Genomic DNA, 72089 nt, shown 5'->3' on the forward strand with positions numbered 1-72089 from the left:
GGGCTGCAAACCCAAGTACCAAAAAATGCTAAGACCTTCACTGGGCAAGCATTTGGACACTGAGACATGCTGCCTCAGTGAATGTGTGGCATTAACTTCAAGGCCTTGTCATGTTTTATAACCAAGTACTATTGTTTATAGTTTACAAATAGGCCAGTAAGAAAGTAGAATGATACTCAAGAAAGGTTTTCAAGATCCCACAGACCATTTGTTAAAAAGCAGGAGTTCAGACATAACTTGGGGCGCGTAACTACTTTGGATCATTCAAAACCAAGGAAATGCCTTTTAAAAAATCTACTCTTGGCTTGGGTATCCAGGCTTGTTGAATCCATAGACAATGCCCAATCCTAGAGAGTGTAGGTCACGTTGGTTACACGTGAGGGAGAGTAAGCATGATATTACAATGACTTCACAGTCTCCAGAGGCTACAAGACTTGCTACAAAGATCCACTGGATAATTTGCAAACTGCCCATAAATTAGCATCCTGATAGCTAGAAACAAATGTCTTTGTCTTTCAGACACATTATTTTTCTTTGGTTGCATAATAAGTCATTTCCTTTTCATTAATGACTTACATTTCCAGGTCAGACTTTATAGCCCTGAAGGTCAGATTCAATTGCCAAGATTTCAATCCTCCTCAAAACTGCTAATATAGTTACGTAGCCAACCCAGGGGCAGTATGCTTTCATGAAGCAGGAGAATAAGGGCCCTGTGTGGGGAGAAAGAATGAGAGATTGACCCCTGCTGAGTGCTCTGAAAAGGGAGAATGGTGCCCTTCTCAAGCTTTTTCTCTCTCTTTTCCACTTCTTAGACTACCTTCTCTTCCATTCTCTGAAACTGTATTCTTCCCTCACCCTACCCTGCCCAACAGACATAGACTATGTCCAATTATCAGCCTCCTAGAAGCTAGGATAGTGGTTAAAGCAGTTGTTTGGACTTTCGACCACTCCATAATACCATACAATATCACACTTCCAGGCTGAGCTTGGCTTTTTCAGTCACAGTGCTTTCATGTTTTTATATTTACCTTAAAGTTGTCCCTCTCTTGGAATGCTCTCCAACCTCTAAGTTTACATGTAGTTTATATGTACAATCTGGTCTTCATTTTCAAGATCTTCCTCGATGGCATTACTCATCTTGAGTGTAAATATTTGCCGAGGGTTAGCATTTGTTGACTTCCAAGGGACTTATACAATTTCCAATGTGATGCTCAGGATGGGTAGATTTAAGACTCTATTATTGAAACTGAAAAAAAAAAAACAAAGATTTCAGAAACTTTTTAGAATATGAGCATATACCATGCTTTTTTATAAAAAGTAAACCTGTATCTCCAGCCAGAAAGGAGTTGTCTCTTTTGAAATATGAATGTGTATTCATTTTTCTTACTCATCTCATGCAATTATTTGTCCATCTAGACCACTGAAGGAATCAGTGGTCTACGTGAAAGGATGCCACTGATTCCAATGGTCACAAGGACAAACTAGAGCAAAATTGTTCTTAAAAATAATCAATTTATTTTCAATATACTGCAGACACTATGAAGAAAGTAGGTTACATGATAGGAAATTATTGATACTGCCTTCACCTCTGTACTTATAATCAAGTCTGTTTGTCATCATTTGGGATTCTGTTTGAAGACATCTTTCACCCTTGATACACATGATCCAGATTTGTATCTCTTTCTCTCAATACCTCAATCCTTCCTCTCCAATCAAACCCCATTGGATTTAAGCAGATTTCAACTTCATTCCAGAAAAGCTTATAAATACTTGCAGCTGTCTAATAGGAAATGGGTTGCATTAATAATAGTGAGCATCCCAGTAAAGAATGAATGACCATTTATAATGGTGTTGTCAGAGGAATCTCCGTATTATAAGTTTGACTCATCATTCTATAATTCCGAAATTCCATTATTATGTCTTAGAAGATACATAATCTACATTATAATGACTAGACAGGCTAGTATTGAAGACTTTTATATAATTATGTTACCAAGAATATTCTAACAGCTAATTTACTGGTATTAAGGACTTATTTTCATAAAACAGTTTTTCCATCCTACTCAATAAATTCTATAGCCAAGTTTGGTGTAACTCTCCTGATACCTGGAATCACCTCAGGCCCATTCAGCCTCCCCTATAAGACTTTGCAATTGGAAAACATGGTGAGGCAGTATCAAATTTCTTTATATTGCCAGTGGGGCAACAATACCAATGTGCCATGATGGAAGGAACACTTTGCAACAAGACATATTGGAATTACACTTTTACTTTAGGATAGTGTGCAACTTATATATTCAAGAAGATTCATTGCAGGTTTCGGTTCAGCTTATGGTTGACATCTGACATTTGGATTTCTTTTATCTGGTGTTTTGAACATTTGACATACCATGTGCGGAAGGGTAAGAGCGCATATTCCCTTGGATTAGAACCGCATGGTGTAATATTTAGAGACTTCAGTTATTCTTGATAAAAATCAGAGGAAGATTTCTGGCAATGCTCTTTTTTCTTTTTCTTTCTTTTTTTTTTTAAGATTTTATTTATTTATTTGACAGACAGAAATCACAAGAAGGCGGAGAGGCAGGCAGAGAGAGAGAGGAGGAAGCAGGCTCCCCGCTGAGCAAAGAGCCCGATGAGGGGCTCCATCCCAGGATCCCGGGATCATGACCTGAGCCGAAGGCAGCGGCTTTAACCCACTGAGCCACCCAGGCGCCCCAATGCTCTTGTTTCTTAATATGTCTTTAATCTATTACAGCTAGATTTGTAATACTTGTTTCCAATAGGGGCTACTTTTGTCCAGTGGTTATCAGATGTGCTGCCTAGACAAGTTCATCGTCTTGTGAAGCGTGTAATGAAAAAACAATAAAGCACAAATGGTTTTCTTTTCTGCTTCATTTCAAGAGTTAGGAAAACTTGGCAGAATTAGATTTATGTTAACTCTATCCATTCCTTGATATTTGAAAAGAGAAGTAAAATGGAAATATCTCCCTTGTTTAGTAGTATTGCAAGGAACATGTGGTCTCTCCTGTATTTTTCATCAATAATCAGAGTTATTTCATATTTTGTACAAGTTTTAAATGTGTCCAACATCTGTTTTTAATCAAGAGCCATTACTGCCTTATGATTATCGAACTTACATCTACATTTGCTTTCTGGTGAAAAATAATAACCCTTCAGTTCTGAGGTGAACTAAATGTGAGTGATGTGATAAGATCAAACAATGATCTCATTGAGCACAGGAACATATATTCTGTAAGGGGTGGATTGCAGAATAGTCCTTCAAACCCAAACAAAACCATTTTCCATGAACTCCTCCAAAGTGCAGAAAAATAAAACTGAAATAGGAAAAGGCAAAGAGTCAGTTATTAAAGGGGAATATAAATAATTTAACAATAAAAATAAATATCTTCTTCAGTATGAAATATAAAAGAGGCTCAATGTGTTCAGTAAACATCACTAGGAAAAGTGGACTTTAGCTGCCAACTTGAAGTTGCTGATGTTTTTTGGAGAGAGCTCAGATTCCCAGGTTATACAGTGCTCCCTCCCACAGACTCTGACATGTATATAAACTCTGAGCTCTCCAAAGCCACTGCCAGTTCTCTTCGTGGACTAACTGCAACGGAGAGACTAAAGATGATTCCCTTCTTACCTATATTTTCTCTACTCTTGCTGGTTGTTGTTAACCCTGCAAACGCCAATGGCCATTATGATAAGATTTTGGCTCATAGCCGAATCAGGGGCCGGGATCAGGGGTAAGTCAGTGGTTAGGTTTTATAAATCTTTCTTTTTCTTTTACTTGGCTTGTTATATGTGTATCTTTAAAGTTCCTTAAATACACCAAGGTCTTTTTTTCTTTCTACATTAAAAAGTAGTATGAAAAAGGAAAAAAAGGAGTATTCTGTGATTTGTAGATGTTTATAGTTTAAATTTTAAATTTTAAAAATTACTGTCAAAATAATTTGCATGTAATTGCTTTTTTTGCAGCATTATATAATTTTAACTTAGTTGACTATATTTAATCGGCATTTCTTTATTATTATATTTATTTGTATTTTTTCCTTCCAAAAACCTGAAATGAGGTTTCCAAAATAAAAATATATGACTAGGGCTTTCATTATGTGAACAGCTTTGAAATATTTCACATGTTGTGAAGGAAATTTTCATTTAAGTTATGTATGAAAATTTAAAAATGATTAATGTAACTAGTTCTTCGAATATTTTAAAGCATTTAAGAATGTTTTTAAATTCTGCATTCTGCAAAATTTGCAAACATATTTCTTGGAATAAATTTAACTACAACTTAGCATTTTTAAAGTTAATAGGAATAATTTAGTAACTTAAGCAACCATTTATAATTTTTTTAAATGGATCTTGGCATTTCTTCTAATGTCTCAAAGGAGTTTTCACATTGCTCAAAAGTTCCTTTGCTTTACAGTGCAAATAAGACTTCCTATCTCTTTAAGAGAGAAAGGCTCTTAAAATTCTGGCAGAGGATGTACTGATCTACTATTTCCACTCAAAGAAATAGATTTTCCTTTGTGCAGCCATATTATTCAGTTAATTGTAGCACTCATTTCTTCTGTGATTGCTTACCTAGAAAATTATAGCATATGCTGTCTTTGGACCTAGTAAAAACTGTCTCTTTTCCTCTCTTGGTTCCTCATTGTTCCAGAGTCCGTTGTTCCATATTAGAGACCAAAATGAGCACGTCTGGTTTAAAAAGGGTCAGTTACATTGGCTTACTATAAAAGTAATATGAATGAAAACAAAATTAAGTTGAACTTAATGCTGCTTGAATATTCCTACTAGATTAAGTTTTGGAACACTGGTGTTTGGATGTATAATTTCCTCTCTATTTTTCTCTCCCATAGACTTTAGTTTTTCTGATGAATCAGTAAGCTTGGATCAAGAAGTAGATTTGTGCAAGACTAGAATCACATGTTTCAAAATTGAGTCCACATGCTAATTTATTTTTTCTGAAACATGTGACATGAGGATATGAAAAAGTCATTGTCATTAGGACATTAACTTTCTTCTCTTCCCTGTATTCTAGCCCAAATGTCTGCGCCCTTCAACAGATTTTAGGCACCAAAAAGAAATATTTCAGCACTTGTAGGAATTGGTACCAAGGTGCCATCTGTGGAAAGAAAACGTAAGTCTCATCTTTTTCCTAATGCACCAGTCCCAGAGATGTCTATTTCTTTCCTTGGACATATACACCATTTTACTTGAAAAAATTCTCCCACATTGCAAGCTTTAAAACAAAAACTGAATCATAAATGTGAATTAAGAAATTCTCTCTATATTTCTACCTCTGCTAGTGGGCCACTCATGAGCCCTGAATTTATGTGTCATGGAGGTCCAAAGGAAAAAAAATCACATGATGCTGTATAGAACCAGTGTGACACCATGGCATTTCTACCCTTGTTATGGCCCTATTTTTTGGAGAAGATGCTTAATCTCTATGATTCATTTCATAAAAATGGTTACCTCAGTTTCCTCATTTTATTAAAAAAAAAAAAAGAGCCAGAAGAACAAATTGATCTAAAATATCAGGATTTTTGAAGCGCTAATTAATGTTCACCTACATCCATTTGGAAATTATCTGAAATACTCCAGTTTGCCTCAAAATTTTCATCAAAGCTTGAATTTGGAAAGAATTTAAGCTTCATATCTTCATTTAATCCAGTTATTTCATCCCAAACTACCAGATCTGCAGGGGTCCAACAGGTGTAAGACCTGTCATTACATCTACTATTTCAGTAGCCCGAAAGACAATTACTCTTTATTTAGATATGTATTTCACTGATTAACTTAAAATCAGAAAATACTTTCATTACTTGATAGAAATGTGTATTGGTTTAATTAATCAATAAGTGTTGGTGGGAAATTACAATCGTGGGTAAATAAAAGTTGAGAATTACTCATGTGGTCCAAGTTCTTCATTTTAAAGTGAAGGATCTGAGTCATAGAGTAAGTGAGACTATGGACTCTGAAAAACAATCTGAGGGTTTTGAAGGGACGGGGGGTGGGAGGTTGGGGTACCAGGTGGTGGGTATTATAGAGGGCACGGATTGCATGGAGCACGGGGTGTGGTGCAAAAATAATGAATACTGTTATGCTGGAAATAAATAAAAAAAAAATAATAATAAAAAAAAAAAAAAGAAAGAAAAAGTAGAGATACCATAGCTGGCTAAAAAAAACAGTGCTTCCCTTTGATTTGGACTCCACTTTCAATGAAAGAGGACTTGAGAAACAAATATCTGAATGAGAACCTGCTTACTACATCATCATTAAACTTCAGTTACCCTAAATAGGTGGAAGGATTGGGGGATTACTAAAAACTTATTCCTAACTTAACAATGTTGGTACAAATACTAAACACAGCGTCACTTAACTTCTTGGAGCTTTCATTTCTTTACCTGTGAAATGTGGATTTCATAGTTACAGAGTTTTGGGGGGGATGGTAGAATGATTTGATGAATGTGAAATTGCTAAGTAACTCACAATATCAATTGTCCTTAAATTTAAAGTACTTGAACAAATGGATATGTGTGGGTGGGAAAAGGAACTGTGACCAGATGCCTATCTAAAATGCATAAGATTATCTTTATTTCCAGATAAAAATCATGTATTCAGTGCATATAACCTTAGCTGGACTCTACTTTTCCGTGGTCACTAGATCTAGGACGCCACAGAACTTTGCTGTCTGTTCCTGTTCATTTGCTTACTAGAGTTTCAACTGATGATACTTTTTGGCCTAGACTTTATTCTTATTAGTTTGCAGACATCTGCTAGACTCGTGAGTCATTCACACAATCACAATGTAAGTCAGTGGTTGCAGTGATCTTGCCTATGATGCAAGCTGGACCTCAGCTGGGAACTCCAAGGCTCTGGGTTCTCTTCCCTTTGTTCTTCATATTCGTGGTTACCATAAGGCGTATTTGGAATGCACACCAACTACATAAGGACCTGCTCTCTGAATTTATTCAGGGGATATCTTTATTATATCCTTCCTGGAAGTTAGGAAAGTATGATATAATCTCATTTTAACCATCTAAATATATTAGAGATGCCAAGGCTTGTACAAAGGTTATGCCAACATTCTTTCTTGTTATCCATTAAAAAAAAAAAAATCCTGCTTTGAAGGCTGGCTTTTTACCAGAAACATAACAGTGTCTCCTTTGTTAAATTATATTAGCTTATTTCTCCCAAGTAGCTTCATTTTCATAAACATATTTACATCTGTGCTCTGAAATAAATGTAAATGCTAGATATTAGTTTTGAATAATCAAATAAATCAATAACCTTGACAACAGGAATGCCTTTTTTGCCATCTGCTTGCAGCTGCTAAAATTTCCATAGACATCTTTAGGACTTTTTGTATCAGTTGACAGAAATGTTTGTCTTTTGGTTGAACAGTTGCTTTGCAGATTTGAAGGAAGTAATTGGGCAGGCCTATTGATAAACATGAATTTCCCAAGTTTAAGATAGTTCCTACAATATATATTGGCCGAATAATACAGTATTTTGTAGACTCCTTTTAGCTGGTATTTTCATGAGATTCTAGATAGCTAATCAGAAAATGAAGATAAATTTTCCACTTTCAGAGATGTACATAGTAATGATTTTTCTTTACTCTTGTTTTGTCCTACTAACCATGTGGGAAATTTAAGTTTTGTATAGAATAAATGTTCTCCTGAATAAACCTACAATTTGTTTTTCAAATATCAACTCAGATAACCATGTTGTTCAACTATCAGCTGAAATTGCAGCTGTTTTGGATTTTATTCCATCTGTTGCACTAATTGGCTACATTAAGGTTAATCCTTGGGTCATATTAGCATGTGTTACAGAAATTTTTGTTACATTAACAATTTCCGCTTCTAGTCACTCTTTACTTCAAGTCAATACTGTCAATACTGGACCAATAAATATGTATCTCATTTTTCAAGTTGTTTACAATATATGCTAAAGCTAACATGTAAGAAATTCTGAATCAATCCTTTTGCATCCAAATATTCAAATTTATTTATATGAGGATCTAAGTAAATACATTGTTTCAGGGGCCATTTTAAGATTTGCATAAGACCCCCATATAGTTTCCATATGTTTCTAATACCAGCTATTTTTGAAATTATTTTAAAATTGATGAACAGGGCGCCTGGGTGGCTCAGTGGGTTAAGCCGCTGCCTTCGGCTCAGGTCATGATCTCAGGGTCCTGGGATCGGGTCCCGCATCGGGTTCTCTGCTCCGCAGGGAGCCTACTTCCTCCTCTCTCTCTCTCTGCCTGCCTCTCTGCCTACTTGTGATCTCTCTGTGTCAAATGAATAAATAAAATCTTTTAAAAAAAAATAAATAAAAAAAAAATAAAATTGATGAACAATTTGAAATTGGCATTTCCCACTTAATTTTGTCCATTTTTAAAATCTATCAAATATCTTTGAGTCAGTTTCCATGCCAGAAATTTTTTTTCATTCATCTTTCATTTTTCACTGCATACATGTATATGCATAAATAATGTTACATTCTACTTTTTAAATTGACATCAAGAAAATAAAGAAATGGGAATATAAGGTCACAAACAAGACCATAAACCATGGATAATCAATTAATAGACTTGGCTTTAATTTGAAAAGTTTATTTACAAACTATAGAAGACCGTTTTGTATATCATTAATAATTCTACTTTTTACAAACTCGCTTTTGTTGTCATTTTTATCATACTAAGAAAAGTATTTCTTATAGTGATTTTTTTCTTAAATATATTCAAATTCTCTCATTCATTCATCTTTTTGAATATGATTATCATAACTAGAAAAAAAAAGAAATAAATAATATCTGAACTACTTAATACATGTTTAGTTACTAAATTATAAGATAATTAGTCTAAGTAATTAAACTGTGTGACATGGGATTAATCAATTAAAAATTATAAAATGGTCTGTATTTCCTCTTTACTTATAATATTCCCCATTTACAATTTTTATTTTGTACATTCACCTTCATATTTCTATTGAGAAGAAACAGAGCATTATGTAAAATTTTAATTAAAAATACGATGCTAGATTTTGAGGAGTCCAGAAAATGTCAAATGGACTTTGATAAAATGAAGATTAGGATTATATTTTTAATAAAGTAAGAAATAAAAGCAATTATGTAGATGATTTGAGGTTACTATTTTCCAACAAAACAGAGTAATACAAACTTAATTTAGATATATCTTTGCTGAATTTTTTGGTTTGTTGCCTTAATTATGCCTATATATAACTTACTACACTTTGTTAACTTGGGAAAATAGCATTTTCTTGAATATTACATTGTAGAAGATTTTAAAGATTATATTTACTATGATCAAATTAATAATTCTACTGGCAATTCAAACCTAAAATATTATTTTAGTTAGCAGTGGAATAGCTTTTATTGATTGGATTAGGTTAATGTATTTACTGATGTTTCTAGTTTCTCATAAACTTACACTAATAAACATTTCTAACAATTTATAGTTCACAAAATGATTTCCAAAGCAGAATTTTATTTGAGACTCACAACTAGCCTGTGAGTAGCTATCACAGCTACTACATCCATTTTAAAAAGCTGGAGAAACTGACTCAAATTTGTCAAATTACTTGCTCAAGGTCATACATCTACCAAGGACAGAACTGGGAACCTCATTCATCTGCATTAAGATCCTGAAACTTTCTACAATGTCATGAAACTATATAGAGAAATCAAACTAATATAAACAAAGTTGAAATCAGGGGGAAAAAAAACAATTCAAAAGTCTCATAAATCATGGCAATAAGTGATATATTTTTGCTAAGATTATATGGAAATGAATTTTATGTAGTTCCCCATTTTAATACTAATTTTCTTCCGATATACAGGACTGTGTTATATGAATGTTGCCCTGGTTACATGAGAATGGAAGGAATGAAAGGCTGCCCAGCAGGTAAAATTTCAATTACTGAAATGAATGAGGAACTTGTCTTATGTGAGGAAAAAGACTTGAGGTAGCTTAGCTTGTAGATAAGCCAATGTGTATGTGTGTGCACGTGTGTGTGTGTGTGTGTGTGTGTGTGTGTGTGTATTTAGCACCATGATAAATCCCAAGATACTGCCACCATCTTTGTGCTAATCATGAATTTTTCATGGTGACAAAGTATTAAAACATGCAGCTCATTCAGTGAATGTTGGGCCATACAACACAAACCTGATCATAAATTTAAACTCAAATGAAAAAATTAAATGAAAATCCTCTCTACAAAATCCATCTTTGACATTGTCTAGAAACATGGAGTGGACTAGTTGGGAAGGCATAATTTTCTGTAACTGAACAGCTCTGATTTTATAACATCCCTCATGTTGAAAATTGTTTTCTAAAATTGCCAACTAAAGAAAAAAAAAAAGTTAATCTAGCTCCTCTCTGAAATAACAGCCATTCAGATATTTAACACCAACCATCACATACTTCCACTGGTTACCCTTTCTTTTCAATAGATTTCTCTTCCCTGAGCTAATCGTTCCCAGTTCTTCTAATATAACATAAACTTTGAGGCCCTCACCATTATGGACACCAATGCATAAAAATCCTCTAATCCAGTCATCTTTCTGAACGTGATTCTAAACTGGTGTCTGCATTCTTTGTGGGTCCCGGCAGCCGAGAGAATAAAATCAAGACAAATACTTCACTTTGGGGAGCCCCTGAATTTTGGTTTGTGTCATTGGTAACCAAGTCTTAACATTAGCTTGTAATGAATTTATGACCAATTACAATTAATTAAAGTTCTTTCTATCAAGTCACGCCTTTCTCTAGGATTTATTTTTTCAGCATGGGCATAAGGACACACATGGAGCTCTGTTATTTTTAACTTGTTAATTTTGACTCGTTTTCCTCATCTTTTTGGGGTTTTCTTTGGGGGGTCTTGATTTTATAATTTATTAATTGTCACCTAGTCTTTATATATTCACAAATGTAATAACCATTTCTCCTATGATATTATCCAAATCATATGAGTTTTCAAATAAGATAGGGTCAAAAAATGAATAAATCAGCTGCATCAGTTTTCAGGTTGGCATTCGTATATTAATATTTCTTCTGAAGTTCAGGAGAAATATTCTGGAAGCAGTAGATACTTCCATCTATTTCCTCCCTGAAATTATGCTCAAAAGAAGTAGGTCTCTATATTTCTTTTAAAAACCCAAATCTAGGGGCACCTGGGTGGCTCAGTGGGTTAAAGCCTCTGCCTTCTGCTCAGATCATGATCCCAGAGTCCTGGGATCGAGCCCCACATCAGGCTCTCTGCTCCGCAGGAAGTCTGCTCCCTCCTTTCTCTCTGCCTGCCTCTCTGCCTGCTTGTGATCTCTGTCAAATAAATAAGTAAAATCTTTAAAAAAAAAATAAAAAAACCCAAATCTATAAAAATTAATAACCCAGTACCTTACAATATTACACCATTTAGGAGTTTAAGCCAATATAGAAGAAAATATTACCTTTGCCATTCTCAGTGAGAAGTGAGGAGCATCTTTTTTTTTTTTTCAGTGAATCAGAAATATTTGCTGATAATTATAGTTCAACTATTATTGACATAGCAGGAGTCACAACTATATACACTGATATGTAATACATAATGTTAATCAGGATAATTTAAAATTCATTTTTCCTCAACACAAAGGATATATGAAATAATAGTTTTCAATGTTGTTTTATTATTTAGCCCTTAAAAGACAGCTTTTGTGTAAGATTGATAATTCATATAATTTTATTGCTAAAATTATCAGTTAAATGTATTAAGGAATTTAGTAAAAATTTAAATGACTGTGAAATAATAATCTTGAAATATTGTCCTAAGTAATTCTTCATGTCTTCATTATTTCAGTTTTGCCAATTGACCATGTTTATGGCACTCTGGGCATCGTGGGAGCCACCACAACACAGCGCTATTCTGATGTCTCAAGACTGAGGGAAGAAATTGAAGGAAAGGGATCATTCACTTACTTTGCACCGAGTAATGAGGCTTGGGACAACTTGGATTCTGTAATTCATTATTTTTATTAATATAATTATTTTTATTGTGATTTCATTTTAATTGATTTATTAACTTGGAAATTAATAGAGATCTTATATCTCTTTTTTGTTATACATATATGATGATACATAAAAGAATGAGATATTAAGTATAAGGATGAAAACATTTTAATATATCCATATATGGAATACCTCCCCAGTAGTTTCATAGACTAATTTAAAAAAGGCAAACCAAGGGCGGACTGAACTGGTGTTTATCATTATTCTATTCTACTCCTTTCCTCTTTCCTTTTTGATTGGGAAGAAACATATTGAATTTTAGATGACCTATCCAACAGAAAGGTAAGTTAAGAAGCCTAGTGGAATTTAAAATTTATTATAAGGCATATTATAAATATATAAATTATTTTAATTATATGTAAATATATTTGGCTGATCAGACATTGACATTTATAAATATGTATGGATATTTAAATGAAGCATTATAAATAATGCTTTTGATTTTCAGACTTTCTGTGCATAATCTGTAATACACTAAATTTCCAATCTGTAAAACTTGGTATGGAAATATATTCCTACATTCTACAGGATATAAAGGCAAATCGATAATTATGACTAGAGCCAAATAATATTTGGTAAGGCAGGATCTTCTAGATATTATCTTGCTACTTTAACTGTGTGGTTAATTGTTGCATTATGGAACACTCTCTGTTGGTTGCCATGGATCTCATCTCTTAACCACCTTTCTGGGTCTTCTTGCTGACTCCTCTTCTTCCTTCACTTAATAATGAGTCTTACTAAAGTCTCTTTTGGGAATTAGACTTTGCTCTTTATATGCCCTTCTAATGGCTTCAGCCATCACTTCAGTGCATCTAGCCATGAAATCTGTTTCTGTAGTTGTTCTCCTTGGAACCTCAGGAAAATATTTCTAATGTCCATTTTAATACTTCTCCTTGGATATACCACTTAATATTTCTCCTTAGATACACCACTTCATCTTTAAACAAAAAGTTATCTAAAACATGTGCCATTTTCTTTCTCCTCACAAACAACTGCTTTTCTGTTGCCTTTTTTTCCATAATTGGCAGTACCCATCTGAAGTGTTTAGACTTGAAAGTGGTGATTCATTCCACTCCTGCTCTAATTCTTAACTATTGTTAGTCACCAATGTCTCATGTTTCATCCTCCTCACTAATATCTTCATTTCTGCTCTACATTTTCACAAGATTAACCTTCCCGAAGCCCAGTCTAATCATTTTATTCCAATACAACAAAATCTTCAGTGGCTCCTTGTCGCCAGTTTACTCAGGCATTGAAGTCTTCCACATTATTGTCCCACACACTTTTCTAAAACTCCTTCTTAATGTTATCTAAGAAACATAAAGTATATTCTAACCAACCTGAATAAAATCTTTTTTCCCAACATTCATCCCTGTGTCAGCAACTGGACTTAAAATGATGACCACAATTCCTACCCTATCTGCTCTTTAATGCCTATCCCCAAGCCTTGAATAGCTGCCTTTCCTCATTTTACCCATAGTGTAATTGTAAGTATTTTAATGATGAACTGCAATGAAATAAACTTCTAACATTTCAATTTTTTCTAGGATATCCGGAGAGGCTTGGAGAGTAATGTAAATGTTGAATTACTGAATGCTTTACATAGCCATATGGTTAATAACAGAATGTTGACCAAGGACTTAAAAAATGGCATGATTATTCCTTCAATGTATAACAATTTGGGGCTTTTCATTAACCATTATCCTAATGGGGTAAGTTTCATTAATAAAAAGTACATTTCAGAGTAATATCACCTTTAATTTTGTCTATACCTTTTATATTGTGTTCACAGAAATAGTAAAATGTTAGTGAATGTAAGCACTATATTGTGATTTTCCCCCACATTTAGAGCATGCAAATTTCTAATTCAGTGGCTGACTTCTATAGAGAGTGGTTGTGAGGAGGAAATTAAGTTCACAGTTCATTGACAGTAGACTTAGATGTCCTAAAAAAAAAAAAAAGGAAATTTTAGTAGTTGATGTGTTTGAAAAATAATAACTACAGAAAAATAGTAAATAAGAATTTATCAAAGAATATCAGCGAATGAGTATTCCTTTATTCACCCTCTAGCTACTATACTGATTTAGGTTCTTCTGTGTGTAGATAAAAGCCCTTGTGGGAAACTTCCAACAGGATCATAGGGTTCTTCCAATAAATTTCCAGGGATGAAAAGGGTCAGTGATGAGGTAATAATTGGGAAATTACTGCAATAGAACTGATTATATTTGTGCAATAACTATTTCTCTATTTCAGAACTTACTTTAGGACTGATAAACTTTTTCATGTAATTCACTGACCTGCAGTTGAAACAATTTATGACTATCTCTATAAAAGGAAGAGAAGGGGGGGAAAAAGCAATAACTCAGATGAAAAAAATGCTTTTTCCCCTTATTTTCTAGATATGTTATGTGTAACTGAACTGGGTTTTCAACTGGTCCTGTTTTCTCTTAGTTTCTTTTTTAGACAGAGTGATATATGTCTTTATCCTCAACATTTACATTTGGAATGTTGGCTCCTTCATGTTACATTTACTAGTAGAAATGAAAGATAGATAATGGCCTTGCAGTCTCAGTGGTCACTTGATGGCTCTGATTTCTGCACTTTGATTTTCTCAAATAATTACAGGTTGTCACTGTTAACTGCGCTCGAATCATCCATGGGAACCAGATTGCAACAAATGGTGTTGTACATGTCATTGACCGTGTCCTTACACAAATTGGTACCTCAATTCAAGACTTCATTGAAGCAGAAGATGACCTCTCATCTTTTAGGGTAAGTATAAGAAGTAACAGCAGATTGTCCTGCATCATTGAAATCTAACAATAAAAATGTTATTTTAGGGGCACCTGGGTGGCTCAGTGGGTTAAAGCCTCTGCCTTCAGCTCAGGTCATGATCCCAGGGTCCTGGGATTGAGCCCCCATCGGGCTCTCTGCTCGGCGGGGAGCCTGCTTCCTCCAATCTCTCTCTCCGCCTACTTGTGATTTCTATCAAATAAAAAAATAAAAATCTTTAAAAAAATGTTATTTTAAAAATCTGGCATAAGTGTAACAAATCTATTTCTTGAAATGAAAAGAGTTTTATTCTACATGGAAGAAATCATCCCATATGACATAATAATACTTGTGTGGGCATAATAAATACCCAATAGTTAGTTATGTGCCCATAGTGTATTCACTGTATTTAGTATGTGTCCATCTCAGTTATATGTACTGCTGGATATTGCTAGAGTCACACAAACATGGGCAGGATTCCCATTCTTACAAACAGGTTTGAGGAAACTTGGAATAAATCATGTTTTTTTTTTTTTCCAGCATAACAGTATTCATTATTTTTGCACCACACCCAGTGCTCCATGCAATCCGTGCCCTCTATAATACCCACCACCTGGTACCCCAACCTCCCACCCCCCGTCCCTTCAAAACCCTCAGATTGTTTTTCAGAGTCCATAGTCTCTCATGGTTCACCTCCCCTTCCAATTTCCCCCAACTCCCTTCTCCACTCTAAGTCCCCATGTCCTCCATGCTATTTGTTATGCTTCACCCCTGGGGATAGAGTAATAAATCATGTTTTAAAGCTCTAACAAGAGCAAACTTCTATAATTTTATACAGAATCAACTCCCTCAGGACAGCCTAGTTTAAGTGTGTTGTGATTTTCTTTTGGATCTGCAACGTGCAAGACTCTAACAAGCACATTTGTGTTTCAGGCAGCTGCTATCACATCTGATATACTCGAGTCCCTTGGAAGAGATGGTCACTTCACACTCTTTGCTCCCACCAATGAGGCTTTTGAGAAACTTCCACGAGGTGTCCTAGAAAGGATCATGGGAGACAAAGTGGCTTCTGAAGGTACTAAAACGTCCTCCTCTCTGAGAAGTCTCCCAGAACTCCAAGAAAAGAAAATTAAAAAAAAAAAAAAATTAAGTCATGCACTTATTATCAGCTTTGATAAGTAAAGGCAAAGAAAAACTTGTGTTCTAAGTGGACTACAAAATCTTAAAAAAAAAAAAGCCTTTGAAAGAGTCAGCAGAGTAATTATATAATTAATAATTAATTTATAAATAATATCATAAAGATCATATTCTTTTTTATTGTTTTCAAGTAAATAAGTAGCAGGCATTAAAAAGGATTTAGCCATGGTTTAAAAGAAATATTAGATTATCAAATTTTAATATCATACATGTATTACATAATGCTTTTAATTCTAAATTTATGCTAAAATGTATAATTAAGTTAAGAAAATTACACGGTTCTCTTGGTCTATTATTTATTTATACATAGAATTTGGCTTCATTCTAGTCTCTCTATCTATTTTCAAATAGATTTTATGTTGTGAGGAGTACATTTAACTAACATTTAACCAATTTAAAATGAGAAATTTTGATGATACAGTTATAGAGACAATACGGTTGAAGGACAGATCCCTTCAGATATCTTCCAAGAAATCATCTTTACTTTGGCTACTCTCCAGATGTTTTCTTTAGGGAATTATTTGTCCTATTCTCCTCCTCTATTAAACTCTTTATAAATCATATGAAGCTATTCTGTTATGAGTGGCTTATACAAGATGCTGTTTGGGTGTTTAAGAATAGGTGTCTCTAGTAAATACAGGGATCATTCTTCTTGTTTTCATGTCAGAAATTACCTTCTTATGAGAGTGGAAACTTACTCTAACACATTTTCTAAGCACTACACAAATCATTTCATGCAACTGATCTTCTCTTCTTACGTCCTACTGAGCTGAGCTATTTCTATTGAATAGTTCATATAGTTCGTTGAAAAAGCGTTCCTAGAACTTAAACAATTAAAAACCCTTTAGTCAATACTTAGGCCTTTTTTTTTTTAATACTTAGGTCTTATATGTATTATATTTCTTAGGAATTCTCAGGTCCACAATGAACCATGTCTTTAAGGGGTAAGTGCAATTTCCCTTGATCTCAGAACTTGCTGCTTTTCATTTGTGCTCCAGCTCTCTTGAAGTACCACCTTTTGAACACACTCCAGTGTTCTGAAGCTATCATGGGAGGAGCAGTCTTTGAGACTCTGGAAGGAAACACCATTGAGATAGGATGTGACGGTGACAGCATAACAGTAAATGGAATCAAAATGGTGAACAAAAAAGATATCGTGACAAATAATGGTGTCATCCATTTGATTGATCAGGTCCTAATTCCCGATTCTGGTGAGCAACAGTTTTGGATTCTTCCACCTACTACTCTTTACCAGTTACGATGCCACATGACTAAATCCATGAAAAATGAATGTGTAGCATAAGGAAAGGCACGTGAAGCACAAATGCAGCAGAGTGAACTGAGCACTAGGTAGCCTGTGTAGCCACAGGCTCCTGGGTAGCACGGAACTTCCGCTTTCCCAAGCTTCTAACACTTAATATTTATAAAGGCTCTCTCACAGTACCACAGTTTTTCTTGAAAGCGGAAGGACAGATCTAACCAAATGGCCAGCTTTGGATAAATGAAATAACTATGGCACTCACAAGAGCAGAGAAAGGTGGGACGTGAGCCATAGAGAATTAAAGACAATGAAACTAAGAAGCTGGAAAAATATTTTCTTTTGTAAAAATTCTCTGTGGTTATCGACCCCCCAAAACAGGAATCTGGAACTCTTACTAGGGAAGGGCAGGATATCTTATCACATTGTCATGGCAGCAAATAGCTTATAGAGAACAGCCAAGAACTGATTTACTAATTTCAGGATGATGATGATAGTAACAAAGATGACATTGTTGCGATGGTGATGGTTTACTTTACAGCCAAACAAGTTATTGAGCTGGCTGGAAATCAGCAAACCACTTTCACAGACCTCGTGGCCCAGTTAGGCTTGGCATCCGCTCTGCGGCCAGATGGGGAATATACTTTGCTGGCACCTGTGAATAATGCATTTTCAGGTATGTACTGGACACTGTCATTCTTACTCTCGCTCCCCCACCAACCCTCACACACATTTTTCTTCACCATGATTGTTTGCATTAAGGAACAACCGACATTTTACAAGGTGGTGATTATTTCTTTATTGGTTACACATTGTTAGTACTACGTCATCTCTATTAAAATGTCCTTCATTTAAAAATATTTCATTATAATAGATAAGAGCCTACAGGGAGCAAAAGTTTGTGATAAAGGGTATTCAGTTATTCTATGAAACTATTCATAATTCCAATACACACAAAGGATGTATTAGTAGATCTTAAGAAAAATTAATCTGATTTGTTTATTTAACACCAACATAATATTTAAGAATAAATAGTTGTATTTTTCATCTCAACATTTGATATAAGGTGTCAAATTATAAATAAATAAAAACAAGAGACTATTTTATTATACACTTCTATATTACTATGTAAACTATTATTATAAGTACTTTATCTACTACCTGCTCTTCAAGGATGTTGTTTAGATTAGTGTAACCTGCCACTTTTTCTAGAAAAGTGATTTCACAAAGACATATTTAAATCGTAAAGCAAAATTTAGTAATTAAAAAATAAGTATTATTTTAAAAACATATTCCCAGATGTTAAATTGTGATGCATAAAATTATTAATAAAAATTCAAATTCCTAGAAATGCTATTATTCCTCTTTGTAATAACTGTGAGGATGGTGAATGTGTTTTGATTTTCTCTTCGTAAGCAACGATGAATTTATAAATGATTTGTCAGTAGTGTCATGTGACCAGTGTATAAAAATTCTCATAAAAATTAGAATAATGTTATAGCCAGGGTGCTTGGGTGGCCCAGTTGTTAAACGGCTGCTATTGCCTCAGGTTATGATCCCAGCATCCTGGGATCGAGCCCCACATTGGGCTCTCTGCTCCATGGGAAGCTACTTCTCCCTCTCCCACTCCCCCTGCATGTGTTCCCTCTCTCGCTGTATCTCTGTCAAATAAATAAGTAAAATCTTAAAAAAAAAAAGAAGAAGAAGAATGTTACAGTCATTTGATCAAAGAGCTCGCAGAGTTTCCAATTAGTACATGGAATTTGTAGCCTTGAGCATTTAGTTGACTCATATATTTTATGAGTGCAGAATCTATAATCTCCATAGTATTAGGGATTATCCATTTTCATGATTTTTTCTTATCAGGAGGAATTTTAATGCTTTCTAAGTAATCCTTTTTCTTCATGAATTTATTTATAGATGATACTCTGAGCATGGATCAGCGGCTTCTTAAATTAATTCTGCAAAATCACATATTGAAGGTAAAAGTTGGCCTTAATGAGCTTTACAATGGACAAAAGCTTGAAACCATTGGAGGCAAACAGCTCAGAGTTTTCGTCTATCGTACAGTAAGTCAATCAGAAAAAGAGAAAATATCTACATTGACCTGAATGTCAAATGACATTCCCCTGACTAAGAATATTATTAAAGCAGATGTGTCCAGAATTTTATTAATGTGGTTGTAGTAATAGTAAATATCCATAGGAAGATCGGGAACTGAGTAATGTATGGAAAGACTGTGAGGAAGGGCAACAAAAAGTGCTGAGTATTAACAATTCAGATAATTTGCGTTTGTTTCATTATCTGTTCTAAAACATTAATTATTTCAGTTCTAGAAATCATAAAACCCCTCTAAAATAAGCTTTTGATTTATGGATTCCTGCAAGTTTACAAGGTAATTTTATATAGACATCTAAAGATCTCTGAACTCTAGAAAATAGTTCTAACATACTTTATCTGAGGAACTATTTCTAGAAAATATTGCTTATGAAAACTGTGCAAGTAGTGGTGCCGTTCAATTTCTGTCCAGGCCAGAGATTTTACAGAAGTCAAGCATTACCTGATAAAATACACAGCAGCTGCTCAGGATTGTTCCACAATCCCAAGACACACATTTTATAAGATGCAGGAAATGGGCTGCATATACATATATTTGTTCAAAAAACACTATAACAAAATTAATAATGTGACATAATTGATAGAACCTTAAAGTCAGGAAAATATAGTAAATATCTGTGAAAATCTCAAAAGGCACTGAAGTCAGAGAACTTTATGGTTAAAGAGGGTCCTAAAGAGTTAGAGAGTGAAAGTTTCTTAAAGAGGGTGTGGAAGAATGGTTCAAACCTGGAGAAGCAGAGAGAGTCAATTATCATATGGTTTCACTTATTTGTGGAGCATAACAAATAGCATGGAGGACATGGGGACTTAGAGTGGAGAAGGGAGTTGGGGGAAATTGGAAGCGGAGGTGAACCATGAGAGACTATGGACTCTGAAAAACAATCTGAGGGTTTAGAAGGGACGGGGGGTGGGAGGTTGGGGTACCAGGTGGTGGGTATTATAGAGGGCACGGATTGCATGGAGCACGGGGTGTGGTGCAAAAATAATGAATACTGTTATGCTGGAAATAAAAAAAAAAAAATTCAAAAAAAAAAAAGAGTTAAACAAAAGGGAAAAAAAAAATACAGACATGGAATTCTATGGAATTTTTGTTATTTATGGATGAAACTACCTGTGTGACATATAGGGTAGTTAACTAGTACTAGAAAACCTGATTGAATAAGAAGTGTGAAGTCAGATTATGCCAGACCTTAAAAAAAGAAGTGAGATGCTATTTCCTTTGGCCAGAGAGGTCAGGAGACCTCTTAAGAGTCAATCGATTAACTCAGTTTTGCATCTACTTCCACATAGGACATTTCAAGTAAGGAAATAGACAGTTGTATCTTTCTCTTCTTTGCTAGGCTGTCTGCATTGAAAATTCATGCATGGTGAGAGGAAGCAAACAAGGAAGAAATGGTGCTATTCATATATTCCGAGAAATCATCAAACCAGCAGAGAAATCCCTCCACGAAAAATTAAAACAAGATAAGCGCTTTAGGTAAGCCAAATGGATTCACTCCCACCAAAAACAAACAAACAAACAAACAAACAACAAACAACAAAAACATGAGAACTATTGACATAGTTTTGTGTCACAGTTAGTATCCAAAAAGCATTCAATTATTCAGTACTGCTGAAAATAGAATTTAGAATAAGAAGTCCATGCAAATATTTTCAAAACTGAAATATGTTCTTAAGAGTATTTTGCTTCCTGGTGCACCATAATATGATTTGGTGAGGGAAACAATCTAATACATTGGCGTATTCCTTGCAATTTTTTTTTATATTTAAGTTTTTTTAAAAAATGACAGTAAATACTAGCCAAGACTGTTTTGTGGAATATTAAATGAAAAACATGCACTTCTATTTGGTCATGAAGTGTGACCTTGTCAAGTTTTGTAAGATAAACATTTAGTTTAGGAGATTTAAAAACCATATGTATATTTAAAGAATTTCCCCATGATAAAACTTTCTTAACAGGTAAATTGCATTTGAAACATAAAAATGGATGAATAGGGGGCCTGGGTGGCAGAATCAGTTAAGTGTCCAACTCTTGGTTTTGACTCAGGTCATGATCTCAGGGTCGTGAGATCGAGCCCTGCATTGGGCTCCGTGCTCAGCACAGAGTCTGCTTGGGATTTTCTCTCTCCCTCTTCCTCTGCCTCTCCCTCACCTCCTCAAATAAGTAAATAAATCTTAAAAAAAAATGCATGAAAATTTCTCATGCTTTCCACTGTAAATGGATTCTATTCTATTCCATGAATACCTAAATCTAAATCTAACAGAATAAATATATCTTGCCTGCTTAGTGTCTTCCTCAGCCTACTTGAAGCTGCAGACTTGAAAGAGCTCCTGACACAACCCGGGGATTGGACTTTATTCGTTCCAACCAACGATGCCTTTAAGGGAATGACAAATGAAGAAAAGGAAATTCTGATTCGTGAGTAGAAGTGAATACCAGATATTTGCCCCTAGAGTTCAGGATCTCATTTCTTCCTCAAGCATTCCTGCCCAGAAATCAACCTCAAAAATGTTCCCTCTTTAATACTCATGTCTAGCCTTAGTTTCCTTTAATTCCCCTTGGAATATGTGGAAGGTGATTCATTAATATTCTTAATTAACTGCTTGCTGTCATGATTGTAGAGCTAGATGTTCACTTATGCTATTTATATTAATGTCCACACAATTAGGTGACAAAGAAAGTAGTCACAATCCCAAAAATAATTTGATTTTCCTTCCTTTCAGTAGGTTGGCTAATATTTTGATTGAACAGACCGAAGTGACAGTTTCAACATGGCACTGATAGCAACTTAGAGAACAATGATATGATGAGAAATTACAGTGTGGAAAAAACAAAGACAAAGAAATATGTCTATCCTTAGTCTTTCCAGCATCAAACTATCAAAAAATATAACGTGTTATAAATATACCTTTCCCCCCCAGGTGACAAAAATGCCCTTCAAAACATCATCCTTTATCACCTAACACCAGGCGTTTTCATTGGAAAAGGATTCGAACCTGGTGTTACTAATATTCTGAAGACCACACAAGGAAGCAAAATCTATCTGAAAGGAGTAAGTTTTTTAGAATGAATTTAGGATAGCTTTCATCTATTTTTCAATTATCTTAAAGTTAATTTTTCATTAATTTCTCATTGACATTATCTCTTGTTTTGATAGGTAAATGATACACTTCTGGTGAACGAAGTGAAATCAAAAGAATCTGACATCATGACAACAAACGGTGTCATTCATGTTGTAGATAAACTCCTCTACCCAGCAGGTTGGTAATTATTGAACTCATTAATGAATGAAATCATTTTCAATAGAAACCTAGACTTTTATTTCACACTTTCTTATCAATATTCATCTAATCTTCCTCTTCATAGACACACCTGTTGGAAATGATCGGCTGCTGGAAATACTTAATAAACTGATCAAATACATCCAAATTAAGGTATGGAACATTATTGGGTTGGTTTGCAATGTGCTGAACAGATATTGCAATTTTAACATAAAAGACTAGAAATGTATAAATAAATAGGTAGATGTATGCTGGACATGGATTGCTCTTTGTTGAATATGTACCACTGGCTTACCTGTGAATAAATGACATAATTTCTTTATGGTTTTATTTAACAAATATCTAATAAAAGCTACTTGGGCCCAAACAGTGTATTAAGTGTAATGGGAAATATAAGCTGAATCAGAGATGGCCCTTGATTTAAAAACTTACAGCCCAATTGGAAAGAAAAGACACATTGATTAAAAAAAAAAAACTATAATCTTTCTATTATTAAGTACCTTTGCTACAGAATAAAAGGTAAAGTATTTACTTGTAAAAAACCATCACTAATCCCAGTGGTTACAGGTAAAAAGGTATTCTGCTCCTCTGTCCTTGTAGGGTCAAAGTATGAGAAAACATATGAAATACTATTTAAAAACCTATTTCACTTTAGATTAGCTATTTTATAATTTTTAATACTCTGAGTAAAAAAACTGGTACTTTTTATGCCATCTGGACCAATAACAGGATATTGCAAAATGAATTAAAGTGGTGCCATACTATGGTTAATAAAACTACTAATTTCACATTACTAAATGCAAATATTTATTTTCAGTTTGTTCGTGGTAGCACCTTCAAAGAAATCCCCATGACTGTTTACAGTAAGTATATAAAGAATATTTGTCACATACCAATGGCAAGATGTAAAAAAAAGAAAATACAATAATTTTCTTTGTACTTGGAAGCATAATTTATTGATAATCTGGTATTTAGAATTCCAAACAAAGACAAATTTCATCCCACTTGAAGCAGGCTTAAGGTCTTGAGACCTCTCAGCCAGGGCCATACCCTTCAGATCCTATGAACTAAACTGAACTTCCCCATTCCTCAAAAAACCAGGAATGATAAGATATGAGAATAGCAGTAAAATGTAATAGCTAGCATGGAAAAGAAGCAGGGGAAAAAAAAAGACATACAAACATACAAAGAGGAGAGACAGTTAAAAGGCACTCCAGAGTTATCTGAAAATTCAGATGTGTAGACACAGATGTAACACTGCTGAAGGATTTGTAGCTCATTCCACCCTCAAGCCGTAAGTGGTCTAAGGACAGGGTGGACCATGGTGTGCCTAGGAATCCTAATGTTTATGAGTTGGCAGCTCAAAAACTCTTTCCATCCAAAACTGGATGAAGGAACAAAGAATTTGCCAGGTGATAAACCTAAAATTTCTAGATGCCAAGGTTCTTTTATCCCTGACTCTACCAGATTATCAAAATTAAACCTCTACTACTTAACAACGGTAAAGGTATTCCAGTCTCATAAATGTAACTTGTAGTATTCCTTTTTCAATATGGTTTTTTCTTCATCTTTCTTGTTTCCTTCTTTCTTCATAGCTTTCAAAGCAGAAATTCTTTTCATTTTGTTTTGACTCTACAATTAAACATTCAAAATGTACCAGTAGCAAAAGTATTACTTCAATTCCCACTCTTATCCTGGCCAGAAAATAATTCTATTTTATACTCTGAGCATTCTGTTATTGAGTTAAAACATTTTTTCCTCAGGATTTACGCTAGATATGGAAGAATGAAGGCAATGTAAGGAGCAAAACAAAATGTCCGCTGCTCTTCCTGATTTCAGTTGTATAATAGTAACATAAGCAAATCCAGTATGAGGCCAGCTCAGCAGTATTTTAAAGATTGAGTTGGAATAGACATGATTCAACATGGTATAAATTCCAGTATGGAAGTGTTCAATCTTGTATATATTTTAAAATAGATTAAAGAATCATCATGGGCTCTATTCATCAGAAATGTTATGTCATCTTTCTCACTTAAGTTGTATATCTGCAACACATTTCTTTACCTTTCCTACTTTACCCATTATAGGTCCACTACCTTCTACATAGGCCAATGAAATACTTTGTTCCATGAGCCAGAATCTTATAATTGCTTTATTTTTCTCTATTAAAATTGAATCTGCACTCACAGAAAATGTTATATTTTATGAAATCACGTAAATCTAATAAACCTCGTCTGTCTACTCAAAGTTCTTGAAACAGCTCTGAGATTTACATTCTAATGCCCGATGTTTCTTTAACCTTGCCCAGATGGGCGTGTTGCTGTTTAGAAGAATTTCAAATAGAGGTAGAGAGCAATTAAACCTAAGATTCCATTTTTGTGTTCCTTCATTGACTTGTCTCTAAAACTTCTTTAATTTCCTTGCTACATATTATTCTTGTCCCCAAAATACCATACATTCCAATTGTATGGGGGGGAAGTGCTCTATCATATACATTGTTGAATATGTAACAATTGAGGTAGAGCAGAATAAAATCAGTATTTAATCCCCAGTCTGGAACCTGTCAAAACTATTTAATTCTTCAGGCAAGCAAGATTGAAACAAAACTAACAACGAACTAGATATCCTGCACTTCAAGTTCCTTAATAAGAGGTAAAAACTTAAGGTAAAAGTAATTAACCCATTTTGATAGTAGAGGCAGAGACCTCGTGGATTTGGCCTTCATGGAAAGGTTCCTCTGCGGCATGACCACTTGTGGGATCAGTAATTGGATGCCTAGATTTGATATATTTTAGAGCTTCATAATTTAAGATTTCAAAATAAAAAATTTGATATGACTGAACCATAGTCATAATTAAGATCTAGACCCCGTATGAATTTTTAAAAAGTTGAGATTTCAGAAGCCTGAGGTGAGAATGTGACAGAAACCCAAACTGTGCTAACATCTCATCTCTAAGGTGTCAACACAATCTGTTGTGATTGCACAGTTAGCTTTAGCACAGCCCCGCTGTCTAATGGATCTATCTTTTAAGGCTTCTAATTAGAAATGACAAAAAGCCAGTAGCCCTGGATGAATGGTTCCAGAGGCACATTTCCAGTTTATCTGTAAAACCAAAAGCCAAACCAATAGTTTGCTATTTTAAATAAATTCTGCATATTATTGTCTTAGTTGGGTAAATGACACACATTTAAAATATATACTTTTAAATTTAAAAAAAAAAATGATTGTGATGGGGGTACCTGGGTGGCTCAGTCAGTTAAGCATCTGCCTTCTGCTCAGGTCATGATCTCAGGGTCCTGGGATTGAGCCCCACGTCAGGCTTCCAGCTCAGAGGGAGCTTCTTCCTCTCCCCCTGCCCCTTCCCCTTCTCTCTCTCTCACTCACTCTCTCTCCCAAATAAATAAAATCTTTTAAAAAATGATCATGATATTAAAGCTGAAAATTAAAGGCATTTTAGCTGATAACTTAAATACTGATCATATCATGTTTGTTGCATAGAGCTCATATTTGGCTGGCTGAAATTTATTTTTTACTTGTAATTATTCTGAACTATTTTTCATATTTTCCTTTCTGTATCACTGTTATCAGATGCATGAAAAAATATTTTGTCTTTGTCTTTCACGTTTGTCTTTTGAGAAAGAATCCAACAATGCAATTTAAGATATTATGAATTGCATGAAATTAATCATGTTTATTTGTCTCCTGTTGCTATGCAGCCAATATTTTCAAGAAGTACAAAAGAAGGTAAAGAGCTTTAGTGGTGCAGTTCAAAATTACAGATTTCTAGACAGCATTCTTCACTTAGTGTGCATATATTTCACTGGAACAAACCCAAGTCACTGGACTTTAGAGTACACCATCTGGACATGAGAAGATAAATAGATAATGTACCATGAATATTTCCTGTATCTGATGGCCTGAACATATTACTGCAACTTATACCTTAGTACCCAACAATGATTTAAAAAAAAAAAAAAAAGGCGGCGATTTTGTTCAGGTTGTTTTTATGTAAACATCATTTATGTTCCACTTTCTATACTTTCAGCAACTAAAATTATAACCAAAGTTGTGGAACCAAAAATTAAAGTGATTGAAGGCAGTCTTCAGCCTATTATCAAAACTGAAGGTAAAAATCATGGTTCCTTTATTGTAAAAAAATAAATAAATAAAATAAAAATCAAATAATAGACTGATATCTATGAATGTATCTACATTCTTTTTGAAACTAACATGCTAAATATTTCTATATCAGTGGCATGCTCATGTAATTGCAGAATGCGGAATGCAAATTATTTAGCAAAGTAGATGGTGCATTCCTAATGCTTTCAGTACATTTGCTTGTACTTGATTTCATTTGAACCTAATTGGCCATTGCATTTGCACTAGTACCCAGATAAATAAATAAGCATACAAACAAACAAATAATAAATCCTGAGCTTTTTTTTTTTGTTTTTTTTTCTACTTCAGTTAGACTCCTTTTTTTTTTAATTTCTTTTTTAGTTTTATCTCCAATCTCCCCAAATGATTTCTTGTTATAAAAGCTCTTCCAAAAAGTGCAGGCATTTTTCATTCAATGACCTAAGAGAGCACTGAAGCTATACATTGATGAAAGAGTTTAAAATTAGAACCACATATGACATATTTTTAAATTAGACCACCAGAAACAGAAGAAGGAATAAGTATCTGGTGCCATAAGTCAAACCTTAGAATTATTAATTACAGTCCTGAACTTCTACACTCACTGTCTATTTTAGCCAACTCTATCCAACATCTTTGACGCCACCCTCATTTCGTGTATTTTAATTATTACCAAGGGTCAGACCTTAAGAATGATTTGTTTTATGTCTAAGCATCTTAATGGGGTTACTTGCCACAGAGAAAAGACTAAGTTTTCTTCTCTTTTCTGTAAGAAGTATATAAATGGTCTTCTAAAAAGGGAAAAAATCATGGTTTCAGTTGAATCTCAAAAAAATTTTAAATGTCTTTGATTTTGAAATTTTTTCTCATTCTCTTAACTGAGATGGCAATTTCTTGAGTATTTTTGTCTATTTTTTTAAAGGCAAGCCATGATTTACAACCAGATATTGGAAACTTGTGTGCAAAATTTATTTCCTAGCTAATTAGTCATCCATATTTAATTTCTTCTTGACACCTAATATTGAAATCTGTGCTTATTAAAAAAAATTTTACCTATGATCATTTAATTGCTGTTATATTTTGATGAAAACTTTGTGTCTTAAGAAATTAAATCATTGAAATTTTTGTTGACAAAATGTTTCTTGATGATTTTAATAAAAAGTGATCAAATGATTCTTGGTAATACACTTGATTTTAACATACTCATACTGTTTTTAAAATTACATCCCCTAAAATTTTGTATCATCACTTGTACACAGTTTCTATAATCAAAATCATTCACATGTGCTCTTCTTATTTTCAAAGATTACTACCTTTTCTTTCAAGCTTCTTCGTTCAACCCATTTATCTTCTCAATCTTTGCCAGTGGGAATCTACTGTATTAATCTTTCTTCAATTAGGAACACAGTGAAGCATCAGTCCTACCTGGGTTCTTCCTATAAAGGGAACAGGATGAAAAATGGGGTCATTTTTATTGTTACCTATGTGTTAAAAAGTCTTCAGTTCAAAAACTCAGAAGTTTTACTTCTGTGTAACATACTGAAGGAAACAAATAATTATTGTGGCAGCCATTTACAATTGTCCAGCTCTAAGATTGCTACTGGAGTTTCCTTCTCATCGAACTTTTGCAGGTTCCTTGACGATTCTTGAATTCTTTATAAATGTATTAGGCTCTAAAACACAATTTTAAGATGTTTCTTATAAAATGTTTTCAACCAGATTAGAGAATTAAGAATAAATCAACTGAAATTCATTTCAACAAATACTTAATGAACATCTTACTACTCTGCTGGGCACTCTCTTAGTTGCAGGGAGTAAATATGAAAAAAGGATTTGATAAAAATCCCTGCCTTCATAGTGCATAATGAAAGAGGGTGTTTCTGAAATTTCAGTTTAGGCTCTTCCAAAGAAATGTCAATTCGGATGTTTTATTAACTCATTTCTTGTTCTTAAACTCCTTAAGGGTATTTTTCTTTTGAAATTTCTTAACCTTAAAAACCTGGCCTTGCATTTGATACTCAATATTCCTTGATCCCATAGATCAATAGTAGGGTATGAAGCACTCCTTATTTGAAAGAAGAATTGTTTTCACTATTTTAGATTGTTTTAGACTAATTCTGGGTAACGGTGTACATTAACAATTTCTGGACAAGCAAATAAATCCTCTCAAAGAGAAGCAAATACAGTGATATTCAACTGTTAAAGGGTGTTACAGTATGAGTTAAATGTACTGAACTTTACTCTCCTTCTCTATGAAATAGTCTTGGTTAACTAATGTAGTAATCAGCTTTCTAACATTCAAAATGATTTTCTCTGGAAGTGAAATCATTTTGTACATCAAATGCAACATTTGTTTAACTCTTGCATTTGAAGGGCTGTTTAATTATTAGTAAATGTTTGCATCATTTTCATATATAAGGTAAGTACTCAATTCATTTTCCCATAAAACCTGAAATTCAGCATCTTAAATATAGACATGAAGTTGAGATCTTCTTTTAATTTCAATCTTATGCCCATCTGATAAAAAATATACAACACTGAGTAGTTAAAATTAAATTAAATTTAATAAGGAAAGAGTAATCAATGATACCAGTATAGTAAAGTAAGATCTACACTAGTTATCATGAGAGCAATTCAATTTCGTACGTACTGTATGATTCACAAAGTACATAATACCTTGTTTGATCCTACCTTATGACTATGAATAAATGGACAGATTTATGCTAAATGCTGAAACAGATGAAAGTAAATTTAGCAACACAACAATAGACTGTCATTTGTTCGCATAAATACTGCCTAATTTGAAGACAATGGGAAATGTTTAAAACTGATTTCATAAAGCCTGAAACCACTTGGACATTTCAGTAACACCAAATGGTGAAATAAATTTCCTGTTCTGCGAAAGTTTAAGAACTGTTTTAACATGATAATTTGTCTCCTAAAACAATGCCTCAGGACCCACAATATCAAAGGTCAAAATTGAAGGTGAACCTGAGTTCAGACTGTTTAAAGAAGGTGAAACAGTAACTGAAGTGATTCATGGAGGTGCGTTATATGTATTCCTAAAGCCTAGTTAGGATCACTGGGATTATTTTGAAACAGTGTTGGGTTAAATATGTTTAGCATCTGTTTTCTCTTGGCTTTTGTTTTATTTAAATTGTGGGGATATTCATCTCATTTATGGGCTTTTCCTGCTAGGTGGGGTTTTTGTTTTGTTTTTGTTTTTGTTTCCTTCCAATCAGATAAAATACAATTTACCTTTAATGAAGTTAAAGTAGTTTTTAACTACGTGGAGTTAATTTATCCATTAAGTCACCAGATCCAACAAACCCGTCATTACTGTGCATACGCCAGTGATGATTAGGAAATAGAGTAACAATAATGTCAATACAAAGTAATCTATTGGACTTAGAAGAAAAAATAGCCATTGTGTTAAGATTGGCTAATAAATCACTGCTGAGACTGATGATAGGGCTCCCACTCTAATGATGTAGAATTCCCTGGATTCTTACTAACACTCATTCCACAGTCAGAAAACAAGTATGAGAGTATGACATGGAGAGTTAACTTGCCAGTTGGCTCTCTCCCTCACCCAAGATTCAGGACATAGCTCTACCATTTAGATATTTGTTGATCTGAACCTATTTGAGATATGTCCCCAAAATGATTATGATTGAATTCTAAGTGGTACTGTTTTGAGAAATATATTTAATCATTAAACTGTCTGGCTTATGTATCCATAAGGGGATACATCAAATGCATTTTTCTTCCCCTACTTTTAGAGCCAATTATTAAAAAATACACTAAAATCATTGATGGAGTGCCTGTGGAAATAACTGAAAAAGAGACAAGGGAAGAACGAATCATTACAGGTAAACTTTGATTCCGTAGATGGAACTATGCCTGAATTATAAGAGTAAAACCATAGCAAATCTTAAAATATCTCTCTCTCTAAGAATCATGAGAGAAATTGACTAAGTCATTTTCATGGTGGTTACTGAAGTTATTTCTTTTTGGCAGAAATAATATTATCCTAAATATGCAATCTGTGTTTTTCTCTGAATTGCAATTTGTGGACAAATCTATGAGCATTTTTTTACAATGCAGATTCATACATATTATATAATATTTTTGCTTTGCCATTTATCAATGAGTTAATAAATCCTAGAAGAAAAACCATTCCCTCCTTCGATTTCCTGTTTAGCTTAAGGTTTATACATCTACATACCAAAATATATGAAAGTTGATATAAGACAACTGATCTCTAATTTTAGTCAGCCTCTGTATCAGTCTCTCACCAATGAATTAATTTAAAATTCTGAATTCAGGGGCACCTGGGTGGCTCAGTGGGTTAAAGCCTCTGCCTTCGGCTCAGGTCATGATCCCAGGGTCCTGGGATAAAGCCCTGCATTGGGCTCTCTGCTCCGCAGGGACCCTGCTTCCTCTTCTCTCTCTGCCTGCCTCTCTGCCTACTTGTGATCTCTGTCTGTCAAATAAATAAATAAAATCTTTTAAAAAAAATTCTGAATTCAGCTATTTCACAAGTATTCATTTAAATGAGCAGCAACTATGACCTGTGCCACCTACTTATGTAAAGTTCTATTGGAACCCAGGGTGACCATCCCTTGGTGTAATGTCTATAGCAATTATTCTCCTAGAATGACTATTTAAATAGCGGCAACACAAGTCATGTAGCCTATAAAGTCTATCTGCCCCTTTAGAGTGGATGTTTGCCTACTGGTATTTTAGACTTTTTTAAAAAATTGTCTTTCTTTCAGGTCCTGAAATAAAATACACTAGGATTTCTACTGGTGGTGGAGAAACAGAAGAAACTTTGAAGAAATTGTTTCAAGAAGGTCAGCATGTCTAGAAAAATAAGAATGTGACTTTACGTAAGCTGTTTCAAAGTCTAAAATAATCCTTGAGGTTTTTTACATATTTTCTATTCTCATTCTTTTGTTCAAATTCCATGCCAACATAGTAAAGATTTCCAAAGATAGAGAATGAAACTCAAATAACAATCACATTGCTTGTTTTATTAATATATTTGTTATATATTGTTCAATAACTAAGAAAAATGGCTTATCAAAAACAGCACGAAAACTGGAGAAAGAATCAAGTGTGGAATTCCAGAATCAAGTCTGGAATTCATTGTTAGCCAGACGCCATTATATAGCATATCAAGTGTTCTGTGTTTTTATTACATAAACCAATTTCTGCTATAAACATGTATCCTCTCAGAGGTCACCAAGGTCACCAAATTCATTGAAGGTGGTGATGGTCATTTATTTGAAGATGAAGAAATTAAAAGACTGCTTCAGGGAGGTTAGTAAAAGGGAAACAACTAACCCACTTAACAGGTTCTGGAGACTGAGTTCTTCAACTTTTTAAAGACTGAACATTCAGGTTTTTCTTTTAATAAGGTTGAAAAAGACAACATGTTCTGTTGTCTTAAGAGATTGATTGGTTCACCACAAATTTAATTAACAATAATGGAGAAATGATTACTAGTTTAAACAGTCTTTAAAAAGTTCTATGATATAAAACTTGGGGAGCAATGAATATTTTTTTCTTTGATACAAATAATCATAAGAATATTTTAAGTATCTGACAGGAGAATGCTTTTTAAAGTGGTAGCTGTTTAAAGAGGCCCAAATTGACATACTTTTTACATTTAAAAAAATGTATTCACTGCCCCCAGAACAATAATAAAAGGCATGTTTATGGGTTGTGGTTTGTTTTTTTTTTTTTTTTTTTTTTTTTAGTGCATAGATCTAGCAAAAAAACAAGTGCATTTAGTTTTCCAAATTTTCTTTTCCAAACTACATTCTTGAGAATGGATATCTGTTTCTTCTAACAGTTTGAGTGATAATCTATACCTGGAGATGGAATTTATTTGCATATGAAATTAATCTTTAAAGTATGGAATGTTCTCTGTCTATGGCATTAAAAGGACCTACTTTTAAAAGCAAAGGAGAAAAAAAAAGAATTCAAAATCTTAGACAAATTCTAAACAATTATTTGAAGAAACAGTAAATGCTAATAAAATATAATTTGAGTAATTGACATTTGAATAAATGAACTTCTAGTTCATTTTACTAGCAACAAAAGTATTCAGACGACAAATTGCTTTAGAGAAACAAGTATTGAAATTACTCAGAAAAATCAAATACACTTCCTGAAATATGCTATGAATTCAGAAACACAACTGCAGTTTGGTATTTATCCAAAATATCATCCTAGATGGCTTTTCTGCTTAAATTGTATCTCTACATTTAAGAAAATGTAAATTCTCTTGGAACCATACATATTATAGGCAATTGTTTCTTTATTCTTTATTTTAACCTAGTTAAAATCTCTATATAGTTTTGAGACTGTTCAGAGATAGTAAAAATAATTTTATTGAACCAATGATTGAATTTCCCCTCAAGAGAAAAATATGCGTCTGAAAAATACAAGATTTCCTTTCAGACTGTAGGGAGTGTGTGACACAGCCAGAGCCATAAAAGAACCAAGGTTTTCTGTATCATCTAATGCAGAATTCACTCATCTACCCACAAATGTTTAACTTTCTGTTAGGAAAGCAGAGATATGAAGGAAGAGGGGAAGATATTATGAAGATTAAATTGAATTCTTTTTTTTTAAAGTCCTTACCATAGTAAGCAGCTTTGTAGAATGGCAGTGCTTTCTAGAGAATGAATCATTTAGTAGCTGTACATATATATATATATATATATATATATATATATATATATATATATATATACACACACACACACTGCTTTACTTTATTTAGGCTTAAACTTCAGGTAAGTATGTTTTCTTCTCTTTAATAAGGCCTGCTTAACAAGTTGATGATAAAGAATTAAGTACATAACAATAACTTCAGGCAAAAGAAAATATATCTGCTACAAGAATACAATATTCTAATTTACGTTAATGAAATATTTCTTTAAGTCCTGTTTCTTTTATCCCAGAGGGTTGATTCCTTTAATTCCCAATATTTGGTTTCTCTGCATGTCTTTAAAGCATTAACTTTCACACTACCACATCGTAAGTTTTTATTAAAACATTTCTAAGGTTTTTCAAAACATTTCAAGGGTTATTTTCATATCATAAAGACAAGATAAGCAGTAAAGTTACTAGTATCTGAACACTAGTTGGACATGGTACTTTTTTTTTCTAGTCCTGTAAAATCAGTGGGTCATCACTGAGTTACAAGTGTTTATATCCTGAGATACTTATTTACAAAGAATCTGCTGTGAATAAAGTTCACATTATGCAAGACTGGCCTTTGTTCTTTCAGAATATAGATAATTGATCTCTATCCCAACTATAGTCCTCATCGCAAAGTTTGGAGTTTCCAATCTAGACTGTTCATAGTGGTGCATATAGTACATTTTCATGAATTGAGCATATTCCTCAATTATTTTAGTCATGACTAGTAACATGGCTACATGGTCCTTTTGGTACCAATATTGTGATTCATCATTGAAGTACTTCAGAGACCTTAACTCAAAAAATGTTCTCATGAAATGCATAGAATTTCACACTTATCTTAGGTAAGGCTACATTAACTGAAACTATTGAAGTAATTAAGGGAGAATATCAACCTATAGAGAAAGGAACAAAAAAGATGCCATTTTGGATGATTTTGATGTATCTGCCAATATAACATGTAAAGCCTGTGTGGAGAATAGGGATCAGCTTGTAGGTGTGGCTTTTGATATGGGCTCCAACTCAAACTACTTAAGTAAGTTGATTCTTTCTTTGCTTTGGTTTCTTCATCTGAAGATGAGAATGCTAATGTTACCTACGTCTTAATGAGTTAATGTATGGAAAGCACTTGGAATAATGTTCAGCAAATAGAAGCTCCCAGTAATGTGAACTATTATCAGTATCATGGTCAGTTATATTTACATAATAAACTTACATGAGATAAACTTAAGAAAGTAATATTTTACACCTAATTTAAATTTCTGAGAGCCATATAAATATTCAAAAGGCTTATAAATAACTGGACTGAAGCATTTTGGATGTTTCATGAAACATTAGAGTGGGTCATTTGTGTGGGATCATTCATATGATTGGTTTATCTTGCCACATTTTGCTTCTCCAAGCATAACCTGATACAACTCTTATTTATTTTAAGATAGCAGACAGCCACTGGGGACAAATCTGATTTTCTTCACTTTATTTAGGCTTTCTTCTAAAGATATTTTTTGTCACAATTAATACTTCTTATTTTATTAGTACCATAGCAAAACAGTAACAAATTAATAAATTACTTAATTGATGTTCATTAATTGGATGCCACCAAGTTTATGAAAGAAAATCTGAGTGTAAGTGATTGTTTTGAAATGTAATGTTGTAAACACTTCTGTAGCCATATTTTAAATTATACTATAACTGTTATTTGGTGTTTAATAAGTCCATTATAGGGGCGCCTGGGTGGCTTAGTCGTTGGGCATCGACCTTCAGCTCCAGTCATGATCCCAGGGTCCCGTGATGGAGCCCCACATCAAGGTCCCTGCTCAGCAGGGAGTCTGCTTCTCCCTCTTCCTTTGCTCCTCCTCCAGCTCCTTCTCTCTCTCTCTCCCCCTTACTCTCTCTCAAATAAATAAATAAAATCTTTAAAAAATTAAAAAAAATAAGTTTACTGTAAATAATCTAAGTCACTGATGAAAGATTGGATCCATCTTTTCTTGACTATATTTCATAAGCCTTCATTTTGCTATCAAATAAACCTGAAGTTAATGAAAATATATCAATTAGAGCATATTCTATAATAATCCTATCTCAAACTTTCCAATCTAATGAGGTTTTCTACAGTTCTGTATTATAGTATTAAGATAATATTATAAATGTTTATCCATCTTATATTTTGTGTGGAAAAAAACATGTTGGAAATGCACCACATGGAAACAAACTAATTCAAATATTTTAAAAATGTTTCTTGGTGACATACAGCCAACATTACTGTTGGTGGTAGTTTCTTGTTTTCCTTTTTAACAGAATTTCAGAGAATTGAAAAAATGTATATAATAGAAAAATTTTGACCTGATTATTGTGTATAGTTAATCTATAAAAGCAAGAAGTAAAAATTTAGAGAAAAAAAATTTAAAGGTAAGCAGAAAAATGAAGTTACTGTAGAAACCACATTTATTCCTTGATCTTAAGCATCTGATAGCTGAGTGAAAATGTGAATTTGGTCTTCCTGATGAGTTAAAGAAAACAAGGAATTGGGAAATATTCTGCAACTCTAACAACAAAAACCTACAGTTATGAAACATTTGATATTCATAAATAAGAATGCTTTTATTATTTTTAACTAGTTAATTTTATAAATGGTTTTGTAGGATTAAAGTTAAATTTGGGAGTATGTTGGCACACATTTCTTGAATTGTGTAAAATTATATTTCTAGCATTATTAGGCCAATGCTATTTGTTATCTTCATGTTCTGCAAGGTAATCATGAACTAATTCACAAGGAGAATTTTAGGCAGAAGTCTGATACATCAGAAATAGGAATAACCGGAGAAATGACTGGATATCTCTGAGAAGATGCTTCTGCTAAACTTTATATAATGTTAAATATCCCTTTATCAGAAAGCAATGCGTTCTATAAAAAAGGTGAAAAGTCCTGTAAGTCACTTACTCCATGCAAAAATGACACATTGTGTGGGACTCCAAATGCCATAATGAAACAATGTTTTGCAAATAGGGAACATTCATAATGAATATGGAAAACAATTGTCTATGGCCAATGAAAAACTCTCACTTTTCTAAATGAAAATCTACATATTTAAGTGATGCTTATCTTAAAAATTTATGCTTTTCCTTATTTTCGGTCTCCTGTCTGAGGTTAGCCATAATTTCAAAGTATTTCTAACTACAACTATTTAATTTTAGATACGCCTGTGAGGAAGATACAAGCCAACAAAAGAGTTCAAGGTAAATGTATGGGATACATGTCTTATTATGTTAAGAGAAGCCAAAGGATAGGGTTTTAAGATATTTTATTGGACTTTGTTGTCTTTTAGGGAGAAAAGTTAGCAAATTTGAGGCAAAGTATTTTGATAAAAATCAGAAAAGAGATTATTTATGCTCTGCATTATTAGTAACATCTAAGGATAACAAATGTTAAAGGAAAGGCAATTATACACATGCAAACTGCTAGATTTTTGGATGCACTGAGGTAGACTCAAGTAGCGTTAAGTTGAAAAGCTATCCATGAGTTTGAGCCATGCAAAAGTTGGTTGCTACTGAACTTGAGCTCTCTAAACATGTGATTATTTGAGATCAGACTACAGTCTGAAACATAAGCAAATGAATACACATAAAGTTATTAATATAACTTTATATAAAATTTTGATATAATATGCAAGTTATACACATGTATGTATCACCCATGCACCATAATTTTCTTCATAACTGTAGTTATGTGCATTTTCTAATCTTTCACTTAGGTTATCTTGCGTTCTAACACATTAAATTATCAAAGATTTTTCATGCAGAACTTAGAACAAATTATAAGTTTGGAATTTATAAAATAATTCATATTAATAGTCAAAAGAAATCACAAGGCTTATAAATGCAGTATAGACATATCTGATTATAAGCCAGTCCCATACAGACATTTGAAATTAAAAATCAATTGCACAAATAATTTCTAACTGAAGGTTTTATCATAGAGTTCTTCTAAACATCCTAATCCATCCAAATTTTTAAAACAACTAAAATCCTCAAATTTTAAATTACTATTTTCATATATTTTGATCAAAAGATAACTTTGATTTTATCATCATAAACAGAGGATATGACTTGGAAACATAATCTAATGTTTATTACAATAAGAAATGATGGTCTTTAATAAATATAGTCATGCACAGAATACCACATTGTTAAATTCTAAAGTTTTATCACATTTATAATTTATGCATTTTCCTTTCTTCCTATCAGGATCTAGAAGACGATCAAGAGAAGGTCGTTCTCAATGAAAATTCCAGCAATCAGACAACAAAGTTTATTTGACCCTAAATGAATAGCCTGATTTTAAAAGAAAATTATGAGAGCCATACTGACTTCAGGAAATGATCCACCAGCACAAAAAAGCAATCATTGAACACTTCTGAATACAAATCTCACCTTTTTTTCTCTGAATGAAATTGTGGGGTTAATCTCCTGTAGGATAGGTACTGAAGGAAATAGAACACCTTACATACAGGTTTTTATATCTTGAAATTTAAAATTCTGGCTAACTTTGGAATCCACCAAAGAAAATTCTTGTCAATGGATTTATTACGATTTAAATCTCATATTCCGTTGAGAAGATTGAGCCTTGAATCTAAGAGACAGATAAAATGTATGCAAGCAGGTACCTCTCTTGAGAAGCTAAGTTATAAAAATGGGTGCTCAGTATTAAAAAATAACAAAACTTTTACTTCAAAAGGCTTTGCACTTTTCTAATACAATGTGGGTTTACCAGTAAATTATGTTATTTCTACAACTAATTTTGTACTCTTGAAATGTTTGTCATATGCTTTTTGTAATACATATTTTTTATCTCAAACATTTCAATAAAACATTTTCTTTCAGTTATAAACGGAAATACTTTAAATTGGGTAGTTCAGAAAACTCAAGGTTTAAATTAATAAGTGGTTTGGACTTGGGAACAGGACTTTATACCTCTTTTTTTTTTATAACAAATACTCATTAAAGGAAATTGAATGAATTTAGTGTTTCTTGAATTTTTAAAACTCTTCTGTTATATAAAGAATCATTACACAACAAAGTAATCATTAAACTCAAATGAGTACCTAATATAACTCAGAATCATGCTAGCTTGTGAGAATCTAAAACACGAATCAGTTACTGTTCTCAAAGAATAAAAAGACAAATGTCCAATAATTCACAATGCACCATGAGCTGTAGTAGAATGAATGATACTACACAAATACAGCAGTCAATTTTTCCTAGGCTTTTGCTAGATACAGAAAAAGCCACAGAGATGCCCTTAACTGAGACTGAAGTAAGAGTAAAGTAAGACTGAATGTAAGAGTCCATTGCATGGCAAAAGAGGGGAAGAAAAATATTTGTTTGCCGAGAATGGTAAAGAGATCGGTTGATCTAGTCAGATTTCAGCAAGTATCAAACATCACTTGGTCTAACTGAAATAAAGGCAATCAGGGAACAGAATCCATACTGAGGAGAAAGTGATTGGTAACAGTATAATAAAACTGTACCATGCTTATAAAACTGAGGAAGGCCAAACTGAAGGTATCAGTCTGGATCAGAGATGTCCAGCTTGGATGAGAGACTATCCCACTGTGATAGAATCAGAGGTGGAACCCTCAGGAGGTAATTAAGTCACAAGGGTAGAGTTCTCATGAATAGGCTTTGTACCCTTCTAAGAACAGATACAGACGAGAGGACTGCCCTCTCTGCTCTCCACCACGGGAAGATACAATGAGAACACAGCCACCTACAGCCTGAAAGAGGGCCTTCTCCAGGAACTCGCCCATGCTGGTACCCTGACCGCAGAATTCCAGCTTCCAGAACTGTGAGAAATAAAATTTGGTTGTTTAAGGCACCTAGTCTATGGTATTGTGTTATAGCAGCCTGAACTTAGAAAGTAAGCCATCAATAGTTAGTATTTACTAAAGTACTACTAAAGGATCTAGAGATTTTTTTCAGTAGGTGAAAGCACTGTGTCTTTGAGATGCAATCAGGATGAGGAAGTAAAATAGAAAATTCTGGCAGTGACTCTTACTGAGGGAGTGCTCAAAAGGTTTGGTTTTCCAAAACGCTTTCTACTCTGGGACAGTGGTGAGATTTATGTATAGCATTTTAAGCCCTAGCCAGGAAGCAAAATGTCCTAGCAGTTCACTACTCCTATAGAGCATTTGGGACTTCAGTCTCAACTGGAAGAGTGTGGCCATGATCATCCCAAAGTGATTCAGAGGAAGAGGTTATTATAAGGTGATACTGGTAGAATATACTATATAAGGTGGTACTGGTAGAATATACTAAACCATCCTCAACAAAGACAACCATTCCAGATGGCATGTTGGTCATGATCCTCTAGAAGATCCCAAGATAATTACATAAAACAAATAGTAGGTTAGCTTATTCCTTTAGCACCCTTTCAGGGTATTCATTTGATGATGAGCCAGGTGTTCCAGAGTTGGACTTTGAATATGGTAGTCCAGTATGATGGCAATGAGGTTAAAGTCTTTTTAAAGACTGCTAATTTTAATGTCTTGCCTTTTTAATTTCTTTTAATTGAACCAAGGTTGAAAAAAATAAGTCAGTTTTGGTTAGTACACATACAAAGATCTAGCATAACTCTCTGATAAAAGAGAGAGTCTTTCAAATGACACATGTAAATATAGTTAAAGATAAAATTTAAAGAATTATTAACAAAATATAAATCATTCAACATTGAATCCTTTAAAAATTCTAAGTTTTGTTATCTCTAGTTTTATAGGAAAAAATGAGTCTTAGTTAGTTTATGTAACATATTTTGTCTTGTAATCTTAAAACATGCCATCAATCAACTCGCCACATGTTCATTACCCAACAAGTACCAACCTGGGTTAGAGCAAACATGATTGTTTTCACAATTGTGCTGACTCTGTCCTAAGTGGCATACAGGTTTCAGCATTAAGACTTCTTAAGATTGCAGTTTCAGATAAGTCTTCCTAACAGTCTCCAAGAAACATCTACTTTCTGTCACTCTAGATAATGGCATTTTCTAAACTTTTATTTAAATTGAATCACACAGTATGCATGGCTTCTTTGTCTGCCTTTCCTTTCTTTGGAATACTATGTGGGAGTGGAATGATAGGACCACACAGAAGGTATATGATTAATGTTTTTAGGAAACTGCCAAACAATACCCCAAAGGAGTTCTACTATTTTAAATTCTCACCAGAAGTATATGGGAGCTCCGATATCTCTTGGCAACACTTGATATGGACAATCTTTTTAAATTTTACATATTCTACCAGGTGTGTAGTGGTATCTCATGTGGTTTTAACTTGCATCTCCCTGATGTATGCTTTTCATGTGCTTATTTGACATTTGTATATATTGTTAAGTATCTGTTGAAATCTTTTGCTAATTTTTAATTGGGTGTTTTGTTTTGTTTTGTTTTGTTTTTTGAGGTTTCAAGTTTCTCCCAGTTATGTGGCTTATCTTCTCATTCTCTTAGCACTGTTTTCGAAGATAACAAAGTTGGATTTATCTTTTTTTTGTTCTTTTATGGATTATGCTTTTGGTGTCATACCTAAAGAATCTTTTATTAACCCAAGTTCACAAAAAATTCAGATCTGTTTTCTTTTAGAAACTTTATTATATTTAAGTTTTACACTGAGGTATATAATTCATTTTGAATTAACTTTTGTTTATGGTACCTGGTATGAATTAAAGTTGAGTTTTTTCCTCTATTTTTTTCCCTAGAGATAGCCAATCACGCTAGCAACATTCCTTAAAAAGATTATTGTCTACTGATACACTTTTTTATCTTTTCCAAAACTCCATATATTTATGAATCTCCTTGTGTTTCGCTTCCTCTTTCTATTCTGCCCTATTGATCTATTTGTCTGTCTTAACTGAAACACGATACCGACTAGATTAGTGTCATTTTATTTTTTTATTTTTTTATTTTTTTTTATTTGCCAGAGACAGAGGGAGAGAGAGCGAGCAAGCACAGGCAGACAAAGAGGCAGGCAGAGGCAGAGGGAGAAGCAGGCTCCCTGTGGAGCAAGGAGCCCAATGTGGGACTCGATCCCAGGACCCTGGGATCATGACCTGAGCCGAAGGCAGCTGCTTAACCAACTGAGCCACCCAGGCGTCCCAGATTAGTGTCATTTTAAATACGTCATAAAACCAGGTAGGGTTATTCCTCCAATTTTGCTTATCTTTTTTCAAAGTGGATTTGGATATTTTAAGTTATTTGCATTTCCACATGAATTTTTAAATCAGCAAAAAGGTATCTGCTAAACTTTGACTTAAGATTGTATTGAATATGTGGGTCAATTTGAGGATAATTGGAATCTTTATAACAGTCTTCAGACTATGAACAAAATACATCTCTCAGTTTATATAGCTCCTTTAATTATCTTACCAATTTCTTACCAATGTTTTATTATTTGATGTACAGGTCTTGCACTTCTTTTGTAGATTCTTCTTAAGTACTTAATATTTATTTTTTATGATATTACCAATGGCATTGATTTCATTTCAATTGCTGATTGTTTATTTTCTGTGCATTGATCTTGTATTCAGCAATCTTGTCAAACTCACTTATTTCTAGTAACTTTTTATAGATTACATCATACTTTCTACATTGACAATCATATTGTCTGCAAATGAAGACAATTTTACTTCTTTTGCAATCTGGATGCCTTTGATATTTTCTTGACTAATTTCATTGGTTGATGATGGAATAGTAGTATAATGTTGAATGGAAGTGTCAAGAGTGACCATTCCTTTTTTTCATGATCCTTAAGAGAAAATATTCACCCAGTTTTTTAACCTTAAGTATGATGTTTAATTTGATATTAGCAACTATGTTTTCTGTTTTTTCATAGATATTCATTATGAGGTTGACAAAAACACTTTCTATTCCAAATTTGCTGAGAATTTTTTATCAGGAATGAATTTTGGATTTTACCAGACGCTTTTTCTGTACTTTTTGATAGGTTTTCTTTTTAGTTTGTTAATAGTTTGTCAGTTAGATGGATTTAATTTTTAATATTAACTCCTCATCCCATCTATCTTCTTCATTCTAGGAAGAATCCCACTTAGTCATGACATATTCAGAATGTGAAAGTTTTGTTAAGCATTTTTACATGTATGTTCATGAGGGATACTTGTCTATCATTTTCTTTTATTGCAATTTTCTTTGTCTGGTTTGGTATCATAGCACTGCAGGCCTCACTATATGAATTGGGAAGAATTCTCTTCTCTTCAGTTATTAGAAAGTGTCTGTGTAGAACTGATCAATTTTTTCCTCCTTAAATGTTTAGTAGAATTCACCAGTGAAGATATCTACTATTGAAGGTGACCCAAAGAAATGGAAAGACATTCCATGCTAATGGATTGGAAGAACAAATATTGATAAAATGTCTATACTACCCAATCTAAAGATTTAATACAACCTCTAAGAAAATACAAACTCCAACTTTAAATAGGAGCAACCTACTACAAAATACTCATCATAAGAAAAGTCAGATGGGAAAATGTTGATGGGATTTAAATAGATCTATCAAAGTAACAGAAAAGGATTTTAGGATAAAATATCTTAGAGCCAGTATCATTGTTATACAATGTACACATGTACTCACACAGAAACCAATAAGAAATGATTAAAAGGAAATAGTAGTTGAATTTTATTTACTGACATTTCTATTGTATTTCTCTGAAAAAAAAATTTCTTTTCATCCATAAACCCCAAAAATAATAGTTCTTAAAAATTTAAGCATATCCAATTTTCCTGAAAATAGGCTCATTGTCCTCACTTCTGTGGGGTCTTTGGAAGGTTTTACATAACATCTAATAAATATGCATTGATTTCTGCAGTCTAATGAGAAAAGACTGGTAATTTTCTAACCAACTTAAGTTCCAAAAACAACAGTTGGAAAATTAGACCATATGTGAATAAGGTTGTTAGATGACTTTCACTTTTTGTACTAATGCAATTAACTAATGCATTTCCTAAACTTTTATGAAGTCTCACAAAAAACTATGGAAACACAGAAAAATATGAAAAATAAAAATTAATCACAGAGTTCCATGAAAGACAAACCAAACAATTCCCTAATTACAACTTCAAGTGATTGACAAGAATACTCAACTTGAAAATATAAGAAATATAAGAAATACCCCACGTGAATTAAAAATAACACTGAACAGAAATAGAATCAATAACTAATGTATAAATTAAATATCTAGTTCAATTAAAGGAATTTAAACAAGTGCTTCCTAAATGAAAAGTAGTCCCAACTTAATTTGATTGATCTTCAGAAAAACAAACAGAGAGAGAAAATAAACCCATGGGTTTTGTTTTACTAGGACAATTTTGTCGAATTTTTTGGCCAAACACATGAAATACATTGGAAAAATTAATGGAGTGTACTAAAAGGCTGAAGAGACTATTAACACAGCTTACACTACAATACTGATATTTGAATATTTCAATTACTTTTTACACCTGAATTATTTAGGTAAATTCCTTAGTATTTTAATATCTTTGTGTTTATAGGTATGCCTTTCTCTGACATAAGTCAGAGAAATAGGACAGTTAACTTGCTGCATTCTCTTAAACGCAAAAGTGATATAACCTTGAATGTGATTACAGGAGTACTACCAAACCAAAAAATATAGCTTAATCTAGTTGGAGTGCAGAGGCAAAGGTAGGCAAACTATGGCCAAATCCAGCCCACCACATGTCTATGTAAATAAATTTTTATCAAAACAAATAAGATGTGAGTATTGTGTTTATACTGCCTCCTCTGGCCTCCTTGATGCTGCAATGACTGACCTGAAGAACTATGACAGGAACAGTATGGTCCATCAACCTAAAATACTTACTGCTTGACTCTTTATAGAAAGAAAAGTGACAATCTCTGGTACAGATCCCAAATTGGGGGGTTTTTCTATAATTTTGTGCTTAACTCACATGCTGAATTCATACTTTTGCACCAGGTTAGATCTAAATATTATGTAAAAATCAGTCTTTTTCACACAAATGTAAGCCCTGTTTTAAAGAGATTTATGTATTAGTTGATGACTTTATATTAATCTCTGGTAATTCAGAATTCTTATATGCTTTTAGCAGGAGAAAAAGAATGTTGATGTATGAAGTAAAATAAGATTAATTCTATATAATTTGTATATAACCAGTATGACATGGGAAATGATAATTCATTTCTTTATGGACACTATTATCCAACATTGGATATGTCAGTGATAGGGGCTGAGGGAGCAGTATTCTTCAGGTATCTGCACTTTTAGAACTGTGGCCAAATTTGAAACATCATTTTTTAAAAAGATTTATTTGTTTGTTTTAGAGAGAGAGCATGTGCACATGAGAGGGGGGAGGGGTGAAGGGAGAGAGACAACTCTAAGCAGACTCCTCACTGAGCACAGAGCTGGACATAGTGCTCGATCCCATGATTCTGAGAGTCAGACACTTAACCACTGAGCCATCCAGATGCCCCTGAAACATCATTTCTAAAGGAGTATTTCTTTTTTTTTTAATTTTTTATTTTTATAAACATGTATTTTTATCCCCAGGGGTACAGGTCTGTGAATCAGCACTCACCAAAGCACATACCCTCCCCAATGTCCATAATCCCACCTCCCCTTCTCCCAACCCCCCTCCCCCCAGCAACCCTCAGTTTGTTTTGTAAGATTAAGAGTCACTTATGGTTTGTCTCCCTCCCAATCCCATCTTGTTTCATTTATTCTTCTCCTACCCACTTAAGCCCACATGTTGCATCACCACTTCCTCATATCAGGGAGATCATATGATAGTTGTCTTTCTCCACTGGACTTATTTCGCTAAGCATTATACGCTCTAGTTCCATCCATGTTGTTGCAAATGGCAAGAATTCATTTCTTTTGATGGCTGCATAGTATTCCATTGTGTATATATACCACATCTTCTTGATCCATTCATCTGTTGATGGACATCTAGGTTCTTTCGATAGTTTGGCTTTTGTGGACATTGCTGCTATAAACATTCGGGTGCACGTGCCCCTTTGGATCACTACGTTTGTATCTTTAGGGTAAATACCCAGTAGTGCAATTGCTGGGTCATAGGGCAGTTCTATTTTCAACATTTTGAGGAACCTCCATGCTGTTTTCCAGAGTGGCTGCACCAGCTTGCATTCCCACCAACAGTGTAGGAGGGTTCCCCTTTCTCCGCATCCTCGCCAGCATCTGTCATTTCCTGACTTGTTGATTTTAGCCATTCTGACTGGTGTGAGGTGATATCTCATTGTGGTTTTGATTTGTATTTCCCTGATGCCGAGTGATATGGAGCACTTTTTCATGTGTCTGTTGGCCATCTGGATGTCTTCTTTGCAGAAATGTCTGTTCATGTCCTCTGCCCATTTCTTGATTGGATTATTTGTTCTTTGGGTGTTGAGTTTGCTAAGTTCTTTATAGATTTGGACACTAGTCCTTTATCTGATATGTCGTTTGCAAATATCTTCTCCCATTCTGTCAGTTGTCTTTTGATTTTGTTAACTGTTTCCTTTGCTGTACAAAAGCTTTTGATCTTGATGAAATCCCAATAGTTCATTTTTGCCCTTGCTTCCCTTGCCTTTGGCATTGTTCCTAGGAAGATGTTGCTGCGCCTGAGGTCGAAGAGGTTGCTGCCTGTGTTCTCCTCAAGGATTTTGATGGATTCCTTTCGCACATTGAGGTCCTTCATCCATTTTGAGTCTATTTTTGTGTGCGGTGTAAGGAAATGGTCCAATTACATTTTTCTGCATGTGGCTGTCCAATTTTCCCAGCACCATTTATTGAAGAGGCTGTCTTTTTTCCATTGGACATTCTTTCCTGCTTTGTCGAAGATTAGTTGACTGTAGAGTTGAGGGTCTATTTCTGGGCTCTCTATTCTGTTCCATTGATCTATGTGTCTGTTTTTGTGCCAGTACCATGCTGTCTTGATGATGACAGCTTTGTAATAGAGCTGGAAGTCCGGAATTGTGATGCCACCAACGTTGGCTTTCTTTTTCAATATCCCTTTGGCTATTCGAGGTCTTTTCTGGTTCCATATAAATTTTAGAATAATTTGTTCCATTTCTTTGAAAAAGATGGATGGTACTTTGATAGGAATTGCATTAAATGTGTAGATTGCTTTAGGTAGAATAGACAGTTTCACAATATTTATTCTTCCAATCCAGGAGCATGGAACATTTTTCCATTTGTTTGTGTCTTCCTCAATTTCTTTCATGAGTACTTTATAGTTTTCTGAGTATAGATTCTGTGCCTCTTTGGTTAGGTTTATTCCTAGGTGTCTTATGGTTTTGGGTGCAATTGTAAATGGGATTGACTCCTTAATTTCTCTTTCTTCTGTCTTGTTGTTGGTGTAGAGAAATGCAACTGATTTCTTTGCATTGATTTTATATCCTGACACTTTACTGAATTCCTGTACAAGTTCTAGCAGTTTTGGAGTGGAGTCTTTTGGGTTTTCCACATATAATATCATATCATCTGCAAAGAGTGATAATTTGACTTCTTCTTTGCCGATTTGGATGCCTTTAATTTCCTTTTGTTGTCTGATTGCTGAGGCTAGGACTTCTAGTACTATGTTGAATAGCAGTGGTGATAATGGACATCCCTGCCGTGTTCCTGACCTTAGCGGAAAAGCTTTCAGTTTTTCTCCATTAAGAGTGATATTTGCGGTGGGTTTTTCATAGATGGCTTTGATGATATTGAGGTATGTGCCCTCTGTCCCTACACTTTGAAGAGTTTTGATCATGAAGGGATGCTGTACTTTGTCAAATGCTTTTTCAGCATCTATTGAGAGTATCATATGGTTCTTGTTCTTTCTTTTACTGATGTGTTGTATCACATTGACTGATTTGCGGATGTTGAACCAAACTTGCAGCCCTGGAATAAATCCCACTTGGTCGTGGTGAATAATCCTTTTAATGTACTGTTGAATCCTATTGGCTAGTATTTTGGTGAGAATTTTCGCATCTGTGTTCATCAAGGATATTGGTCTATAGCTCTCTTTTTTGATGGGATCCTTGTCTGGTTTGGGGATCAAGGTGATGCTGGCCTCATAAAATGAGTTTGGAAGTTTTCCTTCCATTTCTATTTTTTGGAACAGTTTCAGGAGAATAGGAATTAGTTCTTCTTTAAATGTTTGGTAGAATTCCCCCGGGAAGCCGTCTGGCCCTGGGCTTTTGTTTGTTTGGAGATTTTTAATGACTGTTTCAATCTCCTTACTGGTTATGGGTCTGTTCAGGCTTTCTATTTCTTCCTGGTTCAGTTGTGGTAGTTTATATGTTTCTAGGAATGCATCCATTTCTTCCAGATTGTAAAATTTGTTGGCGTAGAGTTGCTCATAGTATGTTCTTATAATAGTTTGTATTTCTTTGGTGTTAGTTGTGATCTCGCCTCTTTCATTCATGATTTTATTTATTTGGGTCCTTTCTCTTTCTTTTTGATAAGTCGGGCCAGGGGTTTATCAATTTTATTAATTCTTTCAAAGAACCACCTCCTAGTTTCATTGATTTGCTCTATTGTCTTTTTGGTTTCGATTTCATTGATTTCTGCTCTGATCTTTATGATTTCTCTTCTCCTGCTGGGCTTAGGGTTTCTTTCTTGTTCTTTCTCCAGCTCCTTTAGGTGGAGGGTTAGGTTGTGTACCTGAGACCTTTCTTGTTTCTTGAGGAAGGCTTGTACCGCTATATATTTGCCTCTCAGGACTGCCTTTGTTGTGTCCCACAGATTTTGAACCGTTGTATTTTCATTATCATTTGTTTCCATGATTTTTTTCAATTCTTCTCTAATTTTCCGGTAGACCCATTCATTCTTTAGAAGGATGCTGTTTAGTCTCCATGTATTTGGGTTCTTTCCAAACTTCCTCCTGTGGTTGAGTTCTAGCTTCAGAGCATTGTGGTCTGAAAATATGCAGGGAATGATCCCAATCTTTTGATACCGGTTGAGTCCTGATTTAGGACCGAGGATGTGATCTATTCTGGAGAATGTTCCATGTGCACTAGAGAAGAATGTGTATTCTGTTGCTTTGGGATGAAATGTTCTGAATATATCTGTGATGTCCATCTGGTCCAGTGTGTCGTTTAATGCCTTTATTTCCTTGTTGATCTTTTGCTTGGATGATCTGTCCATTTCAGTGAGGGGAGTGTTAAAGTCCCCTACTATTATTGTATTATTGTTGATGTGTTTCTTTGATTTTGTTATTAATTGGTTTATATAGTTGGCTGCTCCCATGTTGGGGGCATAGTTATTTAAAATTGTTAGATCTTCTTGTTGGACAGACCCTTTGAGAATGATATAGTGTCCTTCCTCATCTCTTATTATAGTCTTTGGCTTAAAATCTAATTGATCTTATATAAGGATTGCCACTCCTGCTTTCTTCTGATGTCCATTAGCCTGGTAAATTCTTTTCCACCCCCTCACTTTAAATCTGGAGGTGTCTTCGGGCTTAAAATGAGTTTCTTGGAGGCAACATATAGATGGGTTTTGTTTTTTTACCCATTCTGATACCCTGTGTCTTTTGATTGGGGCATAAGCCCATTAACATTTAGGGTAACTATTGAGAGATATGAATTTAGTGCCATTGTATTGCCTGTAAGGTGACTGTTACGTATATTGTCTCTGTTCCTTACTGATCTACCACTTGTAGCCTCTCTCTTTGCTTAGAGGACCCCTTTCAATATTTCCTGTAGAGCTGGTTTGGTGTTTGCAAAATCTTTCAGTTTTTGTTTGTCCTGGAAGCTTTTAATCTCTCCCTCTATTTTCAATGATAGCCTAGCTGGATATAGTATTCTCGGCTGCATGTTTTTCTCGTTTAGTACTCTGAAAATATCATGCCAGCTCTTTCTGGCCTGCCAGGTCTCTGTGGATAAGTCAGCTGCCAATCTAATATTTTTACCATTGTATGTTACAGACTTCTTTTCCCGGGCTGCTTTCAGGATTTTCTCTTTGTCACTAAGACTTGTAAATTTTACTATTAGGTGACGGGGTGTGGGCCTATTCTTATTGATTTTGAGGGGCGTTCTCTGAACCTCCTGAATTTTGATGCTCGTTCCCTTTGCCATATTGGGGAAATTCTCCCCAATAATTCTCTCCAGTATACCTTCTGCTTCCCTCTCTCTTTCTTCTTCTTCTGGAATCCCAATTATTCTAATGTTGTTTCATCTTATGGTGTCACTTATCTCTCGAATTCTCCCCTCGTGGTCCAGTAGCTGTTTGTCCCTCTTTTGCTCAGCTTCTTTATTCTCTATCATTTGGTCTTCTATATCACTAATTTTTTCTTCTGCCTCATTTATCCTAGCAGTGAGAGCCTCCATTTTTGATTGCACCTCATTAATAGCTTTTTTGATTTCAACTTGGTTAGATTTTAGTTCTTTTATTTCTCCAGAAAGGGCTTTTATATCTCTTGAGAGGGTTTCTCTAATATCTTCCATGCCTTTTTTGAGCCCGGCTAGAACCTTGAGAATTGTCATTCTGAACTCTAGATCTGACATATTACCAATGTCTGTATTGATTAGGTCCCTAGCCTTCGGTACTGCCTCTTGTTCTTTTTTTGTGGTGAATTTTTCCGCCTTGTCATTTTGTCCAGATAAGAGTATATGAAGGAGCAAGTAAAATACTAAAAGGGTGGCAACAATCCCAGGACAATATGCTTTAACCAAATCAGAAGAGATCCCAAATCGTGAGGGGGGAGTAAGGGGATAAAAGGAGGTTCAAAAAGAAAGAAAGAAAAAAAAGAAAAAGAAATAAAATAAAAGAATTAAAAAAAATAAAACGAATAAAGAAAAATATAAAAAGGAAAAAATAAATATATTAGATAAACTAGTTAAAAAACGTTAAAAAAGAAAAGGGTAAAATTTAAAAAAAATTTTAGTAGAAGAAGAGAAAAAAATGAAAAAGAAAAAAATTAAATTAACTGCAAGACTAAAAAAATCACAGGGAAAAAGAAAAAAAAAAAGAAAATCACAGGGAGAAAGCCATTAATTCAATGCTTTGCTTTCTCCTCTTCTGGAAGTCTGCTGCTCTCCTTGGTATTGAAACCTCACTCCTTGGTAGGTGAACTTGGTCTTGGCTGGATTTCTTGTTGATCTTCTGGGGGAGGGGCCTGGTGTAGTGATTCTCAAGTGTCTTTGCCCCAGGTGGAATTGCACCGCCCTTACCAGGGGCCGGGCTGAGTAATCCGCTTGGGTTTGCTTTCAGGAGCTTTTGTTCCCTGAGCACTTTCCATAGAGTTCTGGAGGACGGGAATACAAATACCGGCCTCCTGGTCTCCGGCCCGGAGGAGCCGAGAGCCCAGGGCCCCACTCCTCAGTGCGCCCTCAGAGAACAGCGCCCAGTTACTCCCGTCTGCCTGACCTCCGGCCGCGCTCCGAGCTCACCGAGCCTGCGACCGGTTCAAGGTAACACCGAGCTGTGAGCTTACTGTCGGCTCTGTAGCCGGCTTTCCCGTTCCAATACCCGCAAGCTCTGGGACACTCAGACACCCCCGATCCTTCTGTGACCCTGCGGGACCTGAGGCCACGCTGACCCCGCGTGGGCTTCGCCCCGGTTTAGTGTCTGGAGCGATGTCCCTCAGCGGAACAGACTTTTAAAAGTCCTGATTTTGTGCGCCCTTGCTCCGCCGCTTGCCGGGAGCCGGCCCCTCCCCCTGGGGTCTATCTTCCCTTCGCTTTGGATTCACTTTTCTGCCAGTCCTACCTTTCAGAAAGTGGTTGTTTTTCTGTTTCCAGAATTGCTGTTCTTCTTTCCTTCGATCTGCCGATGGATTTGCAGGTGTTTGCAATCTTTAGATAAGCTATCTAGTTGATCTCCTGCTAGCTGGTGTAGTCTCAGCTTGCTACTTCTCCACCATCTTGACTCCCAAGGAGTATTTCTTGTACGAGGTTTTAAAACCTCCAATTCAGATGTCCAAGCAATATAATTTATTTCTCATTGAGGACTTAACTTGGTCTCCATCTCTAGCAACGTTTTGTATGATGGCAGAAAAGTGAATCTTGGTCAGTTCCATGTAGTCTGAAGAATTATTTAAATTTGAATGCAGGTGTTTTTAATTTCCACTTACTTCCTAGATATCCTGCATAGCCTCTAGTTCCAGGATGCATTTGCAGTAATTCCAAGGCATGAAGGGAACATATAGAATTGCTTGTGTCTCCATGGAAATTGGAGACAATGGTTACTTTGATGAAGCTGGATCTGTTCGCTGCTCAGCTCTTCTCAGTTGTCCCCACTGGCATGTTCTGAGGTGTACACATTCCCACTTCGTCTCTAGCCAGTTTGGCCCATGCTGCTGTACTGTTCCATTTATCTTTCTTGGGAACAAAGTTCTATATTCATGCTTACAACTCTTTGTGGCAGCAGGAAACTCAGATATTCTCAGTCCCATTCTGCCAAAACCTAAAACCACTATACCACCATCCCAAGAGGGCAAATATTTAAAATATAGTATTAAACTTGGGCAAAACTAAAAACAATTATACAAAATTTTGGTGAAAATGGAAATACAGAAGGTACTGTTGGCACATTTTCTTTTCTCCACCTCTTCTTTCCACTACACATACCATATACCATATATATATTTCATGTTCTTAACTTCTTTTACATATCCCACAGTTTGCATTACATAACACACTGATGTGTCCTTATCAAGAAAAAGTTGTCTATTTTCATCACATGTGTGCCCCACTGCCTTACACAGGGCTGTCAGAAACAATATCATTACAAAAGAGCATAAATTAGGTGGTGATGACCCAAAGAGTAACTTCCCTAAGGGGATCTATACTTTCAATTAGGAGCCTGCACAGATCTCTTTAAAACAGTAGACATGCCCTTGAACAAGGACTGAACTTCAAAAAGGAAAAAATCAACATCTACCTCTAATTCTTACACTTAGTTTCCCTAAATGCCCCACATCATTTGCACTGGTTAAATCCTTTGCCTTTTTTTTTTTTTTAAGATTATTTATTTATTTATTTGACAGACAGAGAGAGAGAGATCACAAGTAGGCAGAGAGGAAAGCATAGAGAGAGGAGGACGCAGGCTCCCTGCTGAGCAGAGAGCCCGATTCGGGGCTCCATCCTAGGACCCTGGGATCATGACCTGAGCCGAAGGCAGAGGGTTTAACCCACTGAGCTACCCAGGCATCCCATTGGGTTTGCCTTTTTAAAAAAAGATTTGTTTATTTATTTTAGCAAAAGAGAGAAAGAGTACACAATTAGGGGGAGGGGCAGAGCGAGAGAGAGAGAGAGAGAGAGAGAGAATCCTCAAGCAGACTCCCCACTGAATGGGGAGTCCAATGCAGGGCTTGATTCCTGAGATCATAACCTGAACCAAAATCAAGAGTAAGATGCTCAACTGAGCCACCCAGGCGCCCCTCCTTTGCCTTCTTCTAAGTTTCCTGGTCTTCTGCTCTCTGTCTCCTCTGCTATTGCGTCATCATCTGTGCCTTTGTTTTGTTTTGTTTTGTTTTTAAAAGATTTTATTTATTTATTTGAGAAAAACAGAGGAAGCATAAGCAGGGGGATAGGCAGAGGGAGATGGAGACACAGACTCCCTGCTGAGCTGGGAGCCTGATATGGGGCTCAATCCCAGGACCTGGAGATAATGACATGAGCTGAAGGCAGATGTTTAACCATATGAGCCATTCAGGTGGCGTGTGCCTTTGTTCTAAAAATCTGTCCATCTTTCTTGCTTATCACTTGATTATAATTAATATGTATGTTTTTTCACAATGTTTGTGAAATGTCACAATGAAATGTCACATTTCACAATGTTTTTTCACACTGGGAAACAGCTTTCTTAAGACTTTCCTTCTCATGCTTATAACCAGTCACCACCCAGATCATCTGACATTTCCAATGGAACTCAGAAGTTATAAAATAAGAATGATTTTAAAAATTGGTAACACGTATTAGGCATTTATTATATGTCAGGACCTATTAAGCACTTCGTATGATTCATCTTGATAATTATATGAGGTAAACATGATTTTTATCTATCTTAGAGAAGAGGAAACTAGATCACAGACAGTTTAAATCATCCAAAAGCAGAAATAGAATTTGAATTCACATAGCATGGCTTAATAGTCTGAGCTCTTAATTACACGATAGCCTATTTATAAAAAATAAGGTTTTGAGCAAAAGGAACCAAATTCTGACCACAGAATTAATAGAATTAAGTTAAGTAGTGGATAGAAGGATGTCCCCAGGCATCAGGGGTGTTTTCCTTCCCAGAAGACATCACTATACATCAGATCAGTGGTGGACCCTGAATATAAGGGAAAGAACACTTTATTGGATTTTATCTGCTTTACACTCAGAGAAACTACTTGGAAAATGCTAGTACAATGTAAATACAAAGATTAAAATGTGCATATTTCTTTTCAGAACTACATGAGTTATAGTTTTATTTAGCACATGAGTTATTAGAAGCCAGGAACTTCACTATAACGTTGATGGTGCCCTACAAAGCAACATGGACTCATAGCAAATATAATTATTAATATTATATACTAATGCATGGCTTCTAATAAGAAATAATCTCAAGGCTTCTGGGAAAAGGCAACACTTTTACAAATGCTAACTCATCTCAATTTTTAACTAGTAAGATCCGTTCCTCAATATGTTAAAATTGTTCAACTTCTGTGGACAGGAAAACAAAACTAAAAGCACCTACTTACTCTATAATTTTCAAGAATATCGACACATCAATATGTGACAGAATGTATAGCTTTTTCATTTTAATCTTATATAAATACCATCTTAAACACGAATATCTTGATTGGTGATTTCATGTTACCTTATATGTTACTTTTTTTTTTTTTTTTCCCCCTATTTGAAGATTTCAAGTTTACTTTTCAGGTCCCTCTTTTTTTTCCTCAGGTCTCTCTCGATACACTTTTTATTCTTAAAACCCAGCTCTGATAGGATCATTCCATTGCTCAGCAACTCTGAGCATTTTCAGTTCACTATAGAAAAAAGACTGAATTTCTATTCAGGCATACAAGATACCCTTCAACATTAACCAAACCTCACACTAACTTGACAAATCCTGAACAACCTAACTGTATTCCTCCTGACTTTGTAGACGTTCCTGGTCTGAAGTCACCGCATTTCTTTCCTCTTCATGTTGTGAAGGTTCAACTCAATCCGTGACACATCACCAACGGCACTCACCCTCATTCCTCCAGGCAACCATCCTCTCCTCTTCTGATCTTGCATGCTGCTTTTGCGGAACCTCTCTTTCGTCACACATTAGAGCCAGTCTTAATTTCTCCCTTGCTAATTTATTCAGCAAACAGAAAGCTATATATTCATATATATATTTTTTTTTCCTACAAAAATTTTAGATTTGAAAGAAAGTGCTACTTTTTTTGTCCTCTTAATATCCCTATAGCTCCTAATCAGCTATGTTTTACATAGATTACACTTAATGAATGATGATTGAAATAAATACTTGTTTGCTCAAAATTTTCTTGAATACTTTTCAGCAATTTCTCCTAAATCAGAGTTGTAGTGTTTCCAGTTGTGAATCGGTCCAATTTATTTCCATTTTTAGCAGCCATTCCTCAACAATAAGGCTGTAAACAAGACATTTGTGGGGGAAAAAGTGGTCTCAGAATCTTCTCAAGCTGTTGTTCATCTGTATACATCTGTTGGTCATTATTGGTCACAAGAAAATGTCTAAGAGTTACAAGTTTTATTTAAATTCTCCTTCACAGTCCCTTTATATTAGCCAACCATCATTAGATCCTGAGTATACTAGCTCTTCCCCTGTACGAACACTTGGCCTTCCTGCTCATTTTTCGTACTGGTTAAGTGTAAAAGCTCATAATCAATAGCAGGTTGAACATAGTTCTGGAAACTACAGATGCCCTTTTTCTTTCCTTCTGAAAGGAGAACAATTCACACAGAAATATTACTTTGAAATCACTCTATATTTTTAACATTTTGGGATTTTGAGAGATTATTTGGTTCTTAAGGCTTTTTAAAAAGATTTTATTTATTCATTTGACAGAGCAGGAGTGGTGGGGAGAGGCAGAGAGAGAGAGAGAGAACCAGACTCCCTGCTGAGCAGGGAGCCTTATATGGGGCTCAATCCCAGGACACTGGAATCATGACCTGAGCTAAAGGCAGATGCATAACCATCTGAGCCACCCAGGTGCCCTGAGATTATTTGGTTCTTAATAGTGTGTTGTTAAATGAGGAATTGCTTTTGGCAAAAATGATTGCCCCATTATGAAGCCGATCTCACTAACACAGACCTAATCACAAATATAAGCTCCTGAAAATTCATAAACTTATAGAATTTCATTCTACAAATACTAAAATTGCTATTTATTCATAAGCATAATTATAAATGCTTGTCAGGTCTGTTCACAGAGCATATACAAATGCATGGACACAGAATTCAGAATCATATGAAATTTAATGCAGTATGCCATTCCTCTCAGTTTTATGAATCACTACAAGTAAGAGCTAGAGAAAATGAATTTAAATGTTATGCTCTCACATTATCTAACTGAATATTATACACTTTTTTAAAACCAAACTTCTTAGTTTCTATATTTATGTGTTTATTACTCAGGATTCATTAGCTTGTAAACAACAGAAAGTCAACTTAAAACAAATTGAACCAAAACAATAAATGTTTTAGTTTAGAGACTAGTAAATATAATAAAATAGCCCCTAAGATTCAAAAATAGAGCTGCAGACCAGAACCTTAGAAATTGGACCGGAAACACGGTGCAAATAATGTCTAGCTCTTCCCAGAGTTTTTGTTTTTGTCTCTGGGTATTCCGTGGTTTGAAACATGGTTACTAATAATTCCAATCCAGAAAAGCCTAGAAAGAATGAATGGTTCTGTATTTCAGTGCCTACAAAGGACACCAGCTGATCTTCCTGAGTTACATGTCCACTTTTTGGCCCACTCACTGTGGGAAGGAGAATGTGGTAATAAGGATGCCTACAACTTTATGAAGACCCAGATCTCTCCTAAGAAAAAGCTACCACAATGTACAACAATGTGTAACATATTGGGGACTTCTGTGATAAAATCAGGAGAGAAAGTCCAAGATAACACAAGAGAGTAAATCAGGAGAGTCCAAGCTCCATGGAGATAGTGAAGTTTGGATGAACAACATGGGAGCTTCATAGTGCGATTCTATTTTAACATGTATGGTCAGGTAAAATGGAGTTTCTGGGTACTGGAAGGGTTCATAATAGGTCAGACATTTCCCCCAAATGGGAGATGAAAGGTGAAGTTTTTTGTTGTTGCCTCCCCCATCTGTTGCTGTAAATGTTGCAACCATCCTATGTGGCACTAGACTCTTTACCTGATGACTCTTGTACTTACCTTCACTGTTTTTTCTAAACAGGTTTTCTCGTTCAGGTAAGGAAATGTGAGTGAAAATTTTATTCTAATTTTTGATTCTTCTATCTTTTTAAAAAGATTTTATTTATTTGAGAGAGAGCGAGAGCAAGCACGGGGATGGGGGAGGCAGGTGGTATAGAGGGAGAAGCAGGCTTCCTGCTGAGTGGGGGACCGTGATCTGAGCCAAAGGCAGATGCCTGACTGAACACCCAAGTGCTCCTGATTCTTACCATTAAATCAGCCCCTACCTACTGAATGTCTCCTCCCACTTCTTTCATCATGCACCATTTACCCAAACTACAGTGATGTACTCAGTATATTCTGACTCCCTTCTTCATACTTCTGCATATGCTTAGAATACATATTTGCTTAGAATGTTCTCTGCAATAATCCCAATACTCAAAGCATACCTGTAAACACACACAGCCTTTCCCTTAAAAGCCCTTTATACATTTACTCATCTCTCAACTGTCGACTCAAATGTCACCTCTTCTGGCAAACTTTCCTTAGTCTGTTAATTTGTTTTAGATTCTGATTCCATAAAGTACATTTTACGAATCATAGCACTCATCTTCCTGTATCCTATCATTGGTTTTCTTGTCAGAATTGGAAGGAAACAGAAGGTCCTTGAATGCAAGAGCAAAGGTTCATGAACCTTGTGGCACCTGGACAGGGCATAATGCCTGGAATTGTTCTTAACATAGGGTATAGCAAAATAGCTGGAAGGAAGCTAGGAAGGGTATCAGGGAGATAAAAGAAGGATTTATAATCTATAGACATCCCCCAAATGAATTTCAGTTTCAATTTGAGAACTACTGATCTGGAGGAACATCCATTCCTGGGAAGCAAAAGGAAAAAATTACTTCACTGTTTTGTTTATGAGTCTGAAATCATACCTAATTAAAAGAACACTTTGTTTTTCTTAACATAGCATATACTAAGAATTGCAGATGTCAAATTCTGGCACATTTGCAGTAACTTACCAAACAAAAATTTTAAATTCACTACTTGAACCAGATAGAAGATTGGAGGAAAATAAAAAGCAACATTAATAATAACCATATTTTCTTCAAAATAGGCTGCATATTTTTTGAAGAAAAGTTTTATTTCTTATTACTTGGCTAATCTAAGTAAGATGATCCTGCAAGTTTTGATGTAGCATATTTTTTGATGTTACTATTAAAACAAAACAAAAAATGTTTAAAGGTCTTCATCCCTTAAATAATATGGCAAAATAGCAACAAAAATATCCTTTGGCACAGTCTTATGTATACATTTTCAAAATTGATTAGGCCTTCAAAATATGGATTCTATTCACCTCTGTTTCCCTACTCAAGTTCTCTTTTCTTACCTTTTATTCTCCGCAAATGAACAACAGGTGACAAAGCAATCTGCCTGCTGCAAATACACTCAGAATTTGCTTTTTACACTCAGATTGTCATGAAAGGGGAAAGGAAAAGAAAGTGCATTTAACTTCTTACTCTGTTATGTCCCAAACATGGAGAGCTTGTCATTTCGAGAATTATTTAGCATAATCACATATGGGCTGAGTAGTTGGTTTCTAGAAGGACCCACCATCTTGCTTTAAGAAAACGTAGAATAAACTGTAGTAAAACACAAGTTTTAGCCCGCCTCAGACAACAAAATTCTAGAGCTGCAGTTATTAACATAAAGCCAATTGATTTGCTGGTTTCCTGCCTTCTCACTTCTGACTGGAAGTCACTTCATCATGTCTGGATGAATCCATCTCTGATCTCCTCCACATCCTTGAGGCTGTCTTCTTTACTTCTTTACTTGCCCTTGACTCCCTCTACCTCCATAATCTCTAAGCCTGCACTTCACCTCATTCCCACAGCACATTTTCAGGTCTCATCCTGTTCCTAAGCCACGTTCATGGATCAATGAGAAATGAACTGAGGAACCTAACTTCTGACTGTCCTCAACAGTTGTGTCATCTTGGTTTACATTCAAGACAGAATTATCAACTGTCACCACAATGAAATTACATTATTTTATAAACATCAACAAATAAATCTTCCAAGAATGTAATTTGCATGTCAAAAAATATAGAAAACATATAGAAATTAGGGTTTGGTTTTTTTTAAAATACTGGAAGGGAATTAAAGAAAATGAAAATTATTAAAATTAAATTTAGGAAATAATTTTCCTAAAACAATTTTCTCTAGCCAGATATGCGTTTTTAAGTATTTGCTTTAGATACGTGGTGTTCTTTTATTTCTCTTTTTTAATGCTTGATATTTGGTTTTGGCATTATTCTATTTATGGTCAGGGTCATTTGGATCTTCATTTGGACAATTCAGGCAAACACAAAATTTATGAAACTAAATTACCCAGCACACTGATTTTTAAAAGTACTTTTTTTCTGATCAAAAACTATTCTAAATATTTCCTGTGGCACAATACAATGAAGTAAAATTGACAATTGGAATTATTATGTTAAAAAAACAAGATTAAATCCAGTTTTATGCGCCCTCAGTACTAAAAGTTCAAGCAGGCAGTAGGGGGGGAAAAAAAAAAACAGAGGAAAATGTACCAAAGAGAACATTTCTTTCCACTACCTTTAATAATCTCTATAAAGTGTTTCCAAACTATCATTTTTTTCCTATATGTGGAAGCAATATCTAGACTCAAGTTTGGATCCCTTTTCAGTTCTCCAAAAAATATCCACATACTTTTTGAATATCCACAAAGTTTCATCAGCCATCATCAAAAAAAAATCATTACATTCTGAGATCTTCCTTTTGGGATTCAAAACAACCAAAACATCACTTTATTACCGTCTGTACAAGCTTATATATTAATTGCTTCCAATTTTCAGAGGCTATGGAGTAATCTACTCAAGCCAAAGCCTGAGAACATGTGAAAAAACTACATCATCAGTCATCAATGCTTTGACAATACACAAATGAGAAAAAAAAAAGGTGGAGGAACTATGTCAATCCTAATTTGGGCAATAACTGGCTTTTACACACAATAAGGAAACAGAACCTGGTAAGAGTTTACAATGCAAAGGTATTTAAGTTATGTCAGTATAAAGAATGTCTTTCTTCCATATTCCATTTCTTAAGAAAAACAGGTATTTTTATAATAGTCTATTATTTGTAACTACCCAAATGAAAAGACCAGAATATACTTTATGATACAAAGTAAATTCATCTATTATCATGGGTTTAAAAGGAAAGGGATTGGTCAAAGTGTTGGCTAGAAGAGAAGACAGAAGTTTAGAATAATCACAGGGATAAAAACAAAGAAAGTTTCCAATTCCTTAATACTGTTAAATTTTAGAAACTTTCAGCTCCATTGTCTTATACTTTGAACTTTTGCATTAGAGTTGTCAGGCATTTTAATTCCACACATAATTTTGGTATAACAGTAATTGCTTGTAAAGTCAATATTCACTTATGTTTGCATATTTACTCTTCTGTTCTTTATTCCCTCTTGCTTTTCATGTTTTTAACTTTTTAATTTTATGACTAAAAAAAATTCCTTTAGTTTTTTTTTCTTCAGTTTGGGTTGGATATTGGCACATTCTCTCTGTCTGAAAAGGCTTCATATCACCTTCATTTTTGAAAGTTATCTTGGCAGGGTATGGAATAATAATTTATTGATTATGCTCTTTCAGCAACGAAATATGTCATTATATTATTTTCTGGTTTTCAACATTTCTGGTGAGAAGTTAGTAATTTTTGCTCCTTTGATAGTAATACGCCTTTTTTTCTTCTGATTGCTTTTAAGATCTTCTCTTTGGTTTTCATCAACTTGATTATGTGATATCTTTTTGTTTTACTTTATTCTTTTTTGGTTTCAAGAGTAGAATTTAGTGATTTATCACTTATATAAAATATCCAGTGTTCATCATAACAAGTGCTCTCCAGAATACCCATCACCCGTTTAGCCTATGTCACACTCATCTCCCTCCATCAACCCTCAGTTTGTTCTCTAGCATTAAGAGTCTCTTACAGTTTGCTTCATTCTCTCTTTTCCCCCTTTCCATATGTTTATCTGTTTTGTTTCTTAAATTCCACATATGAGTGAAATCATACGGTATTTGTCTTTCTCTGACTGACATATTTTGCTTAGCATAATAGACTCTAGTACCATTCACATCATTGCAAACAGTAAGAATTCATTCTTTCTGATAGCTGAATAGTACTCCACCCATATTGCCACATCTTCTTCATTCATTCATCAATCGATGGATTCTGGACTCCTTCCATGATTTGGCTATTGTTGATAATGCTGCTGTAAACACTGGGGTGCTATACCCCTTTGAATCTGTATTTTTGTATCCTTTGGATAAATACCTAGTAGTACAATTGCTCAGTTGTAGGGTAGTTCTGTTTTTAACTTTTTGAGGAAACTCCATAATGTTTTCCAGAGTAACTGCCCCAGTTTGCATTCCCATCAACTGTGTAATAGGCTTCCCCTTTCTCCATACCCTCGCCAACATCTGTTTCCTGTGTTGTTAATTTTAGCCATTCTGTGAGGTGGTATCTCACTGTGGTTTTTTTTTGTATTTCCCTGATGATGAGTGATGATGAGCATATTTTCATGTGTCTGTTAGACATTTGTATGTCTTCTTTGGAAAAATACCTATCCATATCTTCTCCCATTTCTCAAATGGATTATTTGGTTTGGGTGTTGAGTTTGTTAAGTTCTTTATAGATTTTGGATACTAATCCTTTATCAGATACCTCATTTGCAAATACCCTCTCCCATTCCATAGGCTGCCTTTTATTTTTGTTGATTGTTTCCCTCACTGTTGTTAGCTCTTGTGTTCTCTGGTCTTTTTGAACATGTGTGTTGTATCTTTCACTGGCTTGTAAAGTTTTCTTGACTGTTAACTCTTCAATATTTATTATTCCTTATTCTTTCTCCCTTTTCCTGAGACTTCAATTACATGTATGTTATGTTATTCTAGCATGCCAGACACTTCTGTTCTGTTCAGTGACTCCCATGCTTTTTACTGTGTGCTTCAGCTCAGATATGTTTTATTGACATTGTTTTTACTTTACTAATTGTGTCTCTAATGCATCTTATTTGCTGGTAATCTCATCTATTGACTTGTTAATTTTAGATATCATTTCTTTAGGCATAGAATATCAATATAATTCATTCTATAATTTTCTGATATTATTTTTGTACTTTCATCTATTTTGTCCAACTTTTTGTCTATTTTTAAAGTTCTATTTATTTAAGTAATCTCTACACCCAACATAGGACTCATACTCACTATCCCAAGATCAAGAGTTGCATGCTCATCCAACTAAGCCAGCCAGATGCCCCAACTTTTGTCTATTTTCTTGAATATCATAATCAAGTTATTTCAGAGTCATCTACTGCCAACTACAACATCTGAATTAACTGTGCCTTTATTGTCAGTTGTTTTATAAATTTTCATTTGTAGTCATATTTTTGTAATTTTCTGATTGTTATAAATATTTGATTGCAGGATAAACACCATGCATATACAAAAGAAAACCTGAGACTACAGATGATATCTTCCACCAGATTGTTGCCCTTTTCCTCTGTTGGCAAATGATCTAAGTTGCTGTCCATATCAATTAAATCTGAGAATAAACTTGCTCTGCTTTCCTTAGAGATTTAGTTTGAATCTATCTATTTCTGGGTCAATTTAGTTTTTCTTGCATATATCTCCTTGGCTTGAGATTGAAAACGTGGAAGATATCCATCTCACCAGTCTTCAAATTCTGCATTTAAAATACTAAATATTAAAAACAATAATTAATATTTGAATTTAAAATTAAATGTGTATTAAAGCTTTCCAGCCAAGCTTTCCAACTTCTTGCCAATATGGCTTCAAAATCTGGCAGATATCTTGAGGTGGAGATTGGCAATGAGATTCAGCTGGCCTCTTCCCACTTGCAGCACTGGCTTCCTAAACAGATGTAAAACTGTCAGAGATTCATTCTGTCTTTTTGGAAGACCAATCATAGCTCCCCAGCTTCTATAGAGCCCCAGAGTCATCAAATGCCCCCTGAAAATTTCTCAATTTTCCAATTTGTCACCGTAGCTTAGTATGACTACTAAGAGTGGTACTTAAGCTTCCAGAAAAATTTTCTGTCAAGATTAAGTCCAATCATCAGCAGATGTCCCTTGGGTAGGAGGAACAGAAAGGTTCTCCACTCTCTGGAACATTATCTCATCTAGTACTCATTCTTTCTAAAGCTCCCTATGAAATATGATTTATATAACTTCTCCAGCTTTTTCTTGATTTTATGGAAGCCTTTGTCTGCAATTAACTGCTTCTTACCCAGACATAAGAAATTATCTCTACCTGTTTTATAAACTTTAAAATTTTATTGAACTTTGATTTGTATCACCAAAATAAGGTAATAAAAATTTGTGATTTTTTTCACTATTCTGAATATTGAATTACATCTTGTTAAATATACCACACCACCTTTCAAGATACCTATAAGCATGCCCCACATGCCTTCTTCTGTTGGTCACTTTCCAGTTTAGACCACATCTTTATGCTGGGAATGATCCTAAAGATATTGTGATTTTCTTCATCAGCTCATAACAGCTGGAAAGATGTACAAAGAAGTTTTACTAGATAATGTTAGGGATCAAGAGAGCAGAAACAAGAGAAAATTTGTGAGTATGAGAGTTGACAGTGCTAGAGAAGCGTAGTTAAAATATTCTATGGAATTAATATAAAACTAAGATCTATATGAGAAACTAGATTTTTAAAAAGGAGAGCTTAATGAGGGTTCACAAGAGTGAGTGAAAGAGCAGGAGGAATTAATAACCTGGCATAAATTTGAAGAGTATGTACAAAATATAAAATAAAAGGTAATTCTTTGGAATATTCAGTTGAGTTGAAACCAGTTGACTATAAACTCTTGGGACCTATAAAGGAGAAAAAACAATCATGAAGTTGAAAGAGTGGATTTGTTTATCTATATCTTGGGCTAAATGCCCAGTAGTGCAATTGCTGGGTCATACAGTAGCTCTATTTTTAACTTTTTGAGGAACCTCTACTCTGTTTTCCAAAGTGGCTGTACCAACTTGCATTCCCACCAACAGTGTAAGAGCATTCCCTTTTCTCTACAACCTCTCCAACATTTGTTGTTTCTTGCCTTGTCAATTTTGGCCATTCTAACTGCTGCTGTAAGGTGGTATCTCAATGTCGTTTTGATTTGAATTTCCCTGATGGCTAATGATGATGAGCATTTTTCCATGTGTCTGTTTCCATATGCCTTCTTTTGAGAAGTCTCTGTTCATGTCTTCTAAGATACAAATGTAGTGAAAAGAAGGGCCATATGCACCCCAATATTTCTAGCAGCAATGTCCACAATAGCCAAACTGTGGAAAAAGCCAAGATGCCCTTCAACAGATGAATGGATAAAGAAGATGTGGTCCACATATACAGTGAAATATTACCCAGCCATCAGAAAGGATGAATACCCAACTTTTGCGTAAACATGGATGGGGCTAGAGATTATGCTAAGTGAAATAAGTCAAGCAGAGAAAGTCAATCATCAAATGGTTTCACTTATTTATGGAACATAAGGAATAGCATGGAAGACATTAGAAGACGGAAGGGAAAAATGAAGGGAGATAAATCGTATGGGGAGGCAAACCATGATAGATTATGGACTCTGAGAAACAACTGAAAGTTTTAAGGGTGGGAGGGTAGAGGGATGGGTTAGCCTGGTGATGGGTATTAAGGAGGGCGCATATTGCATGGAGCACTGGGTGTTGTACCCAAACAACGAATCAGGGAACACCACATCAAAAACTAATGATGTACTGTATGATGACTAACAGAACATAATAAAAGAAAAAAAGAAAGAGTGGATTTGTTAAAATAGAGTCTCTACTGTATGGGACCAACTGCTCAGAATAGGATTATGTTAAAGTGCCAATAAACACATAATCTGACTGTAGTTCACCTTAATGACCTTTTAAATTTTAATTTTTTGTTTGGATTTTTATCTTACTGAGTCTAATTCAGGTTATACATAAATAATTCAGAAACAGTAAATAAAATACTTGCTAAAAGTAAGTTTAATTGCTTAAAACTCCGAGAAAACAGAATACCAAACATCAAAAAAACAAAGTATTTACCATGTAATAATAATAGCAAAGCCTATAAAACATGGAAGTACTGACAACTTCTTTGTGCAAAATAACACCTGTAAGAGGATTACAAACCAATTAGGTGATTGATTTATTGGCTTTTCTATAGAGGCTCTGTCAATTGGAACAACACGAAAACCTATTGTGAGTCCAAAGCACCTTCATTAACTGAATCCATTGCCTTTCCATATACTTGACTCTATCACCCCTACCACACATGACTGGTCACAGACACTAATTAACATGTATTTGAAAAAACACTAGAAAAGAAACTAACAAAAATGGTTTATGAAAGGCCTATGGCCCTGAGTAACAGTGTGACAAAATGGAAAGAAGGCAGCTTCATTAGGAAGCAAGGTTTAAATATCCGAATCAAGGGTATATAGGTTTGACTTTGTTCTTAGGGTCCTAAATTGTACAGTCCGGAGTATTCCATTTTCTTATTTTCAAAATATGTTTTGGTAGAGACAATAAATATATGTGGCATGAAATAAAAAATATAGATTACCATATTTTTAAAAAGAAAATCTCCTTCCTTGTCCTAGCCATTCTCTCCAATTTTCTGTGTTCTCTTAAAAAAAAAATAATATGCAAATATGAGCACATCTATCTGTTTATCTATTTACTCATTCCGTACATCAAAGGTAGAATATTAAACCTCTTTCCTGTGTCAATCTTTTTTTTTAAATAGTACTATATTAGGGCGCCTGGGTGGCTCAGTGGGTTGAGCCGCTGCCTTCGGCTCAGGTCATGATCTCAGGGTCCTGGGATCGAGTCCCGCATCCGGCTCTCTGCTCAGCGGGGAGCCTGCTTCCTCCTCTCTCTCTCTCTCTGCCTGCCTCTCTGCCTACTTGTGCTCTCTCTCTGTCAAATAAATAATAAAATCTTTAAAAAAAATGGTACTATATTATAAATACCTTCCATATGGGTATATACAGGGCTATTTCATTCTTTTTCAAAGCTTCCTAAGTTTTGCAGAAGTGTTCTTCTTTGATATAAGCTGGTCTCATATTTTTTCAGTTAATATAAATTGTTATTAAAGAAGGAAGCAAAAAGATAAACTTATTTAGCTCTTGGCCAATATCTTAAATCTTCCCATAACTAACTTCTTTTCATGTTTACTATATATGATAAAAATAATACATTTTCAAAATTGGCACAATTTACTTTAGTTGTACTTTATTAATTCAAAATTTGAGAATCATGATTTCAAATAATATATAGCTGGCTTCTAGTTTTGAAAATACTGTGCTTTTAGAGGAGTTGGGAGAAATCCGGAGAAGTAATTACGGGGTTAAAGCTGACATCCATCCAGAAAGCCTGTTCCCCAACTGAGAGACTGCTATAAATTTCACATTCATTAACTCTGAGAGGCTTTACAAATATCATTTACATGTGTGCAGTCTCATGGGGATTTGGTCGCTGACTTGACCGGTTTGGGAAGCTGACAAGCACAGATTCTTTCAGAAAAGAGCATCCAATCTAAACTGTAATCTTTCCAAACTAGTCATCCACTTTGACGAAACTGGCCGAATCTCTGATCCTTGTGTTGGAATAGGAAAATGCCGTCATTTAAAAAGCCTTGAACTGTATTCTGTTAACTACATGAATAACCCAAAATTGTGTGAAAAAAGTATCAGTTAACTAAAAAAATGAGAAACAAAATCAGAAGCAAGTCAGTTAATATCTCTGCTTCTTAGGTCAGAGAAGTATAAATAATTACTTGCATTTGCACGGTATATTTTAGGTTTACAAGTATATTCACAAATACTGATTCAGTTAACTATTTGGAACTTTGTGTACCCAACATGCATTAACCACAAAAAGAATTCAGCAATTTGTATATTAACATTACGCCATATGTTCACACAGACCTCTATCCAAGACTGAAGTTAATACCTTTAAGAAAATGATTTATAAGGCGGTAAATAGAAGGAAGTAGAAGGAAATAGGCTGCTTCTGAGATATTGATAATATTTTATTTCCTGATTTGGGCACTGTGTACATGGATGGACTCAATTTGTGAAAAGGCATCAAGCTATCCACTTATGATTTGCACACATTTGTATACTTCTATTTTACCTCAATTAAAAAGTTCAAAATGGTAGAAAGAGTACAGAGTAAAACAGGCTCCAGATACTAGAAATATCTTAGAACATCAACCATAAATTTATCCAATTGTTCAGGATTAACACATTTTTTGGTCTATATATTTAGGATTTTTTCTATTCATATGTTATATATGTATTTCAACAAAGTAAATATTCATAATATAGCACTTTTTTCCAAAATTCTTTTTTCATGTTTTGGCATATTGTGAACAAACATTTTTCCCTAATAATAATATCTCTAAAATAGCATTATGATTATTATTTCTCTATAGGGTGACACCATCATTTCTTTTTTGTTGTTGTCATTTTCTTCTTCACAGAACATTAAAATATATCACAGGGGTGCCTGGGTGGCTCAGTGGGTTAAGGCCTCTGCCTTCGGCTCAGGTCATGATCCCAGGGTCCTGGGATGGAATCCCGAATCGGGTTCTCTGCTCAACAGGGAGCCTGCTTCCTCCTCTCTGCCAACCTCTCTACCTACTTGTAATCTCTGTCTGTCAAATAAATAAATAAAATTTCTTTTAAAAATTAAAAATAAAAAAGATAAAATATATCACAAATGAATTGGCACGTTTACCTGTTCTATCAGTGCCCTTGTGACCTCCATTAAAAATCTATTTTGATCTCCATTTTTATTCTGAGCATCTAATGAATTCTTTCCAAAATTTTACCAGATCATTAAAATTAGCTAGCAATAGTTTCAATGGGATCCTTCAATGACTATTTCTGTTCTAAAAAGGATTTTATAAAGAGGAAAGTTTTGATGTCTTTAAAGATTGGAATAATAATCGTGGAAAAATAGGTGCTGCTATGGATATCTGGGACCACTGCTGGCCCTCCAACTGGGTTTGTTCTTATTCAAGGTAGATTATGAATCTCTTCCAAGTAGGCTGTGAAATCATATATGACGGTAAACATGATACATTAATTTCCTTTGTATCCCTAACACCTAGAAGAGAACATAGTAGTAGATGTTCAATACATTTTGGAATAAAGAATAGATGACAATTAGGTGAGTATATGCATTAAAAAACTAATGAATAAATAACTGACTCTTCTCAAGATATCACAGATTCTTTCTTACTCATAATGATATAGTAAAACAAAGATGGTAACTTTTTCTCTATAATTGTGGTTTTGTATGTATTCAACTCAGTCATAATTCCAAATATACTCACTTTTTTTTTTTTTTACCATCATGAGAAGTAGTGATTTACACAAGTTACCCCTGCTGTTTCCCTTGAAAAGTTATGCTGCCTGCTGCTCACTGCCTGCTTCTCATCTATATGCTCTACTTTACCCCAAACCCCTTTCAGTTGATCTCACCTCGAAGGCAGAGAGCACCATCTTTATATTAATTTCCATTTACTATTTCCCAATGCCTAGCATAGTGGTTTGCAAACCATGGCTCTATATTAAGTATGAGTAATATGTACTTGTCAAAAGAATTTGACATATTCAAAATTTGGATATACCCCAAGAATGCTCATCAAATGGAAACCAACATACGAAATAAATCTGTCCATAGATTTAGGTTGGTATCTAATGTGACAAATCACCTTCATCACACTAATTCCTATTTCCAGACTAGATTGCTATAAGTGATCCAAAACAGGGAGAAAAAGTAACCTCTTCTCTCATGTGTTATCTAACTGGGGAAAGAAAGTCACATGGATATGATTTTCCTGTCTTGTGTATGTTAAGAAAGATCAAAACAATATACAAATACTGACTGTACTGCAAAGTGATATAATGAATAAATGTCCAAGGTGTTTGGAAATGATTGAAGAAACTTTAGAGAAAGTTAATTTTGAAGATAAAGTATATATTACAAGGTAGGAAAATATAATTACACTTGTAGTCATGATCTAATAATAATTAAAATCACTGAATGGAAACTATCATCCATTAGCCATATATATGATTCATGGTTTCAATGTAGACTAGTAAATATTGGCCTATATCAGATCCAGAGAACCTCTAATTAATTACCTTATTGGAAAAATTTTTCCAAAGAGATTTTTTGATAAGTTTATTTATTGAGACAGAAATATAGGAACTGTGGCAATTTAGAAACATTTAAAATAAAGGCTGAGAGAGCAAAGAAAAAACAATTTATATACATATATATAGATCTCCAGACCCATCTTAAAGGAAAAAGATCTGGTTGAGAAATTTAGATCTTTGCTACATTTATGACACTCTTCTTATCTTTCTGAAATTATAAATATGGGTTTCAATGTTATCTCAAGTCTTCAATCTATAGTCTTCTGAACTCTAAATAGTTCATGTTATCTCTTACGGAATGTGACCATCAATCTCCAAGCTATGCCAATTAATTGTTTTTTAATCTTCAGCTGTTACCTCAGTTATGTAAATATGTTAAATTTCATTATAGGATAGGTTTCAAATGAATAATATCTATTTCTTTTCCCATAGACTAATAATAAAATAAATAATACATAAGTCAATACATAATATATAATTAAATACACATGAGATTTGAGTATAAATATATCAAAATAATGAAGTAACTTTAATTTTACAATTAGTAATAAGTCTTAATTATAAGCAATGTATAAAATATTCTACTCTTACTTACTTTTGTAACTTAGAGAAATATAGCAAATACTAAGGAATTATCTGATAATTTAATTCCTTTTAGAAAACTCAAACTACATGAAATCGTCAAGCATTTAAACATTGAAGCCTAAGGTACTAATTTGAGTTGTCCAGGACAATTTCACAACACTTTTGTGAATAGTCATTTATCTTTCTCTATAGATCACAACATATTGCGAGGGGTAAAAAACAAACAGAAACTAAAGTCTGCCTATTTGCTTTAGCAAAATGGCCATTGGAAAGAGAAATATTTCCTTCCACTCTCCTCAGTCTTCCACTGTCTTGATGAAGTTTTGGGGAAGAAGCTTTTATCTCTTGACAAGTTATTCATTTCTTCCCACAAAAGAGATATGACATAAGACTGGAAAATGAATGCCATTAATACTTGATTACACCCCCTTGGTTCCACAAGAACCTTGCCATTCCCTCCTCAACCACTCCCCTACCTTTGATTAGCTCACAGTGGCAGGGCTTCCCATCTGCAATGGCACTAGACACTTCCTAACTGCTCTACTGTTCACGGCAGGATAGGCTATAGTATGCACCAGTTTTCATGACTGGTCCAACTCACATTCTTCAATCAAGCTGTACCATTGCTAAAGCTCAATTCTTAACCCAATCTGACTTTATGGTCCATATAAGACTAATTTATTTGAAACCTGAAAAAAAGGAACATAATTAATTTGTCTCCTCCAACCCCAACCTTTACAACACAACAATAACTAACAAATATGGCTAAATATGTGGTCACAGGGTAGCTTTATGCTTCCTCAAATGATTTGGAAACATCTGACTTCTAATTTTTCTTTAGCAATCTTTAATTCCCCGAAATATTTTTCCCAAAACATTTTTATAAGCCAGATAATTTATATTTCTACTATTAAAAAGTAGATCTACATATACCATTGTTTAATAAGCATTTTCTGAATAAGCAAGAGTATTTTGCCTGTTTTTTTTTATTTTATTTTTATTTTTTTTAAAGATTTTATTTATTTATTCGACAGAGAGAGAGATCACAAGTAGGCAGAGAGAGAGAGGAGGAAGCAGGCTCCCTGCTGAGCAGAGAGACCGATGTGGTACTCGATCCCAGGACCCAGAGATCATGACCTGAGCCGAAGGCAGCGGCTTAACCCACTGAGCCACCCAGGCGCCCTATTTTGCCTGTTTGAAAACTAATAAACAAGGACAAATTTGCAAGAAACATAAAAATGTACAGAAATATTAAAAAGACTAAACATTTTCTACAGGCATAATCTATCCTATAGCTCTCTACCTGCTGTAGTATTTGAAAACCTAAAAAGCATTTCATTTAAAAAAGTGTATTATTGGAGTATATTGTTTTGTTAAAATCTATGTCAATATGTTCTCCATATTTTCTTGGAAGGTATTCACCAGGACTACCAACAGTTTAGGTATGTATAGTACGTAGAAATGAAGGACTCCACCAAGGACTGATTTTAGCTTAATGTCTTACATATTGTATATGCCAAATAAATGATTGATAGGTAAATGTATAATTTAAAAATAAAAATACTGACATGGTTTTTCTGCTAGTCATAAAGATAATCAGCAAAATTATGACTAAGGAGCTATATGCCAAACAAATTATACAGCACCAAATAAAAAACTGTTAGATGTAGTAAGATGCAGGAAAAAGGCAACTTGTCACAGAAAAAAACAAATCAGCCAATAGAACCAGATCCCAAAGTAAAAGCAAAGGTTTAGCAAATTTTACTTGAAGATTTAAAAGAAAAAATAAACATGAGGAAAGAAATGAAAAGCATTCAAAAATGAAAGAATAAAAAACAAGTGTCAATAATGGGGAATTCCAGGATGGAATAAAGAGTAGATTAGACGACACAGAAAAAAGAAAAGATTACTGAATTGAATATAAAACAACAGAAATTAACAAAATCAAAACACGGAGAGGAAAAAAATGGTCAGAGCCTCATTGACCAGCTGGAAAATCTCAATCTTCATGTAACTGTCATCTCAGAAGATTTGTGTATGTGTCAGTATGGAGGAGAGGACAGAAAACTGTTTGAATAAATAATAATAACAGTAATTTTCTAAATATTTCGAAAATTATAAACCCACAGATCCAATAAAGCTCAGTGAACCGCAAGCAGAATATACAACATTATTCACACCAGGACTGCCATGAACACGCTAGGAAAGCACACACATGAGTTCTGTCCTTCCACAATGTCAGCTTTATTCATTCATAAAGCCTAGTTAAGTCACAGCGATAAAGCAGGT

General features: G+C 34.5%; 1 protein-coding gene across 9 annotated transcripts; it reads left to right on the forward strand.

Moving 5' to 3' along the window:
- Positions 1 to 3551: 3551 nt before the first annotated feature.
- Positions 3552 to 38587, forward strand: POSTN (periostin). 9 transcript variants are annotated; one of them, XM_032314788.1, is made up of 23 exons: positions 3552 to 3752; positions 5054 to 5152; positions 9888 to 9952; positions 11880 to 12037; positions 13636 to 13800; positions 14714 to 14860; positions 15794 to 15935; positions 17056 to 17268; positions 17857 to 17991; positions 19236 to 19384; positions 20774 to 20910; positions 21722 to 21852; positions 22356 to 22486; positions 22592 to 22694; positions 22801 to 22868; positions 23533 to 23578; positions 26762 to 26842; positions 29809 to 29898; positions 30636 to 30725; positions 31632 to 31709; positions 32095 to 32178; positions 36766 to 36807; positions 37816 to 38587. In XM_032314788.1, the coding sequence occupies exons 1-23, from the start codon at positions 3559 to 3561 to the stop codon at positions 37851 to 37853; spliced, it is 2586 nt and encodes an 861-aa protein (XP_032170679.1). In that variant the 5' UTR covers positions 3552 to 3558; the 3' UTR covers positions 37854 to 38587. The 9 variants fall into 9 exon arrangements, with proteins under 9 accessions (XP_032170679.1, XP_032170682.1, XP_032170687.1 ...); XM_032314791.1 differs by lacking the exon at positions 29809 to 29898; XM_032314790.1 differs by lacking the exon at positions 32095 to 32178 and having other exon boundaries at positions 3554 to 3752.
- The last annotated feature ends 33502 nt before the right edge of the window (positions 38588 to 72089 follow it).

Source organism: Mustela erminea, chromosome 15 (genome assembly GCF_009829155.1).
Source record: "Mustela erminea isolate mMusErm1 chromosome 15, mMusErm1.Pri, whole genome shotgun sequence".
NCBI lineage: Eukaryota > Metazoa > Chordata > Mammalia > Carnivora > Mustelidae > Mustela > Mustela erminea.

What these genes read in the sequence shown, in the direction of transcription:
- POSTN (XM_032314788.1), top strand. Translation starts at nt 3,559, where the DNA reads ATGTATATAAACTCTGAGCTCTCCAAAGCCACTGCCAGTTCTCTTCGT. An exon ending in TGTGAATAATGCATTTTCAG is followed by an intron (nt 17,992 to 19,235) that starts GTATGTACTGGA and finishes ATTTATTTATAG; the next exon opens with ATGATACTCTGAGCATGGAT. An exon ending in AGCCAACAAAAGAGTTCAAG is followed by an intron (nt 36,808 to 37,815) that starts GTAAATGTATGG and finishes TCTTCCTATCAG; the next exon opens with GATCTAGAAGACGATCAAGA.